We start from the raw sequence: 64,335 nt of genomic DNA on the forward strand, positions 1-64,335 counted from the left end.
AACCAGCCTGGACGCACTAATCTGACTGTCCACCGGGTGCAGACAGGATCGCACCCGCCTATAAAATGCTCCCCCTTCCGAGCCACAGGGAAAACTGCTCAGGACCTGGAAAGAGAGGTCAATGACATGCTGGCTTTGGGGGTGATCCAGCCGTCTTCCAGCCCTTGGGCCTCGCCGGTGGTGCTGGTCCCCAAAAAGGACGGGTCGATCCGGTTCTGTGTGGACTATCGGAAGCTCAATGCCATCACTGTGGCCGATGCCTACCCCATGCCCAGGCCGGACGAGCTCCTAGACAAGCTGGGAGGTGCTCGGTACCTTACCACCATGGATCTTACAAAGGGCTATTGGCAAGTGCCGCTGGATGCAGATGCCAGGCTGAAATCGGCCTTTGTCACCCCTCTGGGGCTCTATGAGTTCCTGACCCTGCCCTTCGGCCTCAAGGGAGCGCCGGCCACCTTCCAGCGCCTGGTGGATCAGCTACTGAGGGGGATGGAGAGTTTTGCCGTGGCGTATATCGATGACATCTGTGTCTTTAGCCAGACCTGGGAGGACCACATATCCCAGGTTAGACAAGTGCTGGACCGACTCCAGAAGGCTGGGCTGACCGTAAAACCGGAGAAGTGCAAGGTGGGGATGGCTGAGGTATCCTACCTAGGCCACCGGGTGGGAAGCGGCTGCCTAAAGCCGGAACCAGCCAAAGTGGAGGTGATCAGAGACTGGCCCGCTCCTCAAACCAAAAAGCAGGTCCAAGCCTTTATTGGGATGGCAGGGTACTATCGGAGGTTCGTGCCCCACTTTAGCGCCATAGCCGCCCCCATCACTGAGCTGTGCAAGAAGGGGAAGCCAGACAAAGTGGTCTGGACCGAGGAGTGCCAGGAGGCTCTCCGGGCGCTGAAGGAGGCTCTGGTCAGTGGCCCAGTTCTGGCAAACCCAGACTTTGACAAGCCCTTTATGGTGTTCACCGACGCCTCAGACACAGGACTGGGGGCGGTGTTAATGCAGGAGGATGAAAAGGGGGAGAGACACCCCATCGTGTACCTGAGCAAGAAGTTGCTACCCCGGGAGCAGAACTACGCGGCCATCGAGAAGGAATGCCTGGCCATGGTGTGGGCCCTCAAGAAACTAGAGCCATATCTCTTTGGGCGTCACTTCACCGTGCACACCGACCACTCTCCCCTGACCTGGCTGCACCAGATGAAAGGAGCCAACGCCAAGCTCCTGAGATGGAGCCTGCTCCTGCAGGATTATGACATGGACGTGGTCCATGTGAAGGGACGTGACAACCTGATAGCGGACGCATTGTCCCGGAGAGGGAGCCCTGAACTTCCCCAGGTCACTGGTCAGAGTGACCCCGCTCACTTCAGTCTCGAAGGGGGGAGAGATGTGACGGAGCAGGGAGCAGGGCAGATTTGACCTGGGAATGTTGCAGGGGGGTTGCAGTGGGGATGTGGGACTTCCCTTGAAGGAAGCTACCTGAGCTGTAACCTGAGCCAGGAACGGGGGTGGGGAGAATTAACACCTTCTGCCCGGGAGACTGGACAAAGGAGAGGAGCAGCGGGAGGGGCTGGGAGTTTAGTTTCGGTTTGGGCTGGGTGGTGCAACGCAGGGAACCCCAAGCTGGGGTCTAAGCTCCCTGAACCTCCCAGAGGGACCTAATTGAGGGGGTCCGGTCGTACCTACACGCTCTGCTTGAGACTGTGTTCCTGTCCTTAAATAAACCTTCTGCTTTACTGGCTGGCTGAGAGTTGCAGTGAATCTCGGGAAGAGGGGTGCAGGGCCCTAACTCCCCCACAATCCACAACAGGGACATAACGGGGCTTCTCCGGCAGCAAAGACACACGCTGCAGCAGTCCTGGGCTGGCCTCCCTCCGCAGTCCGTGGAGAACTGCACGGCAGCCCCTGCCTATGCCCCCCTCGCCATTCCACATGGCATCGGGGCCGCATCCCTTCCCCGACCCCTCCACCCGGGGGCACCCACCGCCCTGTGACAGCCACGGCTGCTGTATGTTCAGGTAAAATGGACGTGGCCGTTCTTTCCCCTCGTTAAGATATTCATGGAACAGAACCTGAACACTTCACGTATTTGGTTTTAAATTGCTCAGGGGGGTTGCACTGGCTCAATACTGAATAACAGTCTCAGATTTGGGAAATAATTTGTGGTTCTGAGTTCCCAGAATATGCTGCAGAGAGACCCCCCTTGTTACCGCCCCATGTGACACAACTCCCAGGCTCAGTGACACACCCAGTGTGCACATCACCACACAGCGCCCGCAGGCCCCAGCAGCAGGGCCAGGCAGAGCATGGTGCACCACAGCACCCGGGATTCTTCAGCAAGGCATGAAAATCACAGGAGGCAGCTAACATTATGGGATGGAGACAGCTGCATGCTGGGAAGTTGAGCTCTTGCTCCCAGTTACCCCGAGTGAGTCGTTTCTGCCCCACAGGGCATTGCCAGACCTTCCCAACAGCCCCTGCGCTGGGTGGTTGCACACAGGGACACTGACCCATGGTGCACAGCTCTGTGCATGGACACAGGCACCCTGGTGCGCAGGCACTGTGCTGACACGAGGACCCAGGTATGCACGAGCCCAGGCGCCGTACGAGCCGCGCGGGGGGGGCTGTGTGCCGACCAGACAGCAAGTGTGAAAAATCGGGATGGGGGTTGGGGGTAATAGGAGCCTATAGAATAAAAAAACCCAAATATCGGGACTGTCCCTATAAAATCGGACATCTGGTCACCCTAGTGCCAACGTAACTTGCATTGGCAAAAGCTTGTAGTGTAGCCATGGCTGCAGGCTTGCTCCTACTGTTCTAGCACCACAGCAGGGGAAGGGAGGCTGTTTAATTAAACATCACCAGTTTCTCAAACTCTTAATTAAGCTTCGCATCTCGTCTCCATTCGACGCCTTTGCATGCCGTGCTCTGTCTGGGCAGCTCAGTCAGACACCAATTTTCCTCCCTAGGTCCCTGTTCGAAGGAATCTCTGATCTCCTCTCGGCTGCTGGGACAGGTGTGGGGGGTTTTTCTTTCAGGTCACTAACTGGGCAAATTAACAAATGTCCCATTAGCTTCCGGGCAGGCAGTCCATGCGTCTGGTTCTGCAGCTTTGCCCACTGCTCCGGGGAAGAATCCACGGGTGCTGTCGTCAGCCTCTTAATCCAGGCAGTGCACACAGGGTTTGCCAGCTCCTGCAAGAACTGAACGGGTCCCATCACTGTGCACCTGTTCCCATAGACTGGGCGTTGCCCTGGCTTGTGCTGGTTGTCACAGCATGTGCAGCTCCATGCGCGGCTCTGGCTAGAGACTTTGGGAGCTGTGTGGCTTTCTGCTTCAGGCCTCTGTTGGAGCCTCAGTCATGTCTCGTGTCAGAGCACGGACCACCCTGCACAAGCATCATTCTGGGCTGGGCAACTTCTGGGGTTTGGCAAATCCTAATGGCCTTGCAGTCACCCAATAGCCTGAGCTTTTTATTCCGATTCCCACCGCGAGTTGGTCTCTGATCAGGGACTCAGGTAACTCCCTAAACGTGGCTGTTCAGCCTCCAGTCAGCTGCGAACTCCCCATCATTTCCTCTTCCATCTGTGCCTCTGATTAAAAATGTCGCTCTCCTGCGCTGCGTTTTATGTGGGGCACAGCAGGCCGCCGGCTGCTGTAACGGCCTCCTGGTTAGCTCCCCTCCCTGAGTGAACTGAACCCATTAAACCCGCCTGTGACACCCGGCACCCCATAGGCACCACTGGCAGATGATGGTACGTTGGGTACAACGTGCGCCTGTGAGGTGTCATTGTAAACGTGTCGATCTGCTGGACAGTCAGATCTGGCTGGATTGTCCCTGCTACTATCGTGTGTGACGTTGTGATGTTTGGCTACGTGTGTGTTACTGAACCGAGTGGTGAGGCTGAGAACACCCACAAGCAGCCTTTCGGGTACAACAGTAAAAAGGCCAAACAATGTTAATGGCTTCCCGAGGAAATGCCCACAAGCACCAGGGTTACCCCAGGAACTGTGTGCAATAGAAACCTCTCCGAGACAGCACTTCACACTGGGAACTGTCTGACCCAGGTCACAGCAAAAGAGCTTTCCAGCAAGTGGGAAGAAGATAGAAAAGGGGGGAAATAACATCCTGAGGGGGCCTCACGCTCCCTACAACACCACACCTGGAAACACCAGAGGAACATACAAAACCTGTGTCTGAAAACCTGGAAAACCCACGCTGCAAAGCCAAGGCAACTTGTGCCTTAAGAATCTGCCAGCCCGTTTATCGCTCAGGGTGAGAATTTGCTAATTCATATCCCACCTATCTTGTGTGTTAAGCTCAGTTTGTGGTTTTGATTGGTTTGTTACCACTTATAATCACTTAAAATCTACCCTTTTGTAGTTAATAAACTTATTTTATGTTTTAATCCAAACCCGTGTGCGTTTGACTGAGGTGTCTGGGGGAAATCTCAGCTTGGTTACCACAAGTGTGCACGGTCCTTGTCACATTGAGGGAGTGGCAGACCGGGTGGTCATATACTGGCCAGATTTGACCAGGGCAGGGCGGTACTGCGCTGGGGTCCTAGGCTGGTGGTTAGAGAGCTGGGTGTGTCCCTACCTGTGTGAATGCTGGTGAAAGTGCAGCTGGGGGGTTTTGCAGCCTGTCACAGCAGCACAGTGTGGGAGGGAGCCAGGCTGGTGGGTCAGAGGGCTCAATGGTACCCCAGCTCAAGGTGGCACCCCAGGGGGACGCGTCACACCGCTGAGTGCAGCAGAACCAGCTAGTATTGGAAACCGGCGCCCCTCTGAGCGGCACCTTCTCACGGGCAGAGTGAAGCGCCTTGAAATCCTTCCGTCCTCGCCACACTCCAGAAAGCTTGAGCGTTTAGCTGCTCCGTTCTCCCCCTCGGGGCTTGGCCTTGGTTTCTGTTTGCTCCAGGAGCCACGTGGTGGGTCAGTAACCTCCCTCTGGGCCCAACGGGCTTCAAACAGACCCTCCACTCAGGACCATTCCCTGCTTCTTCCGCACCACAGAACAGGAGTCTCTGCAGCCCCTGCCCGACCTGCCTGCAAGACTCACCCACAGAAGGGTCCCGTTCCCGCTGTCATACCCCACTGTTCCCCCCACCAGCTACGTCCCTCTGCTCCTTGGGGAGGCCAGGCCGTCTTGAGGGGGGTCCCGCTGCTGCAGGACACAACCAAAGAGCAGTGAGTTGCACGAGAATCCCTCCCCCCGAGCCGCCGGGTGCCAGGAACCAGCCCTTCCCCACCGCCCATGTCCCCGGAGCTGCGCCGCTCACGTCCCCGGGCGCCAGGCCCCTCCATCACAGGGACAGAGGGTGAAGTCACGGCGGGGGCTTGACCGACCCCCTGGCGGAAAGGCCCCATCCCCCAGGAAGGGCAGCCGGGGCACAGCCGGAGCACCAGACCGCGGCTCCTCAGGCTCTGTCCAGCGAGTGTCGGCGCCGTTCCCGGCTCTCGGTCTCTCTGGGCGCAGCAGGGCTGTGGCCCTCGCTGTGGGTGGGGAACACCTCTGGCAGCAGGACAGGAAGAGAGGTACCCCCCCTCGCTCCCCAGCCCCAGAGGAGCCAGGTCCAGACCCGAGTGGCCACCTAAGTTCCCGCTAAGCTGCGCGGCCGCACAGGCGCTCAGGGCACCCCCGTCCCCGCCTCCCCTGCCCCAACCTGTCGGGATCAGGCCTGTTCTTGTAGCCACAGGGTGAGTTCTAAGGCCTTCGGCTGCAGCCGTTAGCTGAGAAGCAGAACGTCACATCCCCACAGTCCATCGAAGTGCCATTGAAACCCTGGAATATCGGGTAGTTAGGAAGGAGACCCCGTCCGAATGGCCTCCACGAGCACCAGATACAGAAACAGATCTTAAGCTGGGTAAAGAAAACTTAGTTTGATAGCATCTGTCTGGCAGGAAATCACTTCTCAATAGTTGTGGGCGTGAAACCCTCGTTTCTGCCTTGTTTTGTCATTATGGGCCCCACTTCCCTGTTGTTGGTCGGTCTGTCTCTGCTGGGTGCCTTGATTGTGTCTGTCTGGTACCTAACGAGTGTTGCTGGGTGCACGTGAATGCAGATGTGGGTTAGAGAATGGGGTTACACTGGTAGGACTGGTTAGTAAAACGTGAGGACAATGATTGGCGAAGGTCTAGCTAAGCAGGGCTCAAGTGTCACTGTATAAACTGGGGTCCAAAGGGAAGTTCTTGGGAACCAGCCGCAGGGCCCAGCCCCACAATCAGCTGCCAGACGTCAGCAGCCCACCACTGACACCGGGGGAGCCGCTCCTGACGGGCTGCCAGGGACACACTCACCTGTCTTACGGGGAGCACTGGTTGTGCAGCGGGTGCGGCTGGTTTGGTGACTGTTCATAGAGGATCGGGATATTACTGTGTGAGGTGCTTTCACTGGGAAAAGAGCCCGGAAACCCGCGAAAGGCAAAGCCCTGAGTGCAGGGGGAGGGTGTTCGCCCGGAGCCCACGGAGGGGGCGTTAGCATGGCTAAACTAACAGGGGTTTGTCTTGCGCCTAGGAACTGGGCAGAGGTGAGGCCCTGGAGAGTGCAAGTGACAGAGAATTTTGTGCCAGTAACAAACCCAGCCCTGGTCCGGACCTGCCGTGGCCGGGGGAGAGGCGCCCCTCCCCCAGCCTAGGTCCTATTCCGGGGAGAGAGAGCGCGGGGGGGGGGGGTCCTCTCTCCCCACTGTACCCCGGGACAGCCTGCACCCCAAACCCCTCATCCCCAGCCCCACCCCAGAGCCCTCACCTGCCCCCCGCACCCCAACCCTCTGCCCCAGCCCTGAGCCCCTCATCCCCGGCCCCATCCCAGAGCCTGCACCCCTGCGCTGGAGACCTCACCCCCCCCCCGCACCCCAACCCTCTGCCCCAGCCCTGAGCCCCTCATCCCCGGCCCCACCCCAGAGCCTGCACCCCCCCGCTGGAGACCTCACCCCCCCCGCACCCGAACCCTCTGCCCCAGCCCTGAGCCCCTCATCCCCAGCCCCACCCCAGAGCCTGCACCCCCCCGCTGGAGACCTCACCCCCCCCGCACCCGAACCCTCTGCCCCAGCCCTGAGCCCCTCATCCCCAGCCCCACCCCAGAGCCTGCACCCCCCCGCTGGAGACCTCACCCCCCCCGCACCCGAACCCTCTGCCCCAGCCCTGAGCCCCTCATCCCCGAGCCTGCACCCCCCCGCTGGAGACCTCACCCCCCCACACACCCCAACCCTCTGCCCCAGCCCTGAGCCCCCTCCAAACCCCTCTGCCCCACCCCCGCCGCACGTCACCTCCATCTCGTGCACGTACCATGGGTGGGGTAACAGAGGGCCGCTGCTGCCCACCAGTCCCTTGTTTTCAGGGCCAGCCCTGGGCCACTGGAGCCAGTCCACTGGTGCGGCCGGGACTTGCCCTGTTCACGGGAGGGAACCATCTCTGGCGTGCTGAGGGACTCGGGCTGCCTGAAAACGCCCCTTCAAATGAAGCCTTGTCCCCTGTGGCTTGTCCTCAGGCGGGCGCCAGCCAGCGCCACCTGGCATCTCACGGGCAGGGCACGGGCACTCCTGGCAACCACTGGGGCCAGTGTGATCTCTGCACGGAGCCGCACGTCTGGACCGTGGGGCCCACGTGGCCTATGCTCCATGGCCAGACCAGCCAGGGGGCTACCTCGGGCTCTCGGGAGGGGGCTGCCGAGGCCCAGGGGGGAGCCGCTCTCAAGGAGGTGCAGGCCAGGCCAGGACCCCTTGCAAACCACCCAGCCCCCCAGGTACTTTACAAGGTAACTCTGCTGTGTGCTGGGGGACGGGGGGCGAGAGCGGCCACCCGTCAGTGCCACGAGGGGGCACCAAGGACTAGCATGTCTGGAGGGAAATGGCCCCAAACCAAGCGGCGAGTTTGGGGCCAGCCGGATTTCTTAGTTCCTCACAAACGCTGTGGGAGGCGGGAACACCAGGCCTGGGTGGGGGCTTAGGAGGTCCCCATTGACTGAGGCTGAAGTGAGTGACATGTGTCAGACGGGCACAGCAGCAGAGCTCACACCAACCCTGGGTGGCCAGAGGCCGTCCAGGCGCCCACGACCGGCAGGGGGCAGTTGTGAGGCTGCCGCTGAGCTTGTGACGTCCATGAAGCGCAGGATCTGCCAGTGCCAATCACACCAGCACTGCGGGAAAGTCTGACAACGGTCAATAACCTAACGAGGCCCGTGACACAAAACAGCGGCTTTAAGCACTAGCCAGTCATACAGCGACTGGGTTCCACGCAGCCGTGCTCTGGCCTGCGTGACACCGGGGCCCAGACCAAATGTTCCTAATGCTGCTTTCCAACCTTGAGCTCTCTGAATCGCCGGCTCAGCACCACCGCTAACCACGCGTCGGCAACGACCTGGCGCCACGGCCAGGTGGGCGCCACGTGCATTCATAGACTCATAGAATATCAGGGCTGGAAGGGACCACAGGAGGTATCTAGTCCAACCCCCTGCTCAAAGCAGGACCAATTCCCAATGAAATCATCCCAGCCAGGGCTTTGTCAAGCCGGGCCTTAAAAACCTCCAAGGAAGGAGACTCCACCACCTCCCTAGGTAACGCATTCCAGTGTTTCACCACCCTCCTAGTGAAATAGTTTTTCCTGATATCCAACCTGGACCTCCCCCACTGCAACTTGAGACCATTGCTCCTTGTTCTGTCATCTGCCACCACTGAGAACAGCCGAGCTCCATCCTCTTTGGAACCCCCCTTCAGGTCGTTGAAAGCAGCTATCAAATCCCCCCTCACTCTTCTCTTCTGGAGACTAAACAATCCCAGTTCCCTCAGCCTCTCCTCATAAGTCATGTGCTCCAGACTCCTAATCATTTTTGTTGCCCTCTGCTGGACTCTTTCCAATTTTTCCACATCCTTCTTGTAGTGTGGGCCCCAAAACTGGACACAGTACTCCAGATGAGGCCTCACCAGTGCTGAATAGAGGGGAATGGCCTCCTACTAAGGCACACTGTTGACTCACATCCAGCTTCTCGTCCACTGTAACCCCAGGTCCTTTTCTCCAGAACTGCTGCCTAACCATTCGGTCCCTAGTCTGTAACAGTGAATGGGATTCTTCCGTCCTAAGTGCAGGACTGTGCACTTGTCCTTGTTGAAATAGAGGGTAGGGATAGGGTCCAGAGTGACCTAGACAAATTGGCAGATTGGGCCAAAAGAACTCGTATCTACCTCTCCCACCAGCTTAGCGTCATCCGCGAACTTGCTGAGGGTGCAATCCACGCCATCCTCCAGCTCATTAATTGGGAGAAAGAATTAAACAGAAACCTGTGACAAGTAACTGGGGACTGTAACAGCACTTCTCTAGCTGCTCCAAAAGCCACCATCCCACCCCAGAGAAAGGCCATACTGGTTAAAACCAACCTGGCTTAGAGGAGAAGTCAGCTACAACCCCCCTTCTAACAAATGGAAGAAAGGGAGAGTTGATAGCAAAAACTGTAACCCAGGAATCAGGAATTGTAGAAAACTGATAAGGGACACACGGAGAAATTTGTGGCCAGCAGAATTAAGGACAAGAAGTTTTAAAAAGAATATTAAGAAAACGAATCCTACTAGTGGCATTGGTGTATTACAAGACAGAACTGATAGATTTGGTCAATAATAATGCAGAAAAGGAAAAAGTGTTGAATAAATATTTTTATCCTGTATTTGGGGGAAAAAACATCCTGTCATCCTATCAAACAATGAGGCTGGCACTTGTTCTAGTCCACTAGTATCGCTGGAGGGTGTTAAACAGCAGCTTCTAACATTAGACGTTTATAAATCAGCAGTTCCAGATAACTTGCGTCCAAGAGTTTGAGAAGAGCTGGCCAAGGAGCTCGCTGGCCCGTGAACGCTGATTTTCAGTAAGTCTGGGGAGGTTCCAGCAGACTGGAAGACAGCTAATGTTGTGCCAATATTTCAAAAGGGCAAACGGGCTGGCCTGGAGCAGCCTGTCAGTCTGACCTCAATCCTGGGCAAACGAATGAAATGGCCAACACGGGACGTGACTAATAAAGCGTTAGCAGAGGTTGATATAATTAATGCCACTCAACATGGGTCTATGGCTATACACCTTGTGACACTGACACGGTTTGTTTGAGGAGATTACCCATTTGGCTGCTGTAACAGACAGACATCTGGAAGGCGTTTGCTTTGGTACCACATGACATTCTGATCAAAAACCGAGAATGATACAAAATCATCACAGCACCCGTGCAATGGATTCAAAACTGGCTCCCTGGCCAGTCCCAAAATGTCATCGTCGCCGGGGACTCCATGTTGAGTGGATGTGTTTCTAGCGGTTCGGTTCTCAGGCTAGCTAGGGAGCCCACTTGACCCCTATAAACTCGGTTGTGCTGGCCCCTGTCTGGTATTGGGACAAACCTGGAGGTGGGTTTCTCTGGTTTCAGATGGGAGTACGCCACGCTGCCCCCGCACGCCACTGCCATGCCAACGAGCCGGCCGCGCCACGCCCAGAGGTCCAGGCATGGCCACACGTGAGAGGCGCCTTTCTCCCAGCTGGGTGCCGTCAGGCGACCCTGGGCACCCTGCGATGTTGCAGAACATGGTATAAGGGACGCACGAAGCCGACCTAGGGATGAACCACCCACGGGCAGCGCCAGCGACATTTCACAGCAGCATGGAGCCAGCTGCCGGGGCCGGGCACTGCTGAAGGTCTATTGCCGGTTGGACACCCCCGGGCAGTTCCCATCCGCCTTGACTGTGCATCCCTGGGCCGGGGCCACTGGACAACAGGGGATCGCACCAGCACGTCTGGGCTGCACACAGGCCACGTGACCCAGTGCAGCCCAGCCGGGGTTTGCACGAGGCCTGGCGAGGGGCCATGCTGCTGCACTGTGCAGGCAGCCATGCCACGGGGAGCCACCCGCGGACACCTGGGTTAAGAGCAGACTGGGCCCCGGGATCCTGTAGCGCCCGGCACGGCTGTTGGGGGTTCGAAGCCAGCGGGCGGCTCTGGGGTCCCACACATGGGCCATGCACGTCATTGGGGGAACTCGGATTGCAACCCACAGGGGGGGTCACATGGGGTCACACGTGGGGTCGTAGGAGGGTGTCACCCAGAGGAACAGGCAACCTGGAGGCCAGGGCCCGAAAGGCGGGCGAGAGGGGGCCCCGAGTCAGCCGCTGGGGCTGAGTCGGTCTCAGGCAGGCACCAGCCCCCGAACACAGCAGGGCCACAGGAACTGGCCCGGTTCTCCTGGCACCCGCGGTGCAGCTCGGGCGAGACCCGCACATCCAAGCGCCCACACAGGGCACTGAGCGCTCGGTCTCCATTGCTCACTGTAGCTCTGCTCGGCCCAAGCACTGCGCCAGCCTGCGCCTGGCTCCCCCAGGCAGCTGACTCTCCCAGCCCTGGGAGCAGCACCGGCCAGGGACAGTCCCGCAGCGCTGGGGCTGCCTGGTGAAGGGCTCGGGGCCGGGCCTGTGGCTCAGGGGCAGGGGGAGATGCAGGCAGTCGTAAGCCAGAACTGCTGTGACCCCGTTCCCGGACTGCACTGCCTGGCCACGGCTAACCGAGCGCGTAGGAGCTCGCCCAGCCCACGGATGCAGAGCGTCAGCTGCGGTGCAGCGCTCAGCCGCTCCAGCCTCCCTCTGACGCTCCCTGGCTCAGCCCCGGGCTTAGCGCAGCCTCGGCGTAGCCCCAGGCAGCCAGCGGGCGAGGGGAGGCCTGAGGCTTTGCTGGGGGAGCTGGGCTGAACGCCCAGTGCAGATGCCCAGGGGGTGGGCGCTAGCACCGTGGAGACGCTCACACCAAGGCCACGCGGGGAAGGGGGACAGGACTTGCTAGGAAGGTTTTTGTCTTTTGCTGATTCACACCCAGCCCCCGGGCGGGCAGGTGCTGCGTGGAGACTCTGGCCTTTCTCGCCGGGCACCCGTCAGCGCCAACCTGGCCCGGCTCACCTCAGCCCCTTGGGGTCAGCTCCCCTGCCTGGGGTGCAGCGGTGAGGGCACCCTAAAGCTGCCCCCGCCTCCAGGCCTAGGGGCTGGTGCCCAGCTCTGAGAGCCCATCCCCCTGCCCCAGCAAGAGGCGCTCAGTCTCCCTGGGCACCCGCATACCCATCTGGGTGCCAGCCCAGCCAGTGACGCCCACAGCCCGTACCCTGGGCATGGGCGCCTGGGGCGTGAAAGGGGCACTTTGCCCCAGGTGCCCCAAGCCAAGCAGCACTTGTGACCCGGCAAGCGAGGCCCCCACGGCCTCTCCGTTGTCTGCCCCGCCCAGACAGGCCCCGAGCAGCTGGGTGGGGCCGAGCGAGGGCTGAACAGGGGGGCTGTTCATTTCCCAGGCGCCCACTGCTGCCCACGTGGGTTGTGGGCGGCGCCAGGGCCCGGCTGCAGCACCGGGGCACCCCAGGGACCCCTAGGGCAGGAAAGCCCCATGAGGCCAGCGCAGGCAGAGAGGGGCTGAGCCGCATCCCCTGCCCCAGGCCCTGCCAGTCACTTCCTGCCATGCCCACGGCGCTCTGCCCCCCCTACGCCTGGTGGCCCCAACGTGGAGAGGGGGCTGGGTACAGCTGGGGAAGGGTCAGGCAGGGCCAGGGGCAGGAGGAGGGCAGGGCCAGGGTAGGAATAGGGGCAGGGGTGGAGTGCATGGGACAGGCCAGGGCAGGGCTGGGCGGGGGCCAGGAATCCAGCCTGCAGAGGGGCAGCCAGCACCCATCACAGGCTCCCTCCAGGGGAGGGGACAGGCAGTAGCAAGGGGGGATGGGTGGAGAAAGTGGGGCAGGAGACTGCCCCCCAATACACCCCATATCCCCAGCAGCTGGGTTCTAGCACCTACAGATCCACCTTCCCCCCCAGCGCTAGCAGAGGCTCGGGGGGGGTGAGCACTGTCACCTCCCCCCACCCCACTCACTGCCCCAGGGCCACATGGCAGAGGCCCCCGGCTGCCACTCGGTGACGCCCCCCATGTGAGCCCGGCATAGGCACTGCCCTGAGCCTGCGGGCACCAGCACCCCAGGGCACCAGCACCCCACTCAGCCCTCCTGCCCCCACAGCATGGTGCCCCCCCACCCTGCAGTGCTGCCCCCCCCTCAGGGCAGCCCAGAGCCCGCTGGTGCCACGCAGGGGGGTGGGCCTGTCCTCCCTCCACAGGGACAGGGCCCAGGGGCCTTTCAGAATACTTTATTTTGTACATATGGTTCATTAGCGTACGACAGCCCTGCCCCCGCTCGCTCCCCGGGAGGGGCTGAAAGCTGAGGGGGGGCTTCCATTGGTGGCTCCTGGGCTGTGAGCCAGGCGAGATGGCCACATTGCCCTGGAGCAGAGGGGAAGAGCTGGCTCCTGGGGGGGCTCACAACCTGCGGTCATAGCTGTGGGGCTCCCTGGGCAGGGGGTTTAGGCAGGATTGGGGGATCCCCCTGGAGACTAGCCCGCCCCCACGTGGGGGGGGGGGGAAACTGGGCTGGGGGATGTGCAGGCCTGGGGCATGCGTCCCCAGAGTAACACGGAGTGAGCAGCGCCCCCAGCCAGGGCCTGGCAGACGCCAGGGCACCCCCCACGCTGCCCAGCCCCACGCCAGGCCGCTGCTCTGGGCCCCGCAGGTCCCACGACCCCTCCCTGCTCCCAGCGCTGGGCTCCGGCGCCCCGACCTCTGAAACCAGCCACAGAAATAAAGTGCAGATCAACCCTCGCGAGAAGGGGGACACTGGGGGGAGGAGGCATGGTGAGGAGGGGGTGCTGGAGGGCAGATCGGGGCGGGCAGCTGGGGGTCGCTGGTGGGGGCAAAGCTGGGAGACACTGGAGAGGTGGGGGTGCTCGGGAGCACAATGGGCATTGCTGGGGACACAGGGGGCAGCGGGTTGGCACTGCAGGGGGCAGGGCAGGGGTGGGTGTTGCTGGCAGGCACCAGGGAGGCTGGGCAGGCGTTGCTGGTGGGTACAGAGGGTGGGCATTGCTGGGCGGCACTGGAAGCAAGGGGGGGGGCGGGTGGTGCTGGGGGGCTGAGAAGCGGGTGTTGCTGGGTTGTACAGGGGGGCGGGTGTTGCTGGGGGGGCTGAGAAGCGGGTGTTGCTGGGTTGTACGAGGGGGCGGGTGTTGCTAGGGGGCTCAGAGGGGGGTGTTGCACGAGGGGGCGGGTGTTGCTGGGGGGCTCAGAGGGGGGTGTTGCACGAGGGGGCGGGTGTTGCTGGGGGGCTCAGAGGCGGGTGTTGCTGGGTTGTACAGGGGGACGTGTGTCACTGGGGCCTCAGAGGTGGGTGTTGATGGGATGCACAGGGGGGTGAGTGCTGGTGGGTTGTACAGGGGGGCAGGTGTTGCTGGGGGGCTCAGAGGCGGGTGTTGCTGGGATGTACGGGGGATGGGTGTTGCTGGGTTGTACAGGGGGGCGGGTGTTGCTGGGTTGTACAGGGGGGCGGGTGTTGCTGGGGGGCTCAGAGACGGGTGTTGCTAGGATGCAGCGGGGGGCGGGTACTGCTGGGTTGTACAGGGGGGCGGGTGTTGCTGGGGGGCTCAGAGACGGGTGTTGCTAGGATGCAGCGGGGGGCGGGTACTGCTGGGTTGTACAGGGGGGCGGGTGTTACTGTGGGGCTCAGAGGCAGGTGTTGCTGGGATGTACGGGGGGGCGGGTGTTGCTGGGGGGCTCAGAGGCAGGTGTTGCTGGGATGTACGGGGGCGGGTGTTGCTGGGGGGCTCAGAGGCAGGTGTTGCTGGGTTGTACGGGGGGGCGGGTGTTGCTGGGGGGCTCAGAGGCAGGTGTTGCTGGGATGTATGGGGGGGTGGGTGTTGCTGGGTTGTACAGGGGGGCGGGTGTTGCTGGGGTGCTTAGAGGTGTGAGTTGCTGGGTTGTACAGGGGTGGTGATGGGTAGGATATGCTGCACCCCGAGAGAAGGAACAAGGCCCCCAGCCCCCACAGCTCCATTGACCCTCTGGCCCACACGGCTGGCGGGAGGGGTAGCCCCCCAGGAAACACCAATAGGCCCAGGCGCGGGGGGGGGGGAGGAGGGGGGATAGCCCCTAACCTTCACCGCAACCGGGGGGAGCCGGTGGGCCGCCCCTGTCCACTGGCCGGTCTCCCTACTCTGGGGCCCGGTCCAGCAGGCACAGGGGCGGGTCCCCCCCTCGCCGGTCCCTTGCACTGCAGTCCCCCCCTCCCCCCCAACTCCGGTGGGCTGGGCGCTCAGCACCAGCCCGCTGGTGGGGAAAGGGCCCCTCGGTCTCTAGTCCAGGCAGCGGGGCAGGCGCAGGCCGCAGCCCGGCCGGGGCCCCTCGGCTACTGCAGGTAGCGATAGGCCTTGAAACAGTGATTGCCCGAGTCGGCCACCACCACGTGTCCGTCCGAGGTGAGCGCCAGGCCCTGCGGCCCATACAGCGGGTCAGCCAGCGTGTTGATGTAGGACAGGAAGGAGCCCGAGCTGTCGAAGACCTGCCGAGAGAGGGGACTGTGACAAATCTGAGGAACTGTCTCAGACTGAGGTGATTTTGGAACAAACTGATGCATTTAAACAGCAATAAGTCACCAAGACCAGATGGGATTCACCCAAGAGTGCTGAAAGCACTCAGATGTGAAATTACAGAACTATTAACTGTGGTCTGTAACCGAGGAATGGGCAACCTTTGGCACGCGGCCCGTCAGGGAAATCCACTGGCGGGCCAGGCTGGTTTGTGTACCTGCAGCCTCCACTGATCACAGCTCCCACTGGCCACGGTTTGCTGCTCCAGGCCAATGGGGGCTGCGGGAAGCGGTGCGAACCGAGGGATGTGCTGGCCACCGCTTCCCGCAGCCCCCATTGGCCAGGAGCGTCAACCGCGGCCAGTGGGAGCTGTGACTGGCCAACCCCGTGGCTAAACAAACTGGCCCAGCCCGCCAGCATATTTCCCTGATGGGCCACGTGCCAAAGGTTTCGATCCCTGCTGTAACCTATCATTTATATCAGCTTCTGTACCAGCTGACTGGAGGATAGCTAATGTGACGCCAATTTTTAAAAAGGGCTCCAGAGGTGAGCCTGGCAATTACAGGCCGGTAAATCTGACTTCGGTGCCAGGCAAACTGGTTGAAACTATAGTCAAGAACAAAATTGTCAGACACATAAATGAACATAATTTGTTGGGGAAGAGTCAACATGGCTTTTGTAAAGGGAAATCATGCCTCAGCAATCTACTAGAATTCTCTGAGGGGGTCAACAAGCATGTGGAGAAGGGGGATCCAGTTACTTAGATTTTCAGAAATCCTTTGACAAGGTCCCTCACCAAAGGCTCTTAAGCAAAATAAGCTGTCATGGAATAAGAGGGAAGGTTCTCTCATAGCTTGGTAACTGGTTAAAAGATAGAATACGGACCCTGTACTTCAGAAAAGCAGACTTTGACTCCCTCAGGGAACAGATGCGCAGGATCCCCTGGGAGAATAACATGAGGCGGAAAGGAGTCCAGGAGAGCTGGCTGTATTTTAAAGAATCCTTATTGCGGTTGCAGGAACAAACCATCCCGATGTGTAGAAAGAATAGTAAATATGGCAGGTGACCAGCTTGGCTAAACAGTGAAATCCTTGCTGATCTTAAAACGCAAAAAAGAAGCTTACAAGAAGTGGAAGATTGGACAAATGACCAGGGAGGAGTATAAAAATATTGCTCAGGCATGCAGGAGTGAAATCAGGAAGGCCAAATCACACTTGGAGTTGCAGCTAGCAAGAGATGTTCAGAGTAACAAGAAGGGTTTCTTCAGGTATGTTAGCAACAAGAAGAAAGTCAAGGAAAGTGTGGGCCCCTTACTGAATGAGGGAGGCAACCTAGTGACCGAGGATGTGGAAAAAGCTAATGTACTCAATGCTTTTTTTTGCCTCTGTCTTCACAACAAGGTCAGCTCCCAGACTGCTGCACTGGGCAGCACAAAATGGGGAGAAGGTGACCAGCCCTCTGTGGAGAAAGAAGTGGTTCGGGACTATTTAGAAAAGCTGGACGAGCAAAAGTCCATGGGGCCGGATGCGCTGCATCCAAGGGTGCTAAAGGAGTTGGCGGATGTGATTGCAGAGCCCTTGGCCATTATCTTTGAAAACTCATGGCGATCGGGGGAGGTCCCGGATGAATGGAAAAAGGCTAATGTAGTGCCCATCTTTAAAAAAGGGAAGAAGGAGGATCCGGGGAACTACAGGTCAGTCAGCCTCACCTCAGTCCCTGGAAAAATCATGGAGCAGGTCCTCAAGGAATCAATTATGAAACATTTAGAGGAGAGGAAAGTGATCAGGAACAGTCAGCATGGATTCACCAAGGGGAAGTCGTGCCTGACTAACCTAATTGCCTTCTATGATGAGATAACTGGCTCTGTGGATGAGGGGAAAGCAGTGGATGTGTTATTCCTTGACTTTAGCAAAGCTTTTGATACGGTCTCCCACAGTATTCTTGCTGGCAAGTTAAAGAAGTATGGGCTGGATGAATGGATTGTAAGGTGGATAGAAAGCTGGCTGGATTGTCGGGCTCAACGAGTAGTGATCAATGGCTCCATGTCTAGTTGGCAGCCGGTTTCAAGCGGAGTGCCCCAAGGGTCGGTCCTGGGGCCGGTTTTGTTTAATATCTTTATTAATGATCTGGAGGATGGTGTGGACTGCACTCTCAGCAAGTTTGCAGATGACACTAAACTAGGAGGCGTGGTAGATACACTAGAGGGTAGGGATTGGATACAGAGGGACCTAGACAAATTAGAGGATTGGGCCAAAAAAAACCTGATGAGATTCAACAAGGACAAGTGCAGAGTCCTGCACTTAGGACGGAAGAATCCCATTCACTGCTACAGACTAGGGACCGAATGGCTAGGCAGCAGTTCTACAGAAAAGGACCTAGGGGTCACAGTGGACGAGAAGCTGGATTTGAGTCAACAGTGTGCTCTTGTTGCCAAGAAGGCTAACGGCATTTTGGGCTGTATAAGTAGGGGCATTGCTAACAGATCGAGGAACGTGATCATTCCCCTCTATTCGACATTGGTGAGGTCTCATCTGGAATACTGTGTCCAGTTTTGGGCCCCACACTACAAGAAGGATGTGGAAAAATTGGAAAGAGTCCAGCGGAGGGCAACAAAAATGATTAGGGGTCTGGAGCACATGACTTGTGAGGGGAGGCTGAGGGAACTGGGATTGTTTAGTCTCCAGAAGAGAAGAATGAGGGGGGATTTGATAGCAGCCTTCAACTACCTGAAGGGGGGTTCCAAAGAGGATGGAGCTCGGCTGTTCTCAGTGGTGGCAGATGACAGAACAAGGAGCAATGGTCTCAAGTTGCAGTGGGGGAGGTCCAGGTTGGATATCAGGAAAAACTATTTCACTAGGAGGGTGGTGAAACACTGGAATGCGTTACCTAGGGAGGTGGTGGAGTCTCCTTCCTTGGAGGTTTTTAAGGCCCGGCTTGACAAAGCCCTGGCTGGGATGATTTAGCTGGGAATTGGTCCTGCTTTGAGCAGGGGGTTGGACTAGATGACCTCTTGAGGTCCCTTCCAACCCTGATAGTCTATGATTCTATGATAGGAAACAAAGGGTAGGAATAAATGGTCAGTTTTCAGAATGGAGAGAGGTAAATAGTGATGTCCCCAAGGGGCCTGTTCTGGGACCAGTCCTATTCAACATATTCATAAATGATTTGGAAAAAGGGGTAAACAGTAGGGCTGTTGATTAATTGCAGTTAACTCACGCGATTAAAAAAAATTAATCGCGATTAAAAAAATTAATCGTGCTTAATCGCAGCTTTAAGCACACTGTTAAACAACAGAATACCAATTGAAATTTATTAAATATTTTTGGATGTTTTTCTACATTTTCAAATATATTGATTTCAATTACAACACAGAATACAGAGTGTACAGTGCTCACTTTATATTATTTTTTATTACAAATATTTGCACTGTGAATACAATAAAATTATATTTTTCAATTCACCTCATACAAGTACTGTAGTGCATTCTCTTTAGGGATGGTGTCCCTCGCCTCTGTTTGCCAGAAGCTGGGAATGGGCGACAGGGGATGGATCACTGGATGATTCCCTGTTCTGTTCATTCCCTCTGGGGCACCTGGCATTGGCCACTGTTTCTAGACAGGATACTGGGCTAGATGGACCTTTGATCTGACCCAGTATGGCCGTTCTTATGCCCTTTATCATGAAAGTGCAATTTACAAATGTAGATTTTTTTTTGTTACATAACTGCACTCAAAAACAAAACAACAAAACTTTAGAGCCTACAAGTCCACTTAGGCCAACTTCTTGTTGAGCCAATCGCTAAGACAAACAAGTGTGTTCACTTTTGTGGGAGATAACGCTGCCCGCTTTTTGCTTACAATGTCACCTGACGGTCCTGTGGCACCTTTAAGACTAACAGAAGTATTGGGAGCATAAGCTTTCGTGGGTAAGAACCTCACTTCTTCAGATGCAAGAAGTGAGGTTCTTACCCACGAAAGCTTATGCTCCCAATACTTCTGTTAGTCTTAAAGGTGCCACAGGACCCTCTGTTGCTTTTTACAGATTCAGACTAACACGGCTACCCCTCTGATAAATGTCACCTGAAAGTGAAAACAGGCGTTCGCATGGGACTTTTGTAGCCGGCATTGCAAGGTATTTACGTGCTAGATATATTAAACATTTGTATGCTCCTGTATACTTCGGCCACCATTCCAGAGAACATGCTTCCATGCTGATGGTGCTCATTAAAAAAAAAAAAAAAATCCATTAATTAAATTTGTGACTGAACTCCTTGGGGGAGAACTGTATGTCTCCTGCTCTGTTTTACCCGGATTCTACTGGGATGATTTAGTTGGGAATTGGTCCTGCTTTGAGCAGGGGGTTGGACTAGATGACCTCTTGAGGTCCCTTCCAACCCTGATAGTCTATGATTCGATATTTCATGTTATAGCAGTCTCAGATAATGACCCAGCACATAGAATCATAGAATATCAGGGTTGGAAGGGATCTCAGGAGGTCATCTAGTCCAACCCCCTGCTCAAAGCAGGACCAATCCCCAACTAAATCATCCCAGCCAGGGCTTTGTCAAGCCTGACCTTAAAAACCTCTAAGGAAGGAGATTCCACCACCTCCCTAGGGAACGCATTCCAGTGCTTCACCACCCTCCTAATGATATAGTGTTTCCTAATATCCAACCTAGACCTCCCCCACTGCAACTTGAGACCATTACTCCTTGTTCTGTCATCTGGTACCACTGAGAACAGTCTAGATCCATCCTCTTTGGAACCCCCTTTCAGGTAGTTGAAAGCAGCTATCAAATCCCCCCTCATTGTACTCTTCCGCAGACTAAATAATCCCAGTTCCCTCAGCCTCTCCTCATAAGTCATGTGCTCCAGACCCCTAATCATTTTTGTTGCCTCTGCTGGACTCTTTCCAATTTTTCCACATCCTTCTTGTAGTGGGGGGCCCAAAACTGGACACAGTACTCCAGATGAGGCCTCACCAGTGCCGAATAAAGGGGAACGATCACATCCCTCGATCTGCTGGCAACGCTCCTACTAATGCAGCCCAATATGCTGTTAGCCTTCTTGGCAACAAGGGCACACTGCTGATTCATATCCAGCTTCTCGTCCCTAGGTCCTTTTCTGCAGAACTGCTGCTTAGCCAGTCAGTCCCTAGTCTGTAGCAGTGCATGGGATTCTTCCTTCCTAAGTACAGGACTCTGCACTTGTCCTTGTTGAACCTCATAGGATTTCTTTTAGCCCAATCCTCCAATTTGTCTAGGTCACTCTGGACCCTATCCCTATCCTCCCGCGTATCGACATCTCCCCCCAGCTTAGTGTCATCTATGAAATTCCTGAGGGTGCAATTCATCCCATCATCCATATCATTGATAAAGATATTGAACAAAAACGGCCCCAGGACTGACCCCTGGGGCACTCCGCTTGATACCGACTGCCAGCTACACATCAAGCCATGATCACTGTCCGTTGAGCCCAACAATCTAGCCAGCTTTCTATCCACCTTATAGTCCATTCTTCCAATCCATACTTCTTTAACTTACTGGCAAGAATACTGTGGGAGAATGTATCAAAAGCTATGCTAAAGTCAAGATATATCATGTCCACCGCTATCCCCATATCCACAGAGCCAGTTATCTCATCATAGAAGACAATCAGGTTGGTCAGGCATGACTTGCCCTTGGTGAATCCACGTTGACTGTTCCTGATCACTTTCCTCTCCAAGTGCTTCAAAATGGTTTCCTTGAGGACCTGCTCCATGATTTTTCAAGGAACTGAGGTGAGGCTGACCGGTCTGTTCGTTTTAAGAACACTTTCACTGCAGATTTGACAAAATGCAAAGAAGGTACCAACGTGAGATTTCTAAAAAGATAGCTACAGCACTCTACCCAAGGTTTAAGAATCTGAAGTGCCAGAAATCAGATTGTGACGGGGTGTGGAGCATGCTTTCAAAAGTCTTAAAAGAGCAACACTCCAATGAGAAAACTACAGAATCCGAACCACCAAAAAAGAAAATCAACCTTCTGCTGGTGGCATCTGACTCAGATGATGAAAATGAACATGTGTCGGTCCGCTCTGCTTTGGATCGTTATCGAGCAGAACCTGTCATCAACACGGAAACATGTCCCCTGGAATGGTGGTTGAAGCATGAAGGGACATAAGAATCTTTAGTGCATCTGGCACGTAAATATCTTGCAATGCCAGCTACAACAGTGCCATGCGAACGCCTGTTCTCACTTTCAGTGACATTGTAAACCAGAAGCGGGCAGCGTTATCTTCTGCAAATTGTAACCCACCTTGTTTGTCTGAGCGATTGGCTGACCAAGAAGTAGGACTAAGTGGATTTGTAGGCTCTAAAGTTTTACATTGTTTTATTTTTGAATGCAGTTATTTTTGTACATAATTCTACGTTTGTAAGTTCAACTTTCAGGATAAAGAAATTGCACTACAGTACTTGTAATGGGGAATTGAAAAAATACTATTTCTTGTTTTTTTACACTGCAAATATTTGTAATCAAAAATAAATATAAAGTGAGCACTGTATAAAAATGTAGAAAATATCCATAAATATTTAAATAAATCGAATTCTATTATTAACAGTGTGATTAATCGCAATTAGTGTTTTTAATCGCTTGACAGCCCTAGTAAACAGTGATGTGGCAAAATTTAAAGATGATACAAAACTACTCAAGATAGTTAAGGCCCAGACAGGTTGCGAAGAGCTACAAAAGGATCTAACAAAACTGGGTGACTGGGCAACAAAGTGACAGATGAAATTCAACGTTGATAAATCCAAAGTAATGCACACTGGAAAACATAATCCCATATACAATGATGGGGTCTAAATTAGCTGTTACCACTCAAGAAAGATCTTGGAGTCACTGTGGATAGTTCTCTGAAAACATCCACTCGATGTGCAGCGGCAGTCAAAAAAGCAAACAGAATGTTGGGAATCATTAGTGAAGGGAGAGATAAGACAGAAAATATATTGCCTCTGTATAAATCCATGGCACACCCACATCTTGAATACTGTGTGCAGATGTGGTCGCCCCATCTCAGAAAAGATATATTGGAATTGGAAAACGTTCAGAAAAAGGCAACAAATATTATTAGGGGTATGGAATGGCTCCCAATGAGGAGAGATTAATAAGACTGGAACTTTTCAGCTTGGAAAAGAGATGACTAAGGGGGGCTATGATAGAGGTCTATAAAATCATGACTGGTGTGGAGAAAGTCAATAAGGAAGTGTTATTTGCTCCTTCTCATAACGCAAGAACTAGGGGTCACCAAATGAAATTAATAGGCAGCAGGTGTAATACATACAAAAGGAATTATTTTTTCACACAACACACAATCAACCCGTGGAACTCCCTGCCAAAGGATGTGGTGAAGGCCAAGACTATAACAGGGGTCAAAAAAGAACTAGGTAAATTCATGGGGGTAGGTCCATCAATGGCTATTAGCCAGGATGGGCAGGGATGGTGTCCTTAGCTCTGTTTGCCAGAAGCTGGGAATGGGCGACAGGGAATGGATCACTTGATGATTCCCTGTTCTGTTCATTCCCTCTGGGCACCTGACATTGGCCGCTGTCGGAAGACAGGATACTGGGCTAGATGGACCTTTGCTCTGACCCAGTGTGGCTGTTATTTACTGCAGAGCCGTGGCACCGCCCCCCAACAGGGTCTCCCCACCCCCGGAACAACCTGGGCCCCTGCCCCACCCATCACAGTGCCAGGCCCGCGGGAGGTCTGCGCCACGGCCCGGATCGCTACCCACCAGTGCCAGTCAGAAGTTGGGCAGCACTGGGGATGGTCTCACGGACCAGGGAAATCCCCTCCCGCTCTAGGTGTGACGAGCCTGCGGAACGTACTGCCACCAGACACAATGGGGCCGGGCGCTTAGAGTCCCACTTCTCTAATGCCGGAGACAGGAATGCCAATGTGTGTGGGGAGGGGAGGAACTGCCAGCCCGGCAGGCTCCCAGGGCCCCCCGGTAGGTCCCGGCCCTCGCTGCCTACCTGGATCCGGCTGTTGCCCCAGTCGGCCACGATAATGTTGCCGTTGGAGTCCACGGCCACACCGGTGGGGGCGTTGAACTGCCCGTTCCCCTCCCCGTGGGAGCCGAACTTGAAGAGGAACTCGCCGTCGGCGCTGTACACCTGGGTGGGGAGGGGCTCGTCACCCCGCCAGCCCCTGACCCAGTGCTGGGCTGGCAGGGACCCGTCCAGCTGGGAGGAGGGCTACGAGCCGCGCTGGGGCAGAGCTGGAACCTGGAGGGGGCGCTGGCTCGATGGAGGGCTGCCACGGGCTGGGAAGCCCCCGGAGCACGGGACTCGGGCAGGCCCAGGGGGGCCGGGCTGGCGCCGGGGAATGGGCAGCGAGGGAGAGGCCAACTCCACACTCCACAGCAGACAGGCTTGGTGGCGACCTCGTAACCGCTGTGCTCTGGGCTCCCCAAGGACACCCCATGCTGAGGCCGGGGACTGACGAACCCGGCACTGCCCTGAGCTGCGGGGCTCCCAGCTGGGGGAGACGGGGGAGGGAGCACTGCGGCTCCCGGCTGGACGCGGTGGCAGGACACGGCCCCCCAGGACCCGTCACGGCTGGACGCACTGGGCAGAGCTCAGCCGGGACGCAGGTGGCCAGTCTCTGGGGCGCTGAGGCGCCATGTGGGGAGGGAGAGCGGAACCCCGGGGTCTGGCCCGCTGAAGGGTCCCTCCCAGAGCCCACCCTGTGGCTAGTTGCCGGGGCACGGGCAAAGCCCAGGTCAGGGCCAGGGCCCGACTCACCTTCACCGAGTGGTTGTGAAAGTCGGTCACCACGATCTCGTTCTTGTTGTTAACAGCGACGAAGTGGGGCCCTGGGAGGAGAGAAGGAAACCCCTGAACCTGCCTCAGCGCACGGGGCTGGAGTGGGCTCTGCTCGCGGGGCAGGGGGAACGAGCGCCTGCCTCGTGGCGGGGCAGGTCTGCCAGCTCTCCTGGGGATGGGGCAGGGAGGGCCACACGCCTGGGCAGCGGAGGTTAATGCGCGGTGAATGCTGTCAGAGCAGCTGGTGAGCCTGGGCCCTGGGGTGGGCGTGTGGGGAGGGGCAGTTAGTGACCACAGCAGCTGCCAGACCCATTAGAGAGGGAGAGACCTCAGCAGGAAACACCAGCCGGGAAGGGCATCACAGCCATTCAGAGGAGAAGTGCTGAGAAAAGAGAGAAAAGAACCCAGGAGTCCAGGCTCCCAGCCCCCTCCTGCTCTAACCATCAGACCCCACTCCCCTTCCAGCTGGGAGAGAACCCAGGAGTCCTGGCTCCCAGCCCCCCCTGCTCTAACCACTAGCATCCCCTCCCCTCCCAGCTGGCTTCTGGTCCCCTCCTGCTCTAACCACTAGACCCCACTACCCTCCCCAACCAGGATAGAACCTGCCCCCCACCCTAACCCAACCCAACCCACCAGACCCCACTCCCCTCCCAGCTCAGATAGAACCCAGGAGTCCTGGCTCCCACCCCCTGCTCTAACCCACCAGCCCCACTCCCCTCCCAGACAGGAGAGAACCCAGGAGTCCTGGCCCCCAGTCTCGCACTGAGGCCACGAAGGTGCGCTGCCTGTCCAAGCACCCTGCAGCCCAGCGGAGTGAAGGTGGTTCCCGAACTCACCAGGCTGGCCAGCAGCAAGCCAAAGGCATGCAGTAGTAAGGACCTGCAGGTCGCGGTATTACCATCGAGGGTACCTGCAAACTGCCGCTCTGCCGTCCCGCGGCCACCAAACTTGGTCACCAGCTTCCCGTTGGACTGGAAGATGAAGACGCAGCAGGCCTTGTTGTCCACCACGATGATGTGGCCATTGCGGTCCACGGCCACGCCCTTGGGGCCCATCAGCCGCCCAGCCCCGATCTTCGTCTGCAGCAGCAGGGAGCAGGACATTGGATCACGTGGCCTGGGGGCTGGAACCTGTAGGAATCCTGCCTCCCTCCACCCAGCCCCGCGTCTGGAATGGGAACAGCCTCCAGCCCCCAGGGCTGGCATGTCCCCAATAACCTGTCCCTGCGGAAGGGCCCCTGGGCTGGGGGCTAGACCCCGCTATTCAACCCCTCGGGTGTTGCTCTGCGGGCTCGTTACGGGGCACGAGAACGGCCATACTGGGTCAGAGCAAAGATCCATCTAGCCCAGTATCCTGTCTTCCGACAGTGGCCAATGCCAGGTGCCCCAGAGGGAATGAACAGAACAGGGAATCATCCAGTGATCCATCCTGTCGCTCATTCCCAGCTTCTGGCAAACAGAGGTACCATCCCCGCGCATCCTGGCTAATAGCCATTGATGGGCCTATCCTCCATGAACTTACCTAGTTCTTTTTTGAACCCTATTATGGTCTTGGCCTTCACAACATGCTCTGGCAAGGAGTTCCACAAGCTGACTGTGCATTGTGTGAAAAAATACTTCCTTTTGTTTGTTTTAAACCTGCTGCCTATTAATTTCATTTGGTGACCCTAGTTCTTGTGTTATAAGAAGGAGTAAATAACACTTCCTTATTGACTTTCTCCACACCAGCCATGATTTTATAGACCTCTATTATATCCCCCCTTAGTCGTCTCTTTTCCAAGCTGAAAGTCCCAGTCTTATTAATCTCCTCTCACACGGAAGCCGTTCCATACCCCTCATCATTTTTGTTGCCCTTCTCTGTATCTTTTCCAATTCCAATATATCTTTTCTGAGATGGGGCGACCACATCTGCACACAGTATTCAAGATGTGGGCGTACCATGGATTTATATAGCAGCAATATGATATTTTCTGTCTTCTTATCTATCCCTTTCTTAATGATTCCCAACATTCTGTTGGATTTTTTGACCCCCACTGCACATTGAGTGGATGTTTTCAGAGAACTATCCACAATGACTCCAAGATCTTTCTTGAGTGGAAACAGCTAACTCAGACCCCATAATTTTATAGGTATAGTTGGGATTATAAAGACAACGAGGAGTCCTTGTGGCACTTTAGAGACTAACAAATGTATTTGGGCATAAGCTTTCGTGGGCTAGAACCCACCTTATCAGGTGCAGGGAGTGGAAAATACAGTAGCAGGTATATATACACAGTAGATGAAAAGATGGGAGTTGCCTTACCAAGTGCTGGGGTCAGTGCTAACGAGACAATTCAATTAAGGTGGAAGTGGGCTGTTCTCAACAGTTGACGAGAAGGTGTGAGTATTTAGCAAGGGGAAATTAGTTTTTGTAAAAACAACAAGGAGCCCTTGTGGCACCTTAGAGACTAACAAATTGATTTAGTTTTTGTACTGATTAGTTGGGATTCTGTTTGCCAATGTGCATTACTTTGCATTTATCAACATTGAATTTCATCTGCCAGTTTGTTGCCCAGTCACCCAGTTTTGTGGGATCTCTTCGTAGCTCTTTTGCCACCTCACTGTTTACCCCTTTCTCCAGATGAATATGTTGAATAGGACTGGGCCCAGAACCGACCCTGGGGGACACCACTATTTACCTCCCTCCAGTCTGAAAACTGACCATTTATTCCTACCCTTTGTTTCCTGTCTTTTAAACCAGTTACCAATCCATGTCTGACAATTTTGTTCTTTACTTTAGTTTCAACCAGTTTGCCCAGTACTAAAGTCAGACTTACTGGCCTGTAATTGCCGGATCACCTCTGGATCCCTTTTTAAAAATTGGCATCACGTTAGCTATCCTCCAGTCACCTGGTGCAGAAGCTGATTTAAGCAATAGGTTATAGATTACAGTTAGTAGTTCTGCAATTTCACATTTGAGTTCCTTCAGAACTCTTGGGTGAATCCCATCTGGTCCTGGTGACTTATTGCTTAATTTATCAATAAAAAGAACAGGAGGACTTGTGGCACCTTAGAGACTAACAAATTTATTAGAGCATAAGCTTTCGTGGACTACAGCCCACTTCTTCGGATGCCTAGAATGGAACATATATTGAGGATATATATATACACACACATACAGAGAGCATGAACAGGTGGGAGTTGTCTTACCAACTCTGAGAGGCCAATTAAGTAAGAGAAAAAAAATTTTGTACATGGCAGAGGGGCATTGCTGGCACATGATGGCATATATCACATTGGTAGATGTGCAGGTGAATGAGCCCCTGATGGTATGGCTGATGTGATTAGGTCCTATAATGATGTCACTTGACTCAGGAACCTATCCTTGTAACAAAGCCCGATGCCAACTCTGTCCACATATCTATTCAATGCCCCTCTACCATGTACATTGGCCAAACCGGACAGTCTCTACGCAAAAGAATTAATGGACACAAATCTGACATCAGGAATCATAATACTCGAAAACCAGTGGGAGAACACTTTAACCTGTCTGGTCATTCAATGACAGACCTGCGGGTGGCTATATTACAACAGAAAAACTTCAAAAATAGACTCCACCGAGAGACTGCTGAGCTGGAATTGATATGCAAACTAGACACAATCAACTCCGGTTTGAATAAGGACTGGGAATGGCTGAACCATTACAAACATTGAATCTATCTCCCCTTGTAAGTATTCTCACACTTCTTATCAAACTGCCTGTACTGGGCTAGCTTGATTATCACTTCAAAAGTTTTTTTTCTCTTAATTGGCCTCTCAGAGTTGGTAAGACAACTCCCACCTGTTTATGCTCTCTGTATGTGTGTATATATATCTCCTCAATATTTATTCCACTCTATATGCATCCGAAGAAGTGGGCTGTAGTCCACGAAAGCTTATGCTCTAATAAATTTGTTAGTCTCTAAGGTGCCACAAGTACTCCTGTTCTTTTTGCGGATACAGACTAACATGGCTGCTTCTCTGAAACCTAATTTATCAATCTGTTCCCAAACCTCCTCTAATGACACCTCAGTCTGGGACAGGTCCTCAGATTTGTCATCTTGCTCAGCTCCTGGCTCAGGGGGACCTAGTGGCAGAGAGTTCCACAGGCCAGTTGTGAAGTGGGTTTTGAAGTGTTTCCTTTGCCCCAGTATACAGATGCTCCCTGTCAGGGTCTCTCCTTCATTCCATGGGGAGGGAGACACCCAAACCCACCATCTCTGCCCCAGGCAGGTCTTTCCCTCCCTCGATCCCGTCCCCTCTGGGCACTACCCGGCCCCTTGGTCACTCTCTTCCCTGCCCTCTCACCTTGAACTTGCCCTCGGGGGAGAAGATGCTGACCCAGCGGTTGTCGTAGTCAGCGATGATGATGTCCCCGTTCATGTCGACCGTGACGCCGGTGGGGCGCTGCAGCTGCCCAGGGGAGCGGCCCCGCACGCCGAAGCGCAGCCGGAACTGGCCCTCGTTGGAGAAGACCTGGTGGGGGCAGAGCAGGGCGGTCAGTGGGGAGAAGCTGGGGGGGGGGGCAGGGCAGGGGAGGGGGCTGGAGCCGACGAGTCCCTACCTGCACACACTGGTTATTGCTGTCGGCCACCACGATGCGACCAGAGCTGGAGGTGGAGATGCCCTGCAGGTTGGTGAATTCCCCCTTCTCCCGGCCTCGGCTTCCTACAGGCAGAGCACAGGGGGAGAGGTTTCAGCTGGAGCAGCCAGGCAGGAGGGGTATGGGGAGCGGGCCCAGAATCACAGCAGGGTAGGACCGGAGGGACTCCAGAGGTCGTCTAGCCCAGTCCCCTACACTCATGGCAGGACCATCCCGGACAGGTGTTTGTCTAACCTCCCTGGGCAATTTATTCCAGTGCTTAGCCACCCTGACAGGAAGTTTTTCCTAATGTCCAACCTAAATCTCCCTTGCTGCAATTTAAGCCCATTGCTTCTTGTCCTATCCTCAGAGGTTAAGAAAAACAATTCTTCTCCCTCCTCCTTGTAACAACCTTTTATGTACTTGAAAACTTATCGTGTCCTCTCTCAGTCTTCTCTTCTCCAGACTAACCAAATCCAAGCCTTTCAATCTTCCCTCATAGGTCGTGCTTTCTAGACCTTTCATCATTTTTGTTGCTCTTCTCTGGACTTTCTCCAATTTGTCCACATTCTTCCTGAAATGTGGCACCCAGAACTGGACACAATACTTCAGTTGGGGCCTAATCAGCGTGGAGTGGAAGAATGACTTCTCGTGTCTTGCTTACAGCACTCCTTTTAATACATCCCAGAATGATGTTTGCTTTTTTTTGCAGCAGTGTTACACTGTTTAGCTTATCTACTCTGACCCCCAGATCCCTTTCCACAGTACTCCTTCCTAGGCAGTCATTTCCCATTCTGTATGTGTGCATCTAATTGTTCCTTCCGAAGGGGAGTACTTTGCATTTATCCTTATTGAATTTCATCCTATTTACTTGAGACCATTTCTCCAGTCTGTTCACAAACGTAAGTGCACTCCCTATGCCGGTATCCAAATCACTGATGAAGAATCGAACGGCACCAGAGCCAGGACAGACTCCTGCGGGACCCCACTCAATGTGCTGTCACATTCCCCAGGGTACAATCTGGATATGTCCTTGCAGCTCGGAGTACGGCTTCCAAGAAGTTGCGCACTCACCTCACAGGAGGTTTGTCTAGGCACATCTCCCGCTTCCCCCCAGCCACAAGGCTTCTTACCCTGGCAGAGAAGGACACGATTTGTTCTTGACAAATCCACGCTTGTGACGTTATTGATATAATCTGGGACCATATAGAACATGGTTGCAACCAAAGTCCTGTAGTGGCACCAAATCTTGTATAAAGGGGGGTCAAATGAGGTGTCTAAGACAAGGTTATGATTTACTGGGTATAATTATGCTGTCTATATGTGTGTATCAATTTTGTAGTTGAAATTATAAATATTGGCTCTAAACTATCTGTATTTCAAACTTATGCTATGCTTCTGGGTGATATCCCAGACAAGTTGGTGTTAGCTCTGCCTAGCCTGCTTGATGGCCCATTAAGGACCATCAGCTATACAATGGACCCATTGAGAGAAGGCAGATACGCCTTGTAACTCAGCGAAGTATGCAGGGACTGGCCCATGTGACTCCAGCCTCCATTTTGCTGTAATTTTCCACAGTAAGGACAAAGAGGAGTTCTTACACCTGGAAAAGACTATAAAAGGCTAATGCCTCATCTCCATCTTGTCTTCAATCCTGCTTCTTACCTCTAGAGGGACTTTGCTACAAACTGAAGCTCTGAACAAAGGACTGAATGACCAATCCGAGTGGGGGATGTTCCAGAGACTTGATTTTGAACCTGCAGTTTATTCTATCACTGCTACAAGCCTGAACCAAGAACTTTGCCATTACTGGATGTAATTGATTCCATTTAACCAATTCTAGCGCTCGTCTATATCTTTTTCCTTTTATGAATAAACCTTTAGATTTTAGACTCTAAAGGATTGGCAACAGCGTGATTTGTGGGTAAGATCTAATTTGTATATTGACCTGGGTCTGGGGCTTGGTCCTTTGGGAGTGAGAGAACCTTTTTTCTCTTAATGGGGTATTGGTTTTCATAACCATTTGTCCCCATAACAAGTGGCACTAGTGGTGATACTGGGAAACTGGAGTGTCTAAGGGAATTGCTTGTGTGACTTGTGGTTAGCCAGTGGGGTGAGACCAAAGTCCTTTTTCTCTGGCTGGTTTGGTTTGCCTTAGAAGTGGAAAAACCCCAGCCTTGGGCTGTAACTGTCCTGTTTTAAGCGATTTGTCCTGAATTGGCACTCTCAGTTGGGTCCCGCCAGAACCGCATAGTTACACCACGCTGACTGTTACTTATCACCTCATTATCTTCTAGATGCTTACAAACCGATTGATTGCTTCATTACCTCTCCAGGTACTGAGGTTAAGCTGACTGGTCTGTAATTCCCTGAGTTAGTCCCCGTTTTATAGATAGGTCTGATGTGATGGACTGTGCCTGGCTGGCTGGGCCCGGGCCACAGAGAGGCCCAGAAGACACTGTCCGGACATTTGGCACCTAGCAACTGACGCTCAGGGATGGGACCCCCTCCGCAGGCAGCCAGCCGGTGCGAGCAGCTGGAGAGCAAAGGGCGGAGGGGGGCCGGGAGGTGTTAAGGATGGGTAGCACAAGGAGACACTCCTGGAGGGGGATTACAGAGGGGCCAGGGGGCTCTGGGCTCTGATCCGACCCGGCGCTAACCCAGGACTCTGCGCTGGGTCCAGACCCCCAGGCACCGCCCTGCTGTTCCCACCGGCAGAGTCACTGCAGAGTCAGGCAGGGGAGTGCCGGGCTCCCTTTGGGGACAAGTCTCCCACCGGGCTCCCACCAGAGGGACTCGCTGAGGGGGCTCCCGGTGTGACGCGGGGGCTGGGGGCTCCAAGGGTCAGTCCCTGGGGGGGAGCCGAGGGGCTGACCCCAGCGAGTGTGAACCGGAGGGGGCCGACGCCCTGCCGGGGCCTGCCAGGGGCTGTTCCGGACCTGGGACACAGAGCACCCACCTGTGGATCCCTGACACCTATATTTGACCATTTCCAGTTTCTGGTCCTCCAGAAGTTCTCCAAGCTACCGGCCAATGGCTCGGAGATCTCTTCAGCCAGCTCCTGGAGTGTTCCAGGGTGGGTTTCATAGGGCCCTGCGAACATCTAATCTGTCTACAGTCTTCCCTTGCTCTTTGTCTACCCTCAGAGATAGCCTCAGCTCCTGCCCCATTCACACTGAGGCTAGCTATGTTCGTCACCTGATCGCTGCTAACGTTTGACCATAAGAACGGCCAGACTGGGTCAGACCAAGGGTCCATCCAGCCCAGTGTCCTGTCTTCCGACAGTGGCCAGTGTCAGGTGCCCAGAGGGAATGAACAGAACAGGGAATCATCAAGTGATCCATCCCGTCGGCCATTCCCAGCTTACGGCAAACAGAGGCTACGGACACCATCCCTGTCCATCCTGCTCAATAGCCATTGATGGACCTACCCCCAGGAATTTACCTAGTTCTTTTTTGAACCCTGTTATGGTCTTGGCCTTCGCAACATCCTCTGGCAAGGAGTTCCACAGGTTGACTGTGCATTGTGTGAATAAATACTTCCTTTTGTTTGTTTTAAACCTGCTACCCATTAATTTCATTTGGTGACCCCTAGTTCTTAAGTTATGAGGAGGAGTAAATAACACTTCCTTGTTTACTTTTTCTATACCACTCATGATTTTATAGACCTCTATCATATCCCATCTTAGTCGCCTCTTTTCCAAGCTGAAAAGTCCCAGTCTTATTAATCTCTCCACATATTGAAACCGTTCCATACCCCTCATCATTTTTGTTGCCTTTTTGAGATGTGGCGACCACACCCTCACACAGTATTCAAGATGTGGGCGTACCATGGATTTATATAGAGGCAATATGATAGTTTCTGTCTTATTATCTATCCCCTTCTTTATGATTCCCAACAGTCTGTTCGCTTTTTTGACTGCTGCTGCACATTGAGTGGATGAGGTGAAAAGTGAAACCAAACAGGCATTTAGCACTTCAGCCCTTGCTGTGTTTTCTGTTATTCTCTTTCCCTCCTCACTGAGTAACTGGCCTACCCTGTGCTTGGTCTTCCTCTAGCTTCTCGTGTGTCTGTAGAACGTTTTCTTGTTACCCTCTATGTCCCTATGGCTAGTTTAATCTCGTTTTGGGCCTTGTGTGACCGGCTGACACTCATAGCCTGGCAGCTGCTGGCCGGGCCTCCCGCTCTGCAAGGAGCAGCCGGGGCGGTTGGTGCAGCCCAGGTGACCGGCTGGACCCGGAAAGGGACAAAGGACAGAGGAGGGCAACGGGCGTGATGGAGGCCAGGCAGCTGGAAGCGAGTCAGTCTCCTGGTTGGGGACTCGGGTCGAGGTCCCAGGGCTCTGCCCCCCATAATGGACTTTGCCAAAGATCCCCGATCTCGGTGCTACCAAGCTCTGTTCTACGCTGGGTTCCCGACGATAATAACCTGTGTCACACGCGGGCGGGGAGTCACGGCTGGCTGCGGTGTGGGGGGCAGGGCCCTTTGGGGGTGAGGATCCCCCAGGGGTCCCACCCAGGGAGACTCGCTGTGGGGAGCTCCCGGGGTGACCAGGGGGCTGAACGCTCCGAGGTCAGACCCAGGAGGTGCCAAAGCGGAGCAGGGTCCTTGCCCTGGGACAGGTGCCCTGAGGGGAGACGCTGCCCCAGAGTCCTGCCTGGCATCACCCCGAGCTGACCCTGGGCAGACCCTGGCCATGTCTTGGAAGGCTGAGGAGGCCCAATGAGGTCTGTGCCCCCTGCAGGACCCTCTCCCTGCTGTAGGGGCTTGCCCATGGGCAAGCCCCTACTCTCAATGGCGCCCGGGCTCACCCACGCGGAAGATGAGCTCGTCCTCGATGGGGTTCTCCTTCTTCTTGCCGCTGCCATACATGCTGGAGGGGCGCCGCACAGCCTTCTGCCGGATGTGCCCGCTGCTGGGGGACTTGACGCGGCGCTTGACGTCGTCGGGCGAGGGGGGCACATCGCAGGCCTTGAGGGCCTTGGTGCGGAAGGGGCTGCCCCGGATGGGCTGCCCGTACAGCAGGATGGAGAGCAGGAAGTCGCCCTCCTGCCGCGGCGTGTAGACCAGCTCGTAGGTGCCGTTCTTGTTGTCTAGCACCTCGGCCTCGGCCCGGCCGCCGTCAGGCGCCGTCACCTGGGCCTGCAGGCTGGCGCTGCCGCTGCGCACCAGCTCGCCGTCCTTGTCCTTGGTGGTGATGGTGAGGGAGGAGGGCTGCCCCACCACCGCGTGCCGCAGCCCCTCGCCCGTGGCCACCGTCTTGTGGGCGATGGCGCTGGTGGTGATGAGCACGCCCAGGTTGAGGATGGACTTGCGGACGCCGTCCGTCTCCACCACGTAGTCTAGCTGGTCGTTCTCCTGCGGCTGCTCGGGGAACTCCTGGCTGGCCAGCGCGCTGAGCCGCTCGCTCATCTGCTTCTTCACCAGCAGCACCTCCGTCTCCGTGCCGTGGTGCAGCGCCTGCTCCGTGAAGGTGCAGCTGCTTAGGATGTTCTCCTGGCCCTGCCGCAGGGCATCCAGCTGGGCCTGCAGCACCTGGGGAAGGGGGACATCAGCCAGCGGGGCAGGGGGCTGGGCTCGGGAGCGGGGTGCCAGCAGGGACAGGGCACGGGCAAGGCAGGCCCGGGTGGATGCCCAGCTACCCACTGCTCAGGGGGACAATGCTGCTCCCCCGGGGGCTGCAGGGCCGTGAGCGGGGGGAGGAGGGGGGGCAGCATCGTGTCTCTGAGCAGTGTGTAGCTGAGCATCCACCCGGGCCTGCCTTGCCCGTGCCCTGCTGGCACCCTGCTCCCGTTGCCAGGCCTGGGGGCACTTCCTTGTACCTGTCTCGCAGTTGCTCTGCATGGCAGGGTCTATGGGGGGTATGTGCAGGGGGCTCTGGAGGTGCTGGGTGGGTCAAGCAGGGCTGGGGGGGTAGGGGGCTGTGACGCAGTGGGAATTTTTCATATTTTAGATAAATATTGTGTGCCTCAGTTTCCCCTGGGTTGGGCGTGGCTCACTAGGTGGGGAAAGGTGGCTGGCAGAGACCCAGGGGTCGGCTGTGACTGCGCCTGGCTGTCTGGGGCCCACGGCCATGGGGAGCCCCACAAGCCCCTCCAACTGCCCGGACATCTGGCACCTAGGAACTAACACCCAGGGATGGGCCCCGTGCTGCAGGGAGCCAGCCGGTGCGACCAGCTGGAGAGCAAAGGGCGGAGGAGGGGCCGGGGGGGGGCTGTGACGTGGTGGGTCACCGGGCTGCCGTCCCCGCTGGCGGAGTCACTGCAGTCAGGCCGGGGAGTGCCTGGCTCCCTTTGGGTACAAGTCTCCCGCCGGGCTCCCACCAGGGGCACTTGCTGAGAGGCGGGGGCTGGGGGGGCTGACCCCAGCCAGACCAGAGCACCAGACCACAGGCAAATGGAGGGGGAGGGGGAGGGGCTACCTTCTGCTTGGCGCTGCAGGTGGCCTCCAGGTCACGCACGAGCAGCCCCTTGCGCTGCTGTAGGGCCTGCTCCAGCTCTGCGAAGGAGCCGCTGATCTCGCCCACGGCCGCGTTCTTCCGCTCCAGGAGCTGCTTGCTGATCTCGGTCACCAGCCCGATGGCAGCCGTCAGCTGGGGCAGCCTGCAGGGGGCGGGGCCGTCACCCGGGGGGCAGCCCCCTCCCCCCCCTTTGGCTCCCACAGGGAAGCCCCCCCCAGCCCCCACCCATCATCAGCTAGAGCAGCCAGAGGGGGGGCAGCTCCGTAGCCCCCCCCCCCCCGGGAACCAGCCCCTGCCCCTCCCTGCAGCGGGGGCCCCGTACCGGCTCTTGATGGCGTCGAGCTGCTGCTGCAATGCGGCCTTGTGCTGCTCCACCACGTTGCGCAGCGGCACGGTGACGTGCTCCCGGTGCTCCCCCTCTGTGCACTCGTGGCACATGGCCGTCTCGCACGACTCGCAGTAGAACTCCATCACCTGGGGGCGGGGGGGCGGTCAGGGGCTGCCCCTCCCCCGCAGCTGCAGGGCCCCCAGCCCTGGCTGTCCAGGCCCATGGGGATGGCTGGCACCAGGCCAGAAAGCCCCCTCACTCTCTCACTCAGCTCCCGGAGAAGCGGGGTCACCCTGGTCTCTCCACCCCAGGGGCTCCTGCCTGGGCTCCCTTCCCCAAGCCAGGCTGGCACCCAGCTCCCTGAAAAGTGGGTTCACCCTGGCCGGGCCCTTTCTCCCAGGGGCACCCATCTCCCCAGGAAACAGGGGCACCCTGCCCCTCCCCCCGGCCAGGGGCACCCACCTCCCCAGAAAACAGGGGCACCCTGGTCCTCTCCCCCCAGCTAGGGGCACCCACCTCCCCAGAAAACAGGGGCACCCTGGTCCTCTCCCCCCAGCTAGGGGCACCCACCTCCCCAGAAAACAGGGGCACCCTGGTCCTCTCCCCCCAGAAAACAGGGGCACCCACCTCCCCAGAAAACAGGGGCACCCTGGTCCTCTCCCCCCAGAAAACAGGGGCACCCACCTCCCCAGAAAACAGGGGCACCCTGGTCCTCTCCCCCCCCCCCCGGGGGCTCCTGGCCAGGTCCTCCCCCTGGCCAGGGGCACTCACCTTGCCCTCGTGGTTGGGGCAGGAGAGCGGCTGGCCGGTGACGGCGCTGACGGGGTCCAGCGCGGCAGCGTCCGGGCGGCTGCTGCCCTCGGGGGAGCGCTGCAGCACCTCCATGAGGTTGGTGATGAAGAAGTTGCTCTGCAGAGCGGCCACGCCCTGCTCGGGCAGGATGGAGGTCTGGCGGCACACGGGGCAGGACAGGGTGAGGCTCTGGGGCGGGATATAGTTCTGGAGACACCTGGGGCAGAGCGGGCAAAACGGGAGGGTCAGGACTCCTAGTGCGGCGGGGAGGCGTGGGCCGGGGCGGGCTGCCAGGGAGCCGGCACCAGACAAGCGGAGCCTATGCTGGGGGAGACGTCGGGATGGACCAGACAGACGAGGAAGAGACGGACAGACAGGGGGAAAGAGACAGACAGTCAGGCGGGGAGGGAGGGGATCCGGACAGACGAGTGCAGGCCAACCAGCGGGCTGCTCCCAGAGACAAGCCAGCCCCGAGCCCTGGGAATGGGGTGGGACAGGCGGACGGACAGGTGAGCAGGTGCGGGGCAGCGGGGGGTTGGGGGGAGGGAGAGACGGGGCAGAGGGAGAAAGTGAACACCACTGCAGGGGTGTGCGGACGGTCACGCCCCGAAACACCCCAAATTACAGCTCCCCCCAGCCAACTTCTCTGCCCCACTCCGGAGTCTCTCTCCCATCGCCCCTGGGCCAGTCCAGCCTGGTTGCTCTCCCAGGGCAGGAATCCGGGGGAGGGACCCAGCGCGGCACCCGAGGGGGGGGGGGGGAGGGGAAAGGACCCAGCGCGGCGCCCGGGGGGGGGGGGGGAGGGGCAGGGGGACTTCCAACCATTCGGGGCATTGGCCCAGGCTCAGGTTTGTTGCCCATCCTGCCCCCGGCACATGGCGTTGCAGCCCCCACTCTGGGCCTGGGGCACGGAGCTAAAGGAGCTGCCCCCAGAGCCCCGGGAAGGAACGTACCAGCCAGACACCGGCGCCAGGGGGCGGCGCCCAGAGCCCCGGGAAGGAACGTACCAGCCAGACACCGGCGCCAGGGGGCATCCCGCTGCCAGCACTAACACCCCTTTGGGGTTCCTAAGCATTATAGACGAGAATCTCCTAACTCCAAAGTGCAGCACCCACATGGGAGTGGAGGGAGAGGTTCTATATTAGACCTTGTCCTAACAGACAATGAAGAACTGATCACAGAACTAAGTTAATGGTAGCTTAGGTACAAGTGGTCATGACTTGATCCCATTTATAATGTGCAACAGAATAAAGTTCATGGAGCTCTAATAGAGCCAGTTTCACAAAGCTGAAAACAATTATGACCCAAATGAGCTGGGAGGAAGAATTGAAGCAGAAGAATGTGAATGATAATCGGGAATCATTTCCGAACACCTTACGAGAGGCCCCAAAAGTCACAATCTAGGAAGAAAACTGAGCTGGTTACATACCCAAATCTGGGTTTGAGGGGAGGTGTAGGCAACTATAAAATACATAACAAATGGAAGATTATTATAAATCAGAAAAAAGAAGAACAGGAGTACTTTAGTCTCTAAGGTGCCACAAGTACTCCTGTTCTTCTTTTTGCGGATACAGACTAACACGGCTGTTACTCTGAAACTTATAAATCAGAAGTTAGGAATTGTAGAAAATTGATAAGGGAAGCCAAGGGACACAAGGAGAACGTTATGGCCAGAAGAGTTAAGGATAATAAGGAGTTTTTGAAAATATATTAGGAACAGAAAGCATCCTGACAATGGTATTGGTCCATTATTAGATGGAAATGGTAAAATTATCAATAATAATGCAGAAAAAGTAGTGTTCAATCTGTTTTTGTTCTGTATTTGGGAAAACAACAGATAATGCAGTCTTATAACGTGGTAATAAACTCTTTCCATTTCACTACTATCTCTGAAGGATGTTAACCAGCAGCTGCTGTTGGACATTGTGAAATCAGCAGGTCCAGATAACTTGGATCTAAGAATTTTCAACGAGCTGGCCGAGGAGCTTGCTAGACCATTAATGTTGATTTTTAATAAATCCTGGAGCACTGAGAGAGTCGGGTCAGAATTGAAAACCTGCTACTGCTAGGACCATAAGCGGTACAACCTGTACTGGTCAACGCCGAGTGCTGGGCGGCGGTTAATTGACCTAGAAACCTCAGGAAGCGCCAACGGCTTTGGGCTGATGAGCACCTGAGGAAGGTAGTGGAACCCTTGGTGGAGGAAATGCCATCAAGAGGCGTATGAGCAAATTCACTCAGTGTTTTTGCCAGGGACATCCACACAGGACAGGTTGGGCCCTTCAACTGTGGCTGATAACCAATCTAGGAGCGGAGCCCCGAAAGGCAGGCAGATGGAAGATCTCCTCTGCTCTGGCAGCTCCTCCAGCATAGCTGGTTCCAAATGTATCGACTCCCATCCTTCCTTTGGTCCAAACCCGTCAAGTCAGGAGGGTGTGAGACAAAGTGGGGTTTTATTCATCTTGTTATGTTGCATGAAAGTCTTACTGTCCTATACGAATACTGGCTGTGCCTCAGTTTCCCTGTGTGCTGCACCAATACTTCGGTGGTGGGAATTGGGGCTGTGATTTTGCTGAGGCCCTCAGGGCAGATGAGGCTGCCCAGCTGTTTGCACCTGAGACCCAGGAGGGGGGATGCGACCAGGTGACACCTTTTGCCCGGAAGCGAGACAAAGAGCAGGAGGAGGAGCAACAGGGGGGTGTCAGAGGTCAAGCGGCTGGAAGACACCCATCGGGAAGTCAGAGCGTATCATCTCACTTAAACTTCAGACGACCATCGGCTCTGTGAACATCACTAGGGCCTATGCACCAGCACTCAAATCTAGCCCTGAGGAGAAGGATACGTTTTAAGACTCTTTGCATCGAGTCATCAAAAGAATACCATCAACTGAGCAACTTTTCCTCCTCGGTGACTTTAATGCAAGAGTCGACGCAGACAACAACTCATGGCCAGATTGCCTAGGACATTTCGGCGTTGGCAAGATGAACCAGAACAGCCAACGACTTCTTGAATGCCGCGCCTAAAACCAAATGTGCATTTCCAATTCATATTTTACAGGAAAAGATCGCCACAGAGTGTCATGGCGACACCCGCAATCAGGCACTGGCACCAATTAGACCTTGTCATCGTCAGGAGGAAAGACCTATCCTTAGTGCAGACCACTCGCATGTTCCATAGCACTAATTGTGACACTGATAATGAGCAAAGTGAAGATTACAGCCAAGAAACTACATAGAGAAAAACCTAGGAGCAAGCCCCAAATCGATGCTCACTGTAGAACCTAAACAGCTGAACTTCTGGACTACTTCTAGCTGGTTTGTATTTAAGGTAATTGAAGGATCTTGGGGAACTCCCTGTCCTAATCTTAATGCTGATGGTGAGAGCAAATGCCTGAAAAGCACTTGAAAGGCGGTCCATGAGTTCTTGTAGTAGATCTTCATTGTGGGCTGTGAGGGCAGCATCATCAGCTAAAAGAAGTTCCCTGATTAGCACCTTTTTGACTCTGGTCTTTGACTTAAGATGGAACAGGTTGAAGAGTTTCCCATCTGATCTTGTGTGGAGATACGCTCCATCTTTCATGTCCTTCAACGAACAGTTCAAGAGCACCGGGAAGAAGATTCCAAAAAGTGTAGGTGCAAGAACATATCCTTGCTTCACGCCGCTTTTCATCTCAAAACTGTCCAAAGTGGACCCGGCAAACTGGACAGATGCTCTCATGTGCGATTTGAGAGGGGCAACCTGATTGACAGTGGAACCTAGACCTTTCTTCAGGCCATCATACATGACTTTGAGGTTTCCTGTGTCTGAGACTGTCTGTATCTCTTCACGGAGCTTGATCCAGTAATGATTTGCACAGTGTCTGCTTGCTCGCTGTACCTTGGTTTTTGCATGTTGAAGTCTCACTTTGGTACTTTGTTGGCTTCTTGTTGCGTTCCAGATAGGCTGTATTCTTAATGTTGATGAGAGTTAATAGTTCCGCTTCATTTTCTTCAAACCAGTCCTTTGTTGATGGTCTCTTTCCCCCAAATGTAGCCTCTCACTGGATGAAGAACTAAATGTTCACATTGGAAAGGCGGCCACCACCTTCAGCAGACTAACTAAAAGAGCCTGGAACAACTCAAAGCTGACCATCAAGACCACAATGCTCGTGTACCAAGCCTGCATCCTCAGCACTCATGTATGATGGGGGAACATGGACAACTTATGCTCACCTGGAGAAAAGGTTAAACAGTTTCCACCTACGCTGTTTACGCCGCATACTCAACACCAAATGGCAGGATAAAGTCACCAAACACCGAGGTTCTTCAAAGGGCAAATTTACCAAGTGTGACAGCCCTGCTCAAGCAAAGACGACTGTGCTGGCTGGGCCATCTGAGTAGTTGGAAGACGGACGTGCTATACAGGGAGCTATCATAGGGAATAAGAACAACAGAACATCCCAAGCTTCTCCATGAAGACACATGCAAGCGAGATATGAAGGAATTTGGAATTGATCCTGACCACTGGGAAATCTTGGCAAGTGATTGTAACAAGTGGCGCCATCGTCTCCATCCGGGTATCAAAGCCCATGACAGAAGCTGGCCCCCCAAAGCTTGAAGAGAAACGAGCCCGTAGGAAGCCAGCAGCTCCCAAGTTACAGTCAATTGCAGTAGCTGCCAAATCTCAGATTGGACTATTCAGTCACACGAGACACCGCAAACCATCGACAGCACAGGCTGCAATTCCCACCGTCTCTCGCAGACGGAAGGGTGCCAGCTCGGAGCACTGGGGAAGTGCCAGAAGGTTGGAAGAAAGTGAATGGGCCAGTTTTTAAAAGGGTAAATGGGATGACCCAGATAATTACGGACCAGTCAGCCTGACATCAATCCAGGGCAAGATAATGGAGCAGCTGATATGGGACTAGATTAATAAAGAACTAAAGCAGGGTGATCTAATTAGAGTAGAACCTCAGAGTTACCACACACCTCCTTTGGAACCGGAGGTATGCATCAGGCAGCAGCAGAGACAAGACCCAAAAAAAAAGCAAATACAGCCCAGTACTGCGTTAATCGTAAACTACTAACAAATAAAGGGAGAACAGCATTCTTCTTCTGCACAGTAAAGTTTCAAAGTTGTGTTTAATCAATGTTCAGTTGTAAACTTTTGAAAGAACAACCGTAACGTTTTGTTCAGTTACGAACAGTTCAGAGTTACGAACAACCTCCATTCCCGAGGTGTTCGTAACTCTGAGGTTTTACTTTAGTGCCAATCAGCGGTGGTTTCTGGAAAACAGATTCTGTCACACTAACTGGATGGTTTTCTTTGATGAGATGACAGGTTTGGTTGATAAAGGGAATACTGTTGCTGAAATATACCAAGGCTCTGTCTACACTAGCACTTTTGTTGGTTGGGGTGTGACTCCCAAATGCGTGTGGAGCAGACCCTTTCCCTGGTGCTCAGCCAGCCGCCTGCCGGGTTCTCCTTCAGCGACAGCGACTGGGGTACCAGACCCTGATCTTGTGAGAGCAAGTCTGGGAGCTGGAGCGGGGTTTGTCTCAGATTCATCCATTGCCATTTGCTACGTTGTCTTGCCCCCTTGATGGTCTCAGCTCCCCGCTCGACGCCTGCAGCAGCCAGGAGAGACGGGGGCCCCCTCCTGCACCTCAGGAAGTGGCACTTCACAAACAGGGTTGGATAATTTGCAATGTGGAATTAGAAGGGGGTGAAACGTAGACCCTTCAGCCAAAGGGCTGCGGTTTCCTGGGGTTCATGTCTGTCGGGGATCTGGTCTTCCCTTGGTACCTTGAGACCCCCGACCCCAGAGTCAGATGCACGTGGAAATGTTCTAATCCCTCGGGCCAGACTTAGTAGCACTCTTCCACCCGCTTCCAAGTGGGGAGGTGAGGCCGGGAGGCCACAGGCCCTGGGCTGGCTCCAGCAAGCCCTCCTCGACTGGAGGGCACAGAGGGGCTGGGGGAGGCAAGAGGGCACTGCCTGGGGAGAGGGAAACAGGTTATCCCCCAAAGGGGAGAGGGGGGGCTGGCATATGCACAGTCCTGGGGCTGGGATGACTCCAGCAGCACCCTGCCCCCGGCCTCACCAGCCCCTGGGGCACCAGAGCCCAGAGCTAGGGCTGGGTTAGGACCAAATGCTCCAGAGGTCATTCCCTCCCCCCACCTAAGGTCAGGGCCCCCCAGGCTACAGCCAGGACAGGTGGGTCACTGCCCCCCTCACTCCCAGCAGACGAGGGGGAGGAGGGAGCGGCAGGTTTGGGCTGGCCAAAGGGCTGAGAGGCCCCCCAAGGCCCCTGCTGGCGCCATTGGCAGTCCGGCACCGAGGCAGGGCGTAGCACTGTTACGAGAGCTGGATGGGAACTGAAGTGAGCTGGGAGGACCCAAAAGGTGCATGCAGGCCAGGGACCAAAACCCCGGAAAAGCTACTGGGCCGCCTGCGGGTAACCCTGCTTGGCTTGAACTGCCCCACGTCGCTGGTTAAAGGGACCCTACTCAGCTTGGTCTCCAAGGGGAAGAGAGGGGGGATTTTCTGTAATATTCTTTAAGTCCTGTGTGTGCCTCAGTTTCCCCTGTATTATGCATTACCCTGTGGGGGAAAAACAACAGTTTGTTCTCAGCACAGGCTAGGCCCTGGTCTATGCTACAATGTTAGCCCAACAGAAACCACCTTTCGTGAACCCAGCTGTGCACGGGCGTGACGGAGCAGGGAGTGGGGCGGATTGACCTGGGAATGTTGCGTGGGAGTTTTACTGGGACTGTCTGCATTGGTGATGGGATATCAGGGTGTGACTTCACTTGAGGGAGGATACCTGAACATGTAACCGGAGCCCAGGAGAGAGGTTGGGGCCAGGTGACACCTGCCCGGGAACCTGGACAAAGGCTGGAGGAGGAGCCGGGGGCGGTGGCAGGGTGAGAGAGCTGGAGGGGGTTTCAGTTTGGAGCTGGCTGGGGAAACGGAGGGAGGCCCAGATGGGATCTAAGCTCCCTGCCCCCCCAAGATGGACCCAACTGAGGGGGTCCTGTTGTCTACCTACAAGCTCTGTGTTGGACTGTGTTCCTGTCGTCTAATAAACCTTCTGTTTTACTGGCTGGCCGAGAGTCCCGGTGAATCGCAGGAAGCCGGCGGTGCAGGGTCCAGACTCCCCCACGCTCCGTGACAACATGTCTATGCTCAAAGCTGCCTCCCACCAGTGTAAGCGCCATTACACGGACACCGTAACATCCCGAGCAGTGGCGGCGCCACGGACGACGGACTGAGCTCAACGCAGCACAAGTGTGTTACATCGACCCTAACAGTCCTCCAGCAGCTGTCCCACAATGCCCCCGTTCTGACCGCCATTGTGAACTCCACTGCCCGGGGATCACAGAGACCAGAAGCGCCCGCCCCCGATTTCTGTAATTCCATCTCCTGGTAGCCCGGCGGGGCGAGCACACCCAGCAGCTCTCCACTGGGGTGTGGGTGCCCCGCTGGCCAGGCCTGGCGCTCACGGGGGATGCTGGATCTCCGGGGCCGGAGGGGAGAAGCGGCTGTGCAGGTGCCGCTCCGATCCGGCCGCACGTCGACAGCTCCGATCCAGTTGCTCGGGGGAGCAGGGGAAGGGGCATCAAGGCATCACACCCTGCTTACCGCGTTAGGGGAGCCAGGGAAGGGGGGGTCTCACGGTCTGTACAGACCATATTGACCTAGGGACCAAGGGCCTGTTAGCTGAAGCTGCGGCCATTGTGGCCCTGCGGGGATCCCCTGCCACACCCGGGGAGCGACTGACCCAGATAAGGAGGAGGAAAGACGCGACGGAGGCGGGAGGACAGGTTCCACGAGATGCAGCAAGCCAGCGCTGCACCCGGCCGTGAGCAGCGGGCCCGGGGGGTGAGCACTGCAGACAGCCTGGAGAAGGAGAGCGGAGAAAGGCCCAGCAGGTAAAGGAGGGGGAGCTGCACCAGGATGTAACAGGGCTTCTCCGGCAGCAAACACAGATGCTGCAGGCACTTGTGGACCTCCAGGCTCAACCAATGCAGGCTGGCCTCCCTCTGCGTGGGAGAACAGAAGCAGAGCACATCCCTGCACCCCCCGTTTTCCACATGGCCTCAGGGCCAGCATGGCTGCCCCCACCGCTCCACCACAGGGAGAGCCCAGACACCACCACTTCCCCTGCGCTGACACAGCCGACGGACGCGCAGCGCCGACGCACATCCCTCTTCCTTCCCCTTGTCCGTTTAATAAGGTGCCAAAAATCTCTCCGTTCCCCGGGATTTACTAGCACATTCTGCAGCTTGTTTGTGGGGTGTGCTCCTGCCACCGAATAAAGCGATTGGCCTTTGTTGGCTTACCACACGTGCTGGACAATGCACGCTGGCGCGAAAGGAACAGTCTTGTGCACTCTCCCCCACAGGAGCAGTGACCAGCCTGGCGCAGCACGCGCCCCAGCGTGCCTAGCGCACTGGCAGTGACACAGGCACAGATGTGCAGCACCACACAGTTCCTCCCAAGCCCCGCTGCTGGGCACAGGCCACCCCAGCCCATCGGTCCACCCCAGCCCATCAAAGCCTCCCTGAGCCGTAGCTCCTCGCTGAGCTCATCTCGTAGCCCTGAGGTCTGGCTGTTCCAACACAGCAGACATCCGCTCCCCTCTGCCCTGCACCCCTGAAGCAAGTCCGTCCCCACCCCCTTTGCTTCTCAAATGCTATGCAGGACACAGCAGGCAGCTACAACCGTTGGGCTCTTTCTTCCACGGAGATCTAATCTGGGGAGTAGAGAACGCCAGCGCCCCTTCCCTCTGCCAAAAGCACGTTCCCCCGTGTCACAGTGTCACTCACCACACCGCTGCCTCCTGCCGGCCGGTTCGGGAATTAGCTCTGGTCAGCGGGTGTGCCCTCCAGTGGTGGTGGCTCTCCCGTCCTCGTCTCCACCTGCAGACCCACTGCAGTTCCCGTCTCACTGCCTCTGCTTCGTGTCCTCCAGCCGTGTCTCAATCCGGGTTCTCCCCTTCTGGGGGACTCCATCTGCAAGAGTCTAGCCGCTCCTCGCGGCAGCTTGGCAGTCCATAGCCTGGTCACTTCTTCAGCGGTGAGTGGTTTTGGGGGGGGACCCAGGCCCACCCACTACTCTGGGTCCCAGCCCAGGGACCCTACAAACAGCAGCTTCCCGCTGACCCTCCTTTCTTTCACCACCAGTCTGTCAAATCCCTGGGCCACTTCCCCATGGCCTCAGTTCCGTCTGCTCCTGCCTCTGGCTCCAGCTCCTTTGCCCTCTTCCCAGGGCCTCAAGCCTGTAAGTCCTGGCAGCCACCAGGAGCCCTCTCTGGCTCCCCTGGTCCCTGCTAGCACCTGCCCCTCCCCTGATCTGGTCTCTCTGTAGCCCTCTAGAAAGTCAGTCTTCTCCCTAGGGCTCCCTGCAGCAGACTCACTCGCTCTGCTCTGCAGCTCCCTTTAGTATGGGCCGCCTGGGCCCAGACTGAGTGTCTGCCCTAATTGGCTGTTTCCCTGGCAGCCACTCCTTTGGCTGCCTGGCACTCAGCCGCCCTAGGCTGGTTTGAACCCCCGCAGGGCCAGTGTGGGGCAGGCGCCCCGTCACACCCCATCACGCTGCTGAGCCGGAAGCTGAATCTCAGCCTGCTGCCGCGGGGGCCGGCATACGGCTCCAGGAGAGTAAGGGGCAGGCTGGGTGCCCAGGGTCACGGCTGGCATTTCAATATTGCCTATGGGAACCCACCCACATCCCCAGCGATCCACCGGCGCTTGTGTAGCCATGGAAAAGTCGCCCTTTCTCGATGGACTCTGGGGTCAAAGTAGGGATGTGCGTGCTGGCTATCGCTCCCCACTGCTGCAAAGCCATCCACACTGCCCAGAGTCACAGTCCTGCCTCGCAGGAGACCATCAATGGCCCTGCAGCACAATGGACCCCACGGTGGATTTTCCAACTCCAAACTGATTTCCCACTGACCAGTAGCAATCCAGCATTGCAAGTTTCCACAGTGCGATTGTCACTTGCTTCTTCACTGGCAGCGCAGCCCTCGTGCTGGAGTCCCGGTGCCGGAGGGCTGGGGAGAGCTTGGCACAGATCCAGGAACGCGGGTGCAGCCACTGCTCATCATCCCACAGCTGCATTACGATGCGATCCCACCCGTCATGCTTGTTTCTTGGTGTGACGAAGTGGGACTGTTCTTAATGTTTCCTCTGAATACTGTGTGCATGCCTCAGTTCCCCCTATGCATTACTCCAGTATCTAGATGGCGGGACAAGGGGGTGTGATCATTGCAGCGACCCCCAGAGGGCAGGTGTGACTGCTGACGGGCTGCCTGGCCACAGAGAATGGCTGGACACTCTCTGGAGCCCGTCCTCTGCAAGAGCCAGCAGGAGGTGTTGGAGAACAAAGCGAGAGGTGGAGGCCAGGTGACCGGTTTGCCCAGGAAAGAGACAAAGGAGGGAGGAGGGCAACAGGGCGGGTCTGAGGCCGGGCTGCTGGAAGCGAGTCAGTCTCCTGGTTGGGGACTCAGGGGCAAGGGCCCGGGGCTCTGGATCCCCCCTCCCCACAATAATAACCCACCTATGTCACACTCGGGCGGGGAGTGACGACTGGCTGCAGTGTGGGGGGCAGAGCCCTTTGGGGGTGAGGCTCCCCCAGGGGTCCCGCACAGAGAGACTCGCTGCGGGGAGCTCCCGGAGTGACCAGGGGGGCTGAACGCTCCAAGGTCAGACCCAGGAGGTACCAAAGTGGAGGAGGGTCCTTGCCCTGGGACAGGTGCCCTGAGGGGAGATGCTGCCCCAGAGTCCTGCCTGGCATCACTCCAAGCGGGGCCAGGGCCCTCAGCCTGGGCACCCGGGACGCTTGGGCCCAGATGCGGCGCTACACTCTCTGCAGCTGCTCTGTGAATACCACCAGCCCCCTCCAATTGGGTTTCACTACGTCCCCCAGCGTCGGCATGCTCCCCGCAGCTCTGCAAACACCGGGGATTGCGCTTGCTGGTAACGCTCACGACCACGGAGCAGAGCTGTGCAGGCTCCATGCTTCTGGGAGAGGTGGGGGTCAGCGACTCGCCCAGCACAGGAGCGTGGGGAAGCAAAAACAGGTGCCAAAATTATGGGATAGAGATATTATGGGATGGAGAATATTGCACTATGGGAAACAGACCTCTTGCTCCCAGTGACCCATGCTCTCGTTTCTGTCTCACCATGCACTGCCTACGCTACGCGCCACACTGGACGGTGGCAGGTTGCTCGCTGGGCCCCGCCCACAGCGTAAGCCCTGTGCACAGACACAAGCACTCCTGGTGAGTCCGCGTAGTGCTGACACGAGGAGCCGAGTGTGCACACGCACCAGTGACGTGTGACTGCAGGGGCTCTGTGCCGACGTAACCTGTCGGCAAAACTTCGTCATGTCAACGCCCTCAGCGACACTGGTACACACACGGCGGGCGGAACCGAGAGGGGTCAGTAAAAGGACCTGGCCAAGGCCAACCCCATATCAGCGCTCTGTGCTTTTCCCTTCAGTCCTCTGGGCTCCCCTAAGGACTCCCCGGGTGGCTAATAAACCCGACTCTCTTCCGAAAAGGTGGCGTGGTGCATTCATCGCTGCAGAAGGGACCCATCTCTGAGCAGGGCCCGTTCGCTGGCCCCTGCGGCACCCGACGGGATGTATGCAGCCCCCATCAGTGCAGACACCCCCCAGAGGACAGCACCCGTCTCCCCTCGCCCGGTGACACCTCTAGACTGGGCGAGGCGCGGTCTCCCCCGCGAAGGCGAGGACGGGACCCATTCAGAGCTGCCCCGGCTGCAGCGACTGCTCCGGCCAGTCCCAGGTGCGGCTGTCTGGCTGCCCGGCCTGTGCCAGCGTCAGCCCCAGCTGGTGGGGCCCCCCCATAGCAGACCTGACTAGAATTCAAGGCCTCGGCGCACAGCGCGGCTTGGCCAGCCCGCCGGAAGCTCTGATGCTGAGTCAGGGGAGCCCACCCCCACCGGGACACAGTCCCCCACCCCCGCAGGGACATGACGCTGGATCACAGGCAGGTCCGGCCCCCCCTAACCGCACCGGGACATGGCCCCCCCCAACCCCGCCCCCGCCGGGCCACGGCCCCCCACCCCCGCCGGGCCACGGCGCTGGGTCATAGGCAGGTCCGGCCCTGCAACCCTGCCACCCCCACCAGGACACGGCGCTGGGTCACAGGCAGGGCCGGCCCCCCCCCCCCAACCCCGCCGGGACACGGCCCCCCCCCCAACCCCGCCGGGACACGGCGCTGGGTCATAGGCAGGTCCGGCCCTGCAACCCTGCCACCCCCACCCCCACCAGGACATGGCGCTGGGTCATAGGCAGGTCCGGCCCTGCAACCCTGCCACCCCCACCCCCACCAGGACACGGCGCTGGGTCTCAGGCAGGTCCGGCCCTGCAGCCCCCCCTGCCCCTCTGCTCACTCACCGCTGGCAGGTGTGCAGGCAGAGGGGTAGCCCTGGGGGGATGGAAGGGGGCGACTGTGGGGCAAGGGACAGAGCGGGGGGGGTGATGGTGGGACACTCACCGCTCACAGGTGTGCAGGCAGAGGGGTAGCCCCAGGGGGATGATGGGGGGGCACTAGAGGGACGCTCACCGCTCACAGGTGTGCAGGCAGAGGGGTAGCCCCAGGGGGATGATGGGGGGACGATGGGGGGACGATGGGGGGCACTAGAGGGACGCTCACCACTCACAGGTGTGCAGGCAGAGGGGTAGCCGCGGGGGGCGGGGCTGATGGGGGGGGTTGGGGGGCACTCACCGCTCACAGGTGTGCAGGCAGAGGGGTAGCCCCAGGGGGATGATGGGGGGACGATGGGAGGCACTAGAGGGACGCTCACTGCTCACAGGTGTACAGGCAGAAGGGTAGCCACGGGGGGCGGGGCTGATGGGGGGGTGTTAGGGGGGCACTCACCGCTCACAGGTGTGCAGGCAGAGGGGTAGCCGCGGGGGGGGGATGATGGGGGGTTGTTAGGGGGGCACTCACCGCTCACAGAAGGTGTGCAGGCAGATGGGTAGCCGCGGGGGGGGATGGGTGGGTGTTAGGGGGGCACTCACCGCTCACAGGTGTGCAGACAGAGGGGTAGCCGCGGGGGGGGGGGGAGAATGATGGGGGGGTGTTAGGGGGGCACTCACCGCTCACAGAAGGTGTGCAGGCAGAGGGGTAGCCGCGGGAGGGGGGGGAATGATGGAGGGTTGTTAGGGGGGCACTCACCGCTCACAGAAGGTGTGCAGGCAGAGGGGTAGCCGCGGGGGGGGGGGAATGATGGGGGGGTGTTAGGGGGGCACTCACCGCTCACAGAAGGTGTGCAGGCAGAGGGGTAGCCGCGGGGGGGGGAATGATGGGGGGTTGTTAGGGGGGCACTCACCGCTCACAGGTGTGCAGGCAGAGGGGTAGCCGCGGGGGGGGGATGGGTGGGTGTTAGGGGGGCACTCACCGCTCACAGAAGGTGTGCAGGCAGAGGGGTAGCCGCGGGGGGGGGGGGAATGATGGGGGGGTGTTAGGGGGGCACTCACCGCTCACAGAAGGTGTGCAGGCAGAGGGGTAGCCGCGGGGGGGAATGGGTGGGTGTTAGGGGGGCACTCACCACTCACAGAAGGTGTGCAGGCAGAAGGGTAGCCGCGGGGGGCGGGGCTGATGGGGGGGTGTTAGGGGGGCACTCACCGCTCACAGAAGGTGTGCAGGCAGAAGGGTAGCCGCGGGGGGGCGGGGCTGATGGGGGGGCACTCACCGCTCACAGAAGGTGTGCAGGCAGAGGGGTAGCCGCGGGGGGGGGAATGATGGGGGGTTGTTAGGGGGGCACTCACCGCTCACAGGTGTGCAGGCAGAGGGGTAGCCGCGGGGGGGGATGGGTGGGTGTTAGGGGGGCACTCACCGCTCACAGAAGGTGTGCAGGCAGAGGGGTAGCCGCGGGAGGGGGGGGCTGATGGGGGGGTGTTAGGGGGGCACTCACCGCTCACAGAAGGTGTGCAGGCAGAAGGGTAGCAGCGGGGGGGCGGGGCTGATGGGGGGGCACTCACCGCTCACAGAAGGTGTGCAGGCAGAGGGGTAGCCGCGGGGGGGAATGGGTGGGTGTTAGGGGGGCACTCACCGCTCACAGAAGGTGTGCAGGCAGGGGGGTAGCCGCGGGGGGGGGGATGATGGGGGGGGTGTTAGGGGGGCACTCACCGCTCACAGAAGGTGTGCAGGCAGGGGGGTAGGCGCGGGGGGGGGGGATGATGGGGGGGTGTTAGGGGGGCACTCACCGCTCACAGGTGTGCAGGCAGAAGGGTAGCCGCGGGGGGGGGGGCACTCACCGCTCACAGGTGTGCAGGCAGAGGGGTAGCCGCGGGGGGCGGGGCTGATGGGTGGGTGTTAGGGGGGCACTCACCGCTCACAGAAGGTGTGCAGGCAGGGGGGTAGGCGCGGGGGGGGGGATGATGGGGGGGTGTTAGGGGGGCACTCACCGCTCACAGAAGGTGTGCAGGCAGGGGGGTAGCCGCGGGGGGGGGATGGGTGGGTGTTAGGGGGGCACTCACCGCTCACAGGTGTGCAGGCAGAGGGGTAGCCGCGGGGGGCGGGGCTGATGGGGGGGTGTTTGGGGGGCACTCACCGCTCACAGAAGGTGTGCAGGCAGAGGGGTAGCTGCAGGGGGGGGGAATGATGGGGGGGTGTTAGGGGGGCACTCACCGCTCACAGAAGGTGTGCAGGCAGAGGGGTAGCCGCGGGGGGCGGGGCTGATGGGGGGGTGTTAGGGGGGCACTCACCGCTCACAGGTGTGCAGGCAGAGGGGTAGCCGCGGGGGGCGGGGCTGATGGGGGGGTGTTAGGGGGGCACTCACCGCTCACAGAAGGTGTGCAGGCAGAGGGGTAGCCGCGGGGGGCGGGGCTGATGGGGGGGTGTTAGGGGGGCACTCACCGCTCACAGAAGGTGTGCAGGCAGGGCAGCACCTTGGGGTTGCTGTACCGGTCCAGGCAGATGCTGCACACCAGGAACTGCTTGTCGATCTGCCGCACCACGGGGCTGGCGCTGGCCTCGCGCTTCGCCATGGCGGCCCTTGGTCAGCGAGGCCACGGGCCCAACTGCCACTGCCCTGCAGGGGCGAGAGTGGGGGTGAGCCGGGCCCAGTGCCCTCGCTCAGCAGCCACGGCCCCCCCTCCCCAGGAGCTGGCATCCCGCTCAGGCAAGCTCTGTTCTCGGGGGAACTCCCTGCCCAGGGCCAGGAGCATCCGGCCACCCTGCCCCTGCTGGGCACCCTGCCCCCGAGCCTTGTCCCAGCTCGGGGGGGGACAAACCCAGAAATGGCTCAGAGTGGCCAGGGCCTTATGGGGCCTGCCCATCCCTTGGGGGCCCCCATCAGCTCAGGCCACACCGCATGGTACCCTGGGTCCTCTGAGCCCATGGGCAGAGCGGGCAAAGAGAGGGGCGGCAGGACCCGGCTAGCACCCAGCTCAGGGTCTCCTCTACACCGAGAGCCGGCAGCTCCGTCCCAGAGCCGAGGGGTGGGCAGGAGCACTTCACAGCCCCGCCTGGGGGTGCTGCCCGATACCTGGCCTCCACGCCACCCCAGGCCCCGCTCGGCAGCCACCCCAGCTCTGCACCAGACAGTCACTGCACCGGGGCAGGGAAGCAGCAACCACCCGGGCGTCCGACACCATGGGGATGGGCACAGCCGATACAGAACAAGGCAAGAACTCTGCCGGTTGATGGACCCCCCCTCCAACCCCTGTACATCACTCCCCACGAGGTCTGCTCCAGTATCCGGCTCCTCGTCCCCCAGAGAGCTCTGCCCCCACCCCCCAGCCAGCCCTGCATCCCCCCTCCCCAGAGAGCTCTGCCCCCGCCCCCCTGCAGCCAGCCCTGCATCCCCCTCCCCAGAGAGCTCTGCCCCCACCCCCCCCACCAGCCCTACATCCCCCTCCCCAGAGAGCTCTGCCCCCACCCCCCCACCAGCCCTGCATCCCCCTCCCCAGAGAGCTCTGCCCCCACCCCGCCGCCAGCCCTGCATCCCCCCTCCCCAGAGAGCTCTGCCCCCACCCCGCCACCAGCCCTGCATCCCCCTTCCCCAGAGAGCTCTGCTCCCACCCCCCCACCAGCTCTGCATCCCCCTCCCCAGAGAGCTCTGCATCCCCCCTCCCCAGAGAGCTCTGCCCCCACCCCCCCGCCAGCTCTGCATCCCCCCTCCCCAGAGAGCTCTGCCCCCCCCCCGCAGCCAGCCCTGCATCCCCCCTTCCCAGAGAGCTCTGCCCCCACCCCCCCGCCAGCTCTGCATCCCCCCTTCCCAGAGAGCTCTGCCCCCACCCCCCCGCCAGCTCTGCATCCCCCCTCCCCAGAGAGCTCTGCCCCCACCCCCCCGCCAGCTCTGCATCCCCCCTCCCCAGAGAGCTCTGCCCCCATCCCCCCACCAGCCCTGCATCCCCCCTCCCCAGAGAGCTCTGTCCCCACCAGCTCTGCATTCCCCCTCCCCAGAGAGCTCTGCCCCCACCAGCTCTGCATCCCCCCTCCCCAGAGAGCACTGCCCCCCCAGCCATCCCTGCATCCCCCCCAGAGCACTCTGCCTGTCCCCCTGCAGAGCTCTGCATCTCTGCCCCCCCAGCACTACCCTCGCCCCTCCCCCACCAGGCTCTGCATCCCCCCCAACATTGCCACCCCACCCCACCCTCCCTGCCAGCCTCTGCATCTCCCCCCCACCAGGCTCTGCATCTCTCCCCCCCGAACTACCCCCCCACCCCTGCATCTCTCCCCGGCCAACACTACCCCCCACACCCCTGCATCTCTCCCCCCCCAGCACTGCCCCCCCACCAGGCTCTGCATCTCTCCCCCCCGAACTACCCCCCCGCCCCTGCATCTCTCCCCGGCCAACACTACCCCCCCCACCAGGCTCTGCATCTCTCTCCCCCCAGCACTGCCCCCCCACCAGGCTCTGCATCTCTCCCCCCCGAACTACCCCCCCGCCCCTGCATCTCTCCCCGGCCAACACTACCCCCCCCCACCAGGCTCTGCATCTCTCTCCCCCCAGCACTGCCCCCCCCCCGCCCCTGCATCTCTCCCCCCCAGCACTGCTCCCCCGCCCCTGCATCTCTCCCCCCCAGCACTGCCCCCCCCAGGCTCTGCATCTCCCCCCCCCCAGCACTGCCCCCCCCAGGCTCTGCATCTCCCCCCCCAGGCTCTGCATCTCCCCCACTCACGCTAGTGGCCCCGCGCGCCACAGGGTCCCGGGCCCGGCCGCCGCCCCGCCCGGCCGGCCATTGTACGGGCAGCAGCTGAGCGCGGCTACGTCATCGCCGGCCCCGCCCCCGGCGCCGCGACAGCGCCCCGCCCCCACCCCCGCGCCTCGCCGGGGGGGCGGGGGGATCCGGGCAGGGGGCGTTGGGGGGCGGGGCGCTGGGGGGGGGGACAGGGCGCTGGGGGAGGGACAGGGGGATCCCGGCAGGGGGCGCTGGGGGGGACAGGGCGCTGGGGGAGGGACAGGGGGATCCCGGCAGGGGGCGCTGGGGGGGGGCAGGGGGATCCCAGCAGGGGGCGCTGGAGGGGCGGGGCGCTGGGGGAGGGACAGGGGGATCCCAGCAGGGGGCGCTGGGGGAGGACAGGGGGATCCCAGCAGGGGGCGCTGGGGGGGCGGGGCGCTGGGGGAGGACAGGGGGATCCCAGCAGGGGGCGCTGGGGGGGCGGGGCGCTGGGGGAGGACAGGGGGATCCCAGCAGTGGGCGCTGGGGGGGGCGGGGCGCTGGGGGGGGACAGGGGGATCCCAGCAGGGGGCGCTGGGGGAGGACAGGGGGATCCCAGCAGGGGGCGCTGGGGGGGACAGGGCGCTGGGGGAGGGACAGGGGGATCCCGGCAGGGGGCGCTGGGGGGGGGCAGGGGGATCCCAGCAGGGGGCGCTGGGGGGGCGGGGCGCTGGGGGAGGACAGGGGGATCCCAGCAGGGGGCGCTGGGGGGGCGGGGCGCTGGGGGAGGACAGGGGGATCCCAGCAGTGGGCGCTGGGGGGGGCGGGGCGCTGGGGGGGGACAGGTGGATCCCAGCAGGGGGTGCTGGGGCCAGGGCGCTGGCTGGGGCACTCATGGGTGTAACCACCCAGATGCCTCTGCCCCGTGGCTGGACCGGCTGAGGATGGGGGGCAGGTGGCAGAGGCCGACCCTGCTGTACCTGGGGCAGGAGGTGCACAGGCTGCCCACACCCGGCCCCAGGAAACCCTGGCCAGGTCCTGCCTGACCACCGAGCCGCCGGGCCAGGCCAGAGCCTGAAGCCTCCTTCCCATGGGTAGCAGGCCCCGCGCCAAGCCTGCCCCCATAGCCAGAGCCAGGCCCCGTGCCCGGCCTGCCCCCATAGCCAGCGCCAGGCCCCGCGCCCAGCTGCCCCCCCCATAGCCAGCGCCAGGCCCCGTGCCCAGCTGCCCCCCCCATAGCCAGCGCCAGGCCCCGCGCCCAGCTGCCCCCCCCATAGCCAGCGCCAGGCCCCGCGCCCAGCTGCCCCCCCCATAGCCAGTGCCAGGCCGCTCCCCCACAGGCAGCTCAGGCTGACCAGACAGCAAGTGTAAAAAATCGGGACAGGGGTGGGGGGTAATAGGTGCCCCTCCCCACAGCAGCCCTGCCCCCCAGAAACCGCCTCCCCCACTGCCCCTCCCCCCAGCAGCCCTGCCCCCCAGAAACCGCCTCCCCCACTGCCCCTCCCCCCATCAGCCCTGCCCCCCAGAAGCCCCCTCCCCCCGTGCCCCTCCCCCCAGCAGCCATGCCCCCCAGAAACCGCCTCCCCCCGTGCCCCTCCCCCCAGCAGCCATGCCCCCCAGAAACCGCCTCCCCCCGTGCCCCTCCCCCCAGCAGCCATGCCCCCCAGAAACCGCCTCCCCCCGTGCCCCTCCCCGCAGCAGCCATGCCCCCCAGAAGCCCCCTCCCCCACTGCCCCTCCCCCCATCAGCCCTGCCCCCCAGAAGCCCCCTCCCCCAGTGCCCCTCCCCCCAGCAGCCATGCCCCCCAGAAACCGCCTCCCCCACTGCCCCTCCCCGCAGCAGCCCTGCCCCCCAGAAACCGCCTCCACCACTGCCCCTCCCCCCATCAGCCCTGCCCCCCAGAAGCCCCCTCCCCCAGTGCCCCTCCCCGCAGCAGCCCTGCCCCCCAGAAACCGCCTCCCCCACTGCCCCTCCCCCCATCAGCCCTGCCCCCCAGAAGCCCCCTCCCCCAGTGCCCCTCCCCCCAGCAGCCCTGCCCCCCAGAAACCGCCTCCCCCCGTGCCCCTCCCCGCAGCAGCCCTGCCCCCCAGAAACCGCCTCCCCCACTGCCCCTCCCCCCATCAGCCCTGCCCCCTCCCCCAGTGCCCCTCCCCCCAGCAGCCATGCCCCCCAGAAGCCCCCTCCCCCACTGCCCCTCCCCCCATCAGCCCTGCCCCCCAGAAGCCCCCTCCCCCAGTGCCCCTCCCCCCAGCAGCCATGCCCCCCAGAAACCGCCTCCCCCACTGCCCCTCCCCGCAGCAGCCCTGCCCCCCAGAAACCGCCTCCCCCACTGCCCCTCCCCCCATCAGCCCTGCCCCCCAGAAGCCCCCTCCCCCAGTGCCCCTCCCCCCAGCAGCCATGCCCCCCAGAAACCGCCTCCCCCACTGCCCCTCCCCGCAGCAGCCCTGCCCCCCAGAAACCGCCTCCCCCACTGCCCCTCCCCCCATCAGCCCTGCCCCCCAGAAGCCCCCTCCCCCAGTGCCCCTCCCCCCAGCAGCCATGCCCCCCAGAAACCGCCTCCCCCCGTGCCCCTCCCCCCAGCAGCCATGCCCCCCAGAAACCGCCTCCCCCACTGCCCCTCCCCGCAGCAGCCCTGCCCCCCAGAAACCGCCTCCACCACTGCCCCTCCCCCCATCAGCCCTGCCCCCCAGAAGCCCCCTCCCCCAGTGCCCCTCCCCCCAGCAGCCATGCCCCCCAGAAACCGCCTCCCCCACTGCCCCTCCCCGCAGCAGCCCTGCCCCCCAGAAACCGCCTCCCCCACTGCCCCTCCCCCCATCAGCCCTGCCCCCCAGAAGCCCCCTCCCCCAGTGCCCCTCCCCCCAGCAGCCATGCCCCCCAGAAACCGCCTCCCCCACTGCCCCTCCCCGCAGCAGCCCTGCCCCCCAGAAACCGCCTCCCCCAGTGCCCCTCCCCCCATCAGCCCTGCCCCCTCCCCCAGTGCCCCTCCCCCCAGCAGCCATGCCCCCCAGAAGCCCCCTCCCCCAGTGCCCCTCCCCGCAGCAGCCCTGCCCCCCAGAAGCCCCCTCCCCCAGTGCCCCTCCCCGCAGCAGCCCTGCCCCCCAGAAACCGCCTCCCCCACTGCCCCTCCCCCCATCAGCCCTGCCCCCCAGAAGCCCCCTCCCCCAGTGCCCCTCCCCCCAGCAGCCCTGCCCCCCAGAAACCGCCTCCCCCCGTGCCCCTCCCCGCAGCAGCCCTGCCCCCCAGAAACCGCCTCCCCCACTGCCCCTCCCCCCATCAGCCCTGCCCCCTCCCCCAGTGCCCCTCCCCCCAGCAGCCATGCCCCCCAGAAGCCCCCTCCCCCACTGCCCCTCCCCCCATCAGCCCTGCCCCCCAGAAGCCCCCTCCCCCAGTGCCCCTCCCCCCAGCAGCCATGCCCCCCAGAAACCGCCTCCCCCACTGCCCCTCCCCGCAGCAGCCCTGCCCCCCAGAAACCGCCTCCCCCACTGCCCCTCCCCCCATCAGCCCTGCCCCCCAGAAGCCCCCTCCCCCAGTGCCCCTCCCCCCAGCAGCCATGCCCCCCAGAAACCGCCTCCCCCACTGCCCCTCCCCGCAGCAGCCCTGCCCCCCAGAAACCGCCTCCCCCACTGCCCCTCCCCCCATCAGCCCTGCCCCCCAGAAGCCCCCTCCCCCAGTGCCCAGTGGAAGGGGTGGATGGAGATGGGGGTGAATGGATAGAAGGTGCGGGTGGATGGATGGAAGGGGTGGATGGAGATGGGGGTGAATGGATAGAAGGTGGGGTTGGATGGATGGAAGCGGTGGATGGAGATGGGGTGAATGGGTAGAAGGTGGGGGTGGATGGATGGAAGGGGTGGATGGAGATGGGGTGAATGGGTACAAGGTGAGGGTGGACAGATGGAAGGGGTGGATGGAGATGGGGTGAATGGGTACAAGGTGGGGGTGGATGGAGATGGGGTGAATGGGTAGAAGGTGGGGGTGGATGGATGGAAGCGGTGGATGGAGATGGGGTGAATGGGTACAAGGTTGGGATGGATGGAAGGGATGGATGGAGATGGGGGTGAATGGGTACAAGGTGGGGGTGGATGGATGGAAGGGGTGGATGGAGATGGGGTGAATGGGTAGAAGGTGGGGGTGAATGGAGGGAAGGGGTGGATGGAGATGGGGTGAATGGGTAGAAGGTGGGGGTGGATGGATGGAAGCCGTGGATGGAGATGGGGTGAATGGGTAGAAGGTGGGGGTGGATGGATGGAAGGTGTGGATGGAGATGGGGTGAATGAGTAGAAGGTGGGGGTGGATGGATGGAAGGTGTGGATGGAGATGGAGTGAATGGGTATAAGGTGGGGATGGATGGATGGTAGAGGATGGAGATGGGGTGAGTGGGTAGAAGGTGGGGGTGGATGGATGGAACGGGTGGATGGAGATGGGGTGAATGGGCATAAGGGGGGTGGATGGATGGTAGAGGATGGAGATGGGGTGAGTGGGTAGAAGGTGGGGGTGGATGGATGGAAGCAGTGGATGGAGATGGGGTGAATGGGTACAAGGTGAGGGTGGACAGATGGAAGGGGTGGATGGAGATGGGGTGAGTGGGTAGAAGGTGGAGGTGGATGGATGAACGGGTGGATGGAGATGGGGTGAATGGGCATAAGGGCGGGTGGATGGATGGTAGAGGATGGAGATGGGGTGAGTGGGTAGAAGGTGGGGGTGGATGGATGGAACGGGTGGATGGAGATGGGGTGAATGGGCATAAGGGGGGTGGATGGATGGTAGAGGATGGAGATGGGGTGAATGGGCATAAGGGGGGTGGATGGATGGTAGAGGATGGAGATGGGGTGAATGGGTAGAAGGTGGGGGTGGATGGATGGAAGAGGTGGATGGAGATGGGGTGAATGGGTATAAGGTGGGGATGGATGGATGGTAGAGGATGGAGATGGGGTGAGTGGGTAGAAGGTGGGGGTGGATGGATGGAATGGGTGGATGGAGATGGGGTGAATGGGCATAAGGGGGGTGGATGGATGGGAGAGGATGGAGATGGGGTGAGTGGGTAGAAGGTGGGGGTGGATGGATGAACGGGTGGATGGAGATGGGGTGAATGGGTACAAGGTGGGGGTGGATGGATGGAAGGGATGGATGGAGATGGGGTGAATGGGTAGAAGGTGGGGATGGATGGAAGGGGTGGATGGAGATGGGGTGAATGGGTAGAAGGTGGGGGTGGATGGATGGAAGGGGTGGATGGAGATGGGGGTGAATGGGTAGAAGGTGGGGGTGGATGGATGGAAGGGGTGGATGGAGATGGGGGTGAATGGGTAGAAGGTGGGGGTGGATGGATGGAAGGGGTGGATGGAGATGGGGTGAATGGGTAGAAGGTGGGGGTGGATGGATGGAAGGGGTGGATGGAGATGGGGTGAATGGGTACAAGGTGAGGGTGGACAGATGGAAGGGGTGGATGGAGATGGGGTGAATGGGTACAAGGTGGGGGTGGATGGAGATGGGGTGAATGGGTAGAAGGTGGGGGTGGATGGATGGAAGCGGTGGATGGAGATGGGGTGAATGGGTACAAGGTTGGGATGGATGGAAGGGATGGATGGAGATGGGGGTGAATGGGTACAAGGTGAATCATAGAATCATAGAATAGCAGAGTTGGAAGGGACCTCAAGAGGTCATCTAGTCCAACCCCCTGCTCAAAGCAGGACCAATTCCCAGCTAAATCATCCCAGCCAGGGCTTTGTCAAGCCGGGCCTTAAAAACCTCCAAGGAAGGAGACTCCACCACCTCCCTAGGTAACGCATTCCAGTGTTTCACCACCCTCCTAGTGAAATAGTTTTTCCTGATATCCAACCTGGACCTCCCCCACTGCAACTTGAGACCATTGCTCCTTGTTCTGTCATCTGCCACCACTGAGAACAGCCGAGCTCCATCCTCTTTGGAACCCCCCTTCAGGTAGTTGAAGGCTGCTATCAAATCCCCCCTCATTCTTCTCTTCTGGAGACTAAACAATCCCAGTTCTCTCAGCCTCTCCTCATAAGTCATGTGCTCCAGACCCCTAATCATTTTTGTTGCCCTCCGCTGGACTCTTTCCAATTTTTCCACATCCTTCTTGTAGTGTGGGGACCAAAACTGGACACAGTATTCCAGATGAGGCCTCACCAATGTCGAATAAAGGGGAACAATCACGTTGCTCGATCTGCTGGCAATGCCCCTACTTATACAGCCCAAAATGCCGTTAGCCTTCTTGGCAACAAGAGCACACTGTTGACTCATATCCAGCTTCATATCCACTGTGACCCCTAGGTCCTTTTCAGCAGAACTGCTACCTAGCCATTCGGTCCCTAGTCTGTAGCAGTGCATGGGATTCTTCCGTCCTAAGTGCAGGACTCTGCACTTGTCCTTGTTGAACCTCATCAGGTTTTTTTCTGCCCAATCCTCTAATTTGTCTAGGTCCCTCTGTATCCGATCCCTACCCTCTAGTGTATCTACCACGCCTCCTAGTTTAGTGTCATCTGCAAACTTGCTGAGAGTGCAGTCCACACCATCCTCCAGATCATTAATAAAGATATTAAACAAAACCGGCCCCAGGACCGACCCTTGGGGCACTCCACTTGAAACCGGCTGCCAACTAGACATGGAGCCATTGATCACTACCCGTTGAGCCCGATGATCTAGCCAGCTTTCTATCCACCTTACAGTCCATTCATCCAGCCCATACTTCTTTAACTTGGTGGCAAGAATACTGTGGGAGACAGTATCAAAAGCTTTGCTAAAGTCAAGAAATAACACATCCACTGCTTTCCCCTCATCCACAGAGCCAGTTATCTCATCATAGAAGGCAATTAGGTTAGTCAGGCACGACTTCCCCTTCGTGAATCCATGCTGACTGTTCCTGATCACTTTCCTCTCCTCTAAATGTTTCATAATTGATTCCTTGAGGACCTGCTCCATGATTTTTCCAGGGACTGAGGTGAGGCTGACTGGCCTGTAGTTCCCCGGATCCTCCTTCTTCCCTTTTTTAAAGATGGGCACTACATTAGCCTTTTTCCAGTCATCTGGGACCTCCCCCGATCGCCATGATCGGTGGGGGTGGATGGATGGAAGGGGTGGATGGAGATGGGGTGAATGGGTAGAAGGTGGGGGTGAATGGATGGAAGGGGTGGATGGAGATGGGGTGAATGGGTAGAAGGTGGGGGTGGATGGATGGAAGCCGTGGATGGAGATGGGGTGAATGGGTAGAAGGTGGGGGTGGATGGATGGAAGGGGTGGATGGAGATGGGGTGAATGGGTAGAAGGTGGGGGTGGATGGATGGAAGGGATGGATGGAGATGGGGTGAATGGGTAGAAGGTGGTGGTGGATGGAAGGGGTGGATGGAAGGGGTGGATGGAGATGGGGTGAATGGGTACAAGGTGGGGGTGGATGGATGGTAGAGGATGGAGATGGGGTGAATGGGTAGAAGGTGGGGGTGGATGGATGGTAGAGGATGGAGATGGGGTGAGTGGGTAGAAGGTGGGGGTGGATGGATGGAACGGGTGGATGGAGATGGGGTGAATGGGCATAAGGGGGGTGGAGGGATGGTAGAGGATGGAGATGGGGTGAGTGGGTAGAAGGTGGGGGTGGATGGATGGAAGCGGTGGATGGAGATGGGGTGAATGGGTACAAGGTGAGGGTGGACAGATAGAAGGGGTGGATGGAGATGGGGTGAGTGGGTAGAAGGTGGAGGTGGATGGATGAACGGGTGGATGGAGATGGGGTGAATGGGCATAAGGGCGGGTGGATGGATGGAACGGGTGGATGGAGATGGGGTGAGTGGGTAGAAGGTGGGGGTGGATGGATGAACGGGTGGATGGAGATGGGGTGAATGGGCATAAGGGGGGGTGGATGGATGGTAGAGGATGGAGATGGGGTGAGTGGGTAGAAGGTGGGGGTGGATGGATGGAAGCGGTGGATGGAGATGGGGTGAATGGGTAGAAGGTGGGGGTGGATGGATGGAAGGGATGGATGGAGATGGGGTGAATGGGTAGAAGGTGGGGATGGATGGAAGGGATGGATGGAGATGGGGTGAATGGGTAGAAGGTGGGGGTGGATGGATGGAAGGGATGGATGGAGATGGGGTGAATGGGTACAAGGTGGGGGTGGATGGATGGAAGGGATGGATGGAGATGGGGTGAATGGGTACAAGGTGGGGGTGGATGGATGGAAGGGGTGGATGGAGATGGGGGTGAATGGGTAGAAGGTGGGGTTGGATGGATGGAGATGGGGTGAATGGGTAGAAGGTGGGGGTGGATGGCAAGGGTGGATGGAGATGGGGTGAATGGGTAGAAGGTGGGGGTGGATGGAGATGGGGTGAATGGGTAGAAGGTGGAGATGGATGGAAGGGGTGGATGGAGATGGGGTGAATGGGTAGAAGGTGGGGGTGGATGGATGGAAGGGGTGGATGGAGATGGGGGTGAATGGGTAGAAGGTGGGGGTGGATGGATGGAAGGGGTGGATGGAGATGGGGTGAATGGGTAGAAGGTGGGGGTGGATGGATGGAAGGGGTGGATGGAGATGGGGTGAATGGGTACAAGGTGAGGGTGGACAGATGGAAGGGGTGGATGGAGATGGGGTGAATGGGTACAAGGTGGGGGTGGATGGAGATGGGGTGAATGGGTAGAAGGTGGGGGTGGATGGATGGAAGCGGTGGATGGAGATGGGGTGAATGGGTACAAGGTTGGGATGGATGGAAGGGATGGATGGAGATGGGGGTGAATGGGTACAAGGTGGGGGTGGATGGATGGAAGGGGTGGATGGAGATGGGGTGAATGGGTAGAAGGTGGGGGTGAATGGATGGAAGGGGTGGATGGAGATGGGGTGAATGGGTAGAAGGTGGGGGTGGATGGATGGAAGCCGTGGATGGAGATGGGGTGAATGGGTAGAAGGTGGGGGTGGATGGATGGAAGGGGTGGATGGAGATGGGGTGAATGGGTAGAAGGTGGGGGTGGATGGATGGAAGGGATGGATGGAGATGGGGTGAATGGGTAGAAGGTGGTGGTGGATGGAAGGGGTGGATGGAAGGGGTGGATGGAGATGGGGTGAATGGGTACAAGGTGGGGGTGGATGGATGGTAGAGGATGGAGATGGGGTGAATGGGTAGAAGGTGGGGGTGGATGGATGGTAGAGGATGGAGATGGGGTGAGTGGGTAGAAGGTGGGGGTGGATGGATGGAACGGGTGGATGGAGATGGGGTGAATGGGCATAAGGGGGGTGGATGGATGGTAGAGGATGGAGATGGGGTGAGTGGGTAGAAGGTGGGGGTGGATGGATGGAAGCGGTGGATGGAGATGGGGTGAATGGGTACAAGGTGAGGGTGGACAGATGGAAGGGGTGGATGGAGATGGGGTGAGTGGGTAGAAGGTGGAGGTGGATGGATGAACGGGTGGATGGAGATGGGGTGAATGGGCATAAGGGCGGGTGGATGGATGGTAGAGGATGGAGATGGGGTGAGTGGGTCGAAGGTGGGGGTGGATGGATGGAAGCGGTGGATGGAGATGGGGTGAATGGGTACAAGGTGAGGGTGGACAGATGGAAGGGGTGGATGGAGATGGGGTGAGTGGGTAGAAGGTGGAGGTGGATGGATGAACGGGTGGATGGAGATGGGGTGAATGGGCATAAGGGCGGGTGGATGGATGGTAGAGGATGGAGATGGGGTGAGTGGGTCGAAGGTGGGGGTGGATGGATGGTAGAGGATGGAGATGGGGTGAGTGGGTAGAAGGTGGGGGTGGATGGATGAACGGGTGGATGGAGATGGGGTGAATGGGCATAAGGGGGGGTGGATGGATGGTAGAGGATGGAGATGGGGTGAATGAGTAGAAGGTGGGGGTGGATGGATGGAAGCGGTGGATGGAGATGGGGTGAATGGGTACAAGGTGGGAATGGATGGAGATGGGGTGAATGGGTACAAGGTGGGGGTGGATGGATGGAAGGGGATGGAGATGGGGTGAATCGGTACAAGGTGGTGATGGATGGATGGAAGGGGTGGATGGAGATGGGGAGAATGGGTAGAAGGTGGGGGTGGATGGATGGAAGGGTTGGATGGAGATGGGGTGAATGGGTAGATGGTGGGGGTGGATCGAAGGGGTGGATGGAGATGGGGTGAATGGGTAGAAGGTGGGGTTGGATGGAAGGGGTGGATGGAGATGGGGGTGAATGGGTAGAAGGTGGGGTTGGATGGATGGAAGGGGTGGATGGAGATGGGGTGAGTGGGTAGAAGGTGGGGTTGGATGGATGGAAGGGGTGGATGGGTAGAAGGTGGGGGTGGATGGATGGAAGGGGTGGATGGAGATGGGGTGAATGGGTAGAAGGTGGGGATGGATGGAGATGGGGTGAATGGGTAGAAGGTGGGGATGGATGGAGATGGGGTGAATGGGTAGAAGGTGGGGGTGGATGGATGGAAGCCGTGGATGGAGATGGGGTGAATGGGTAGAAGGTGGGGGTGGATGGATGGAAGGGGTGGATGGAGATGGAGTGAATGGGTATAAGGTGGGGATGGATGGATGGTAGAGGATGGAGATGGGGTGAGTGGGTAGAAGGTGGGGGTGGATGGATGGAACGGGTGGATGGAGATGGGGTGAATGGGCATAAGGGGGGTGGATGGATGGTAGAGGATGGAGATGGGGTGAGTGGGTAGAAGGTGGGGGTGGATGGATGGAAGCGGTGGATGGAGATGGAGTGAATGGGTATAAGGTGGGGATGGATGGATGGTAGAGGATGGAGATGGGGTGAGTGGGTAGAAGGTGGGGGTGGATGGATGGAACGGGTGGATGGAGATGGGGTGAATGGGCATAAGGGGGGTGGATGGATGGTAGAG

At 58.5% G+C, this 64,335-nt stretch overlaps 1 protein-coding gene across 5 annotated transcripts; it reads right to left on the reverse strand.

Moving 5' to 3' along the window:
- Positions 1-14,054: 14,054 nt before the first annotated feature.
- On the reverse strand, positions 14,055-53,609 carry TRIM3 (tripartite motif containing 3). Of its 5 annotated transcripts, none has more exons than XM_054016090.1 (12): positions 53,525-53,609; positions 51,255-51,429; positions 36,365-36,602; positions 35,588-35,739; positions 35,227-35,407; positions 33,617-34,340; positions 28,788-28,891; positions 28,532-28,699; positions 25,117-25,285; positions 24,186-24,256; positions 23,415-23,555; positions 14,055-15,370 (listed from the first exon to the last, which is right to left on the reverse strand). In XM_054016090.1, exons 2-12 carry the CDS (start codon positions 51,383-51,385, stop codon positions 15,218-15,220), a joined length of 2,232 nt encoding a protein of 743 aa, XP_053872065.1. In that variant the 5' UTR covers positions 51,386-51,429; positions 53,525-53,609; the 3' UTR covers positions 14,055-15,217. The 5 variants fall into 5 exon arrangements, with proteins under 5 accessions (XP_053872065.1, XP_053872062.1, XP_053872064.1 ...); XM_054016087.1 differs by having other exon boundaries at positions 25,105-25,285; XM_054016089.1 differs by having other exon boundaries at positions 25,105-25,285; positions 51,255-51,424; positions 53,525-53,582.
- Between the last annotated feature and the right edge of the window lie 10,726 nt (positions 53,610-64,335).

The sequence above is a fragment of the Malaclemys terrapin genome, chromosome 1 (assembly GCF_027887155.1).
Source record: "Malaclemys terrapin pileata isolate rMalTer1 chromosome 1, rMalTer1.hap1, whole genome shotgun sequence".
Lineage (NCBI taxonomy): Eukaryota > Metazoa > Chordata > Testudines > Emydidae > Malaclemys > Malaclemys terrapin.

Bases quoted from the DNA above. Each gene is read 5' to 3' on its own strand.
- TRIM3 (XM_054016087.1), bottom strand. From the start codon at position 51,385: ATGGCGAAGCGCGAGGCCAGCGCCAGCCCCGTGGTGCGGCAGATCGAC. The intron at 28,892-33,616 runs GTGAGCCCGGGC...CTCTGCCTGTAG, and splicing joins CGAGCTCATCTTCCGCGTGG to GAAGCCGAGGCCGGGAGAAG. The intron at 25,286-28,531 runs GTGAGAGGGCAG...CTGCTGCTGCAG, and splicing joins CCCCCGAGGGCAAGTTCAAG to ACGAAGATCGGGGCTGGGCG.